This window comes from Papio anubis, unplaced genomic scaffold (assembly GCF_008728515.1).
Source record: "Papio anubis isolate 15944 unplaced genomic scaffold, Panubis1.0 scaffold389, whole genome shotgun sequence".
Lineage (NCBI taxonomy): Eukaryota > Metazoa > Chordata > Mammalia > Primates > Cercopithecidae > Papio > Papio anubis.
Genome location: NW_022164049.1, coordinates 20,579 through 82,620, shown reverse-complemented (window position 1 = coordinate 82,620; position 62,042 = coordinate 20,579). Strand labels below are relative to the sequence as shown.

Sequence of the window (62,042 nt, the reverse complement as noted above, 5' to 3'; positions counted from 1 at the left end):
CGCCCGTCTCGGCCTCGCAAAGTTCTGGGATTACAGGCTTGAGCCACCGCGCCCGGCCCTGGTTTTTTCTTAATAAAAGGAAATACTTTAAATCAATTGTAGCACCTACTCCACAGTGGAATGGCTTCTGAAGCCATGAAGCCATTCATGGAAATATTCAAGCAGAGTTTACCTGAGATATTATAGATGAGATTTCTCCATAAATAGTTTGGATTCTTCCAAACGGAAATCCATTTGAAATGAGAGAAGTAGAAAAGATACATAACTTTGTGAAGATAGTAGACATTCCAAGAGATCTAGTCACCCTATACACATTCTTTTTTCAGGTTTCTTCCAATTCTAAGATTCCATTATTGTATGAATCTAATTTAGTAACTTTTAACAATATTGTGCATAATACATTTTGATAAACTGGCTAGAAGAAAAAAGTGAGAAATGACCTATTTTTAAAAGCATCATGGACACTTAAATGCATATTTTCTTGACTAGTCTATTGATAGGTTGTCTGGAAGATGTCTAATGACTCACATGTCTAGCGGTTCTTTGGGGCAGTTGGCTCAGATACCTTGTGTATTAGGCTATTCTTCTATTGCTGTAATGAAATAACTGGGAGTGAATAGTTCGTAAAGAAAAAGGTTTAATTGGCTCATGGTTTTGCAGGGTGTACAGAAAGCATGGCACCAGCATCTGCCTTTGATAAGGTCTCAGATAGCTTACAATCATGGCACAAGGTGAAGGGGAAACAGACACATCACAGGGTAGAAGAGGGAGCAAAAGACAGTGGGAGGGGGCAGGTGGGAGGTGCTACACACTTAACCGGATCTGGCAAGAAATCACTCAGTGTCACAAGGACAGCACCAGCACATGAGGGATCCTCCCCCATGACTCAAACACCTCCCACCAGGCCCTATTTGGGCAGAGACAGATATCCAAACTATATCACTTTGATTCTGTGTGCAACTTGTGTCCACATGGCTTGCTCAGGCTTCCATACATGGCAGTTGGGTTTTAAGACATTGTGAATGGAAGCTGCAGGCTTTCTCGAGGGCATCTTTAGAAATTGCAAATCATGTAGTCTATTGATCCAAGCATGTCACAAAGCTAGATCATATTTAAAAGGGTTCAACATTTCAAAGGGTCCAGAAATAGACTCTACCTCCTGCTAGAAAAATGATCAGTGTTACATTGCATAAAAGGAAGAGAGAAATTTGTGGCCACATTTTGAAATCTGCCACACTTGAGAAGGGACATTTCTCTAGCATCTTACTTAAATTTTTGTGGACTTTGTACCAATAAAAATAATGATCATTTATGCTATACTCAAGCATGTTTTTTTAAAAAAAACTTCCAATTTTTCCTTTCCTTTAGGCCCAGGAAACTACCATTCTACTTTCTGCTTCTATGAGTTTGACTATTTTAGATTTCTCATGTAAGTGTTATCTTGCAGTATTTATCTTTCTGTATCTGGCTAATTTCACTCAGTATATTGTCCTACCATTGAATCCATGTTGTTGCAAATTGCAGGATTTTTTTAAGGCTGAAAACTATTGCACTGTATGTGTATGCCATATTTTCATTAGCTGTTCATCTGTCAATGGACATTTAATCTCCAATGTCTTGGTTATTTTGAATAATGCTGTAATGAACAAGGGAGTGCAGATATCTTTTGGAGATTCTGATTTAAATTCCATAGGTATATACTTAGAAGTGGGATTGCTGGATCATGTAATAGTTTTATTTATTTTTTTTTTAGGAACTTCCATACCATTTCTGTAGTGATCACACCAACTGATATTCCCACCAACAATGCACAGGGGTTCTGATTTCCCTACATTTTTGGCAACACAAGCTATCACTGTCTTCTTGATAATAACCATTCTAACAGGTATTCAGTAATATCTTATTGTGATTTTGATTTGCATTTCTCCATTAGTGATGTTGAGCAACTTTTCATATACCTGTTGCTGTTGGCCATTTGTATGTCTTTTTTGGAGAAATGTCAAGTCATTTGCTTTGCCCATTTAAAGAATCAGATTATTTGTTTTTTTGCTATGGAACTGTATTATTTTGTTGTAGATTTTTGGATATTAACCCTTTATCAGATATATGGTTTACAATTAGTTTCTCCCATTCTGTAAGTTGTCTCGTAATATTCTGGATTGCTTCCTTTGCTGTGCAGAGGCTTTTTGATTTGATGTAATCACACTTGTTTATGTTTGCTTTTTTTTTTTTTTTTTGCCTGTGTTTTTGGTGTCATATGCAAGAAATCATTGCCAAAGCTAATGTCAAGAAGCATTTTTCCTGTGTTTTCTTCTAGGAGTTTTATGATTTCAGGTCTTAGATTTATGTTTTTAGTTTACTTTATGTTTTTGGTGATTTTTGTGCATGGCATAAGGATTTAGTTTCATTTGTTCTTTTGCATGTTCATATCCAGCTTTCCCAATGCCATTTATTAAAGAGATTGTCCTTTTCCCATTGTGTATTGTTGGCACCTTCATAAAAAATCAATTAACTGTATATACATGGGTTTATTTCTGGGTTCTTTATTCTGATGAATTGGTCTACCATGCTGTTTTGATTACTGTAGCTTTGTAATATATATTTTTTAAATTTATTTATTATTATTATACTGTAAGTTGTAGGGTACATGTGCATAACGTGCAGGTTTGTTACATATGTATACTTGTGCCTTGTTGGTGTGCTGCACCCATCAACTCGTCATTTACATCAGGTATAACTCCCAATGCAATCCCTCCCCTCTCCCCCCTCCCCATGATAGGCCCCGGTGTGTGATGTTCCCCTTCCTGAGTCCAAGTGATCTCATTGTTCAGTTCCCACCTATGAGTGAGAACATGCAGTGTTTGGTTTTCTGTTCTTGTGATAGTTTGCTAAGAATGATGGATTCCAGCTGCATCCATGTCCCTACAAAGGACACAAACTCATCCATTTTTATGGCTGCATAGTATTCCATGGTGTATATGTGCCACATTTTCTTAATCCAGTCTGTCACTGATGGACATTTGGGTTGATTCCAAGTCTTTGCTATTGTGAATAGTGCTGCAATAAACATACGTGTGCATGTGTCTTTATAGCAGCATAATTTATAATCCTTTGGGTATATCCCCAGTAATGGGATGGCTGGGTCATATGGTACATCTAGTTCTAGATCCTTGAGGAATCGCCATACTGTTTTCCATAATGGTTGAACTAGTTTACAATCCCACCAACAGTGTAAAAGTGTTCCTATTTCTCCACATCCTCTCCAGCACCTGTTGTTTCCTGACTTTTTAATGATCGCCATTCTAACTGGTGTGAGATGGTATCTCATTGTGGTTTTGATTTGCATTTCTCTGATGGCCAGTGATGATGAGCATTTTTTCATATGTCTGTTGGCTGTATGAATGTCCTCTTTTGAGAAATGTCTGTTCATATCCTTTGCCCACTTTTTGATGGGGTTGTTTGTTTTTTTCTTGTAAATTTGTTTGAGTTCTTTGTAGGTTCTGGATATTAGCCCTTTGTCAGATGAGTAGATTGCAAAAATTTTCTCCCATTCTGTAGGTTGCCTGTTCACTCTGATGGTAGTTTCTTTTGCTGTGCAGAAGCTCTTTAGTTTAATTAGATCCCATTTGTCAATTTTAGCTTTTGCTGCCGTTGCTTTTGGTGTTTTAGACATGAAGTCTTTGCCCATGCCTATGTCCTGAATGGTACTACCTAGGTTTTCCTCTAGGATTTTTATGGTATTAGGTCTAACATTTAAGTCTCTAATCCATCTTGAATTAATTTTCGTATAAGGAGTAAGGAAAGGATCCAGTTTCAGCTTTCTACTGATGGCTAGCCAATTTTCCCAGCACCATTTATTAAATAGGGAATCCTTTCCCCATTTCTTGTTTTTCTCAGGTTTGTCAAAGATCAGATGGCTGTAGATGTGTGGTATTATTTCTGAGGACTCTGTTCTGTTCCATTGGTCTATATCTCTGTTTTGGTACCAGTACCATGCTGTTTTGGTTACTGTAGCCTTGTAGTATAGTTTGAAGTCAGGTAGCGTGATGCCTCCAGCTTTGTTCTTTTGACTTAGGATTGTCTTGGAGATGCGGGCTCTTTTTTGGCTCCATATGAACTTTAAAGCAGTTTTTTCCAATTCTGTGAAGAAACTCATTGGTAGCTTGATGGGGATGGCATTGAATCTATAAATGACCTTGGGCAGTATGGCCATTTTCACGATATTGATTCTTCCTATCCATGAGCATGGTATGTTCTTCCATTTGTTTGTGTCCTCTTTTATTTCACTGAGCAGTGGTTTGTAGTTCTCCTTGAAGAGGTCCTTTACATCCCTTGTAAGTTGGATTCCTAGGTATTTTATTCTCTTTGAAGCAATTGTGAATGGAAGTTCATTCATGATTTGGCTCTGTGTTTGTCTGTTATTGGTGTATAAGAATGCTTGTGATTTTTGCACATTAATTTTGTATCCTGAGACTTTGCTGAAGTTGCTTATCAGCTTAAGGAGATTTTGGGCTGAGATGATGGGGTTTTCTAAATATACAATCATGTCATCTGCAAACAGGGACAATTTGACTTCTTCTTTTCCTAACTGAATACCCTTGATTTCTTTCTCTTGCCTGATTGCCCTAGCCAGAACTTCCAACACTATGTTGAATAGGAGTGGTGAGAGAGGGCATCCCTGTCTTGTGCCAGTTTTCAAAGGGAATTTTTCCAGTTTTTGCCCATTCAGTATGATATTGGCTGTGGGTTTGTCATAAATAGCTCTTATTATTTTGAGGTACGTTCCATCAATACCGAATTTATTGAGCGTTTTTAGCATGAAGGGCTGTTGAATTTTGTCAAAAGCCTTTTCTGCATCTATTGAAATAATCATGTGGTTCTTGTCTTTGGTTCTGTTTATATGCTGGATTATGTTTATTGATTTGCGAATGTTGAACCAGCCTCGTATCCCAGGGATGAAGCCCACTTGATCATGGTGGACAAGCTTTTTGATGTGTTGCTGAATCCGGTTTGCCAGTATTTTATTGAGGATTTTTGCATCGATGTTCATCAGGGATATTGGTCTAAAATTCTCTTTTTTTGGTGTATCTCTGCCAGGCTTTGGTATCAGGATGATGTTGGCCTCATAAAATGAGTTAGGGAGGATTCCCTCTTTTTCTATTGATTGGAATAGTTTCAGAAGGAATGGTACCAGCTCCTCCTTGTACCTCTGGTAGAATTCAGCTGTGAATCCATCTGGTCCTGGACTTTTTTTGGTTGGTAGGCTATTAATTGTTGCCTCAATTTCAGAGCCTGCTATTGGTCTATTCAGGGATTCAACTTCTTCCTGGTTTAGTCTTGGAAGAGTGTAAGTGTCCAGGAAATTATCCATTTCTTCTAGATTTTCCAGTTTATTTGCGTAGAGGTGTTTATAGTATTCTCTGATGGTAGTTTGTATTTCTGTGGGGTTGGTGGTGATATCCCCTTTATCATTTTTAATTGCATCGATTTGATTCTTCTCTCTTTTCTTCTTTATTAGTCTTGCTAGCGGTCTGTCAATTTTGTTGATCTTTTCAAAAAACCAACTCCTGGATTCATTGATTTTTTGGAGGGTTTTTTGTGTCTCTATCTCCTTCAGTAATATATTTTGAAGTCAGAAAATAGGATGCCTCCAGTTTTATTCTTCTTGCTCAAAATTTATTTGGCCATTTCTTTCTTGGTTCCATGTTTATTTTAGGATTGTTTCTTCTATTTCTGTAAAAAATGTCTTTGGGATGTTGATGGGAGTTTCTTTGAATCTGTAGATTGCTTTAGTAGTATATACATTTTAACAATACTAATTAATGTATTTTTTCTAGTTTTCAGAGTTATTTAATATCTAATTACTTTCCCTTTGATTTTCATAGCACCATCTCATATTAAGTGACTTAGGGAAAGTTGTTTCATACATTTGAGCTACATATTCCTCATTCATAAAATGGAGAACATTCTTGCCCTATCTATACCTTTGAGCTGTTGAAAATCAAATGGGATAACAAAAGAATGATTAGAAGTGCCCAATATTATGATATTTCAGTGACTTCTTTACATCAAGCATCAAGAAAGGAAGTTCTATGTGATCATATTTCCTGAACACCAAATTTTCACAAAAGATTTATGAAGTACTTCAGTGTATGAGTCTTAGATATAGATTAGATTTTGAAATGCTTGATTTTCTGGAATATTGCATTGGTTTATTAGTTAAAATAATTGATATCTGAAGTTAAGATTGTTGCAGAAAGTCTAGTTGGTTGGATTACCATGCCATGGCAGAAGGGCTCCACTCTATTTCATGTCAACTGAAGTTGAACAGCATGAAAACAAATAGTACTTAAAGTTTAGCACCTGGGGGGTTGGAGAGGGAGGAAAAATTTTTTAACATACCTCTACAGTTTGTATACCCACCCATTTACTATTCTTCATAGTAACATTCTTTAAAGAATTTTTAAGTTCCTTAGGGAAAGAGTTTCAGGAACAGAAAGGAATGATGCAGGAGAATTATCATTTATTCTACACTTCTTCTGTCCCCAACATTGTTTCTAGGATGGCTCGCTAAATCTCAGTGAAGGTGTTATGAATGGGACACATAAGGTCACTGACACTTGCTGAAAGGCCCAGTTAGTGTCAGATTACAGATTCAGATTTAGGTCTTCTAAACCAAAGCCCTATCTACCCAGTATACAATACTGTGTTGCTGAAAAACAAAGGTCTTCGAGATGTAACCCTCTTACAGAAAAGAAATCCTATTTGTTACCCTCTTGTAGAAAAGAAATCCTAAGAGACTGAGTATGAAATTATTAGTGTGAGGAGAAGGAATTATAGTGAATCCTTTGGGATCTGTGCAAAGAACAAAGGAGGTGCTTAGTGACCCAGTCTGAGCTATAGAGTCTGACTTAGAAGCAGAGACAATAATCGAAGGCCGCCTCCATTCCTTAGAACGACCTCTCGTCAATAATACAGCGGTTACACAGTATCTGAAACTTTCTCTTTCTTTTTTCTGCATTGTAGAGATGTAAAAGAGAAAAACATTTTTGAACAGAGATCTTCCTTAGTTCTATGAGCAATGTACATATTTCACTTTTTAAAAGCTGCCGACAAAGAGCAAGATTCATTTTAGCACTGGCATACCGTAAATTTATTTGCTTGTTAATGCAGCTTCCCCAGTTCATGTTTTTGCTAACTAGAAACATCAAAATGTCAATCTATCCTAAGGGGTGTATCAACCCCCTGATCTGAAGTTGGTAACAAGATAAGAATATGGCCTGCTCAAGAGCATGTGCTGTCTCAAGAATCGAGACACATTGAAATCTCAATATTAGAGACTCCTACAGCAAAATATAAGAGTTGCAGAAGTAAGAGTTGTAGAATCATTGATTAATAGACAATTAGTAGAAGATAAGACTTTAGGATTTATCCTGACGTGTTTTGCCTTTATTTTGGTAAAGCCTCCTTTTATATCCTACTGATATTGAGGGACAGATGGAATTGAAGTCCGGCATTATGTTAACATGATAATGAGCATCCCAGTCCACTGGAAGACAGAAAGAGGAGAGCCTGGTAGAGTGGCATAATTCAATTTGGCATTGAGAGGCTCTAGATACAAAGCAAAGTCATAAATATTGACATGATCTCACTATTATCACTGTAGCTGGGGGTTTTGTTTAAGTATGTGTTTTTCTATCTCTTTCTTATTTTGGCCAAATGCCATTGCTTTTCCTTTTGAGAATGTTCCCTCTCCAAGTCCCTGACAATGTTGTCTAGCGAGGCCTATCCAATGCCCAGTCCCCAGCCTGACAATTGGCTTATTCCATCTCCCTAGTTCCAGTTTGTAAATAAGCTTATCGCCCCAGTTAAGTGAAAGTGAACAATGGACTTTGCTAAAACATATAGGAAAAAGAGTGCCTTTTTTTTTTTCCTTACAGTTGCTGATCTAGTAAGATGATAACCTGATATGGTAGTAACCTGGCCATTTTGTAATAAGAGCCTTGCTGAGAAAGAAGCTATCAGAAAGAGAAACAGAACCAACATGCTGAGAGACAAAGGCATGATGTGGTGAAGATAGGTGTATTCCTCCTTCCTCAGACCCCTGTAGTGAGGCAAGGCAGTGTGGTAGTAAGTTCAGGCCAATCCTCTGTAAGTGGTAATCCCACAATGAGTCGATGAGTTGCACATCTGAAAAAGCAGGTGGCTAAAAGTTAAGGTAACCCAGTCATTATAATTTAAGTATTACTCAAGAGAAATGAAAGCATATGTCCATACAAAGACTTCTATGCAAATATTCATAGCTCCTTTATTCGTAACAACCAAAAGCTAGAAATAAATGTTTATCAGGAAATAAATGGATTAAAATGTTTTTTAAAATAAAGTGAAATACTACTCAGCAATTTAGAGGAATAAATCATTGATACACACATCATGAGTGAATCTTAAAATAATTATGCTGAACAAAACACAAAAAAGAACAGTTATGATTCAAAATATAAAAACCTCTGGAAAATGCAAACTAAGTAATAGAAAAAAACTCAATGATTGTCTGGGGACAGAGGTAAAGGAAATGTTTGAGTTAGGGAGAAATTACAAAGGGATATTAAATTTTTGTAGGTGATAGAGATGTTTATTTTCTTGATTGTGGTGGTTGTGATTGTAGTGATACATATGACAGAAATTGCATGCATATCAAATTGTATAATTTAAATATGTTTAGTTTGTTGTATGTCAATTATGCTGCCATAAAACTGTTAAACATAAGGAAGGTAAAGCCTGTGTTGGCCTCTTCCACCAAGAGCCGACCCACATCCATTATGAGACTTGCCACAATATTGTCACAGAGCAAATCATCTCAAAATTCAGTCGTTTAAACATTGACCATTTATTGTAACATTTATTGGTCTGTGGACTGAATGCATCTTGGCTGGGTTAGGCTGGACTCGAGGATCCAGGCTGCAGGTTAGGTTCAGATCTGTTCCAGGTATCTCTTACTCTTAGAGCAGCAGCCTTAAAGGAAATGAGTACTGCCCTACATATGCCAACCTGGGGCCAGGTAGATGGGCAATAGCTATCTAGACCATTTTATTTTCATGGTGTGTCACAAAAGTGCAGGAACCGAAACCAGACTGAACCACCATGTGTTTGGCCTTTGCTCATGTGATGCCTGCCAATGTTTCATTGGCCAAAGCTAGTCATAATTAAGCCCAGCTTTAATGGGGTAAAGAATAGACTCAATCACAGTGGGAGGAAAAGGGAAGTGAAATATTTGTTGAACAACAATTTAAACTATCACCAATATGTATCATAAACCAAAAAGCAAATCTTTGAATGTTAGATATGTGTGGGTTCTTTATTGCAACTGAGACATGAGAGGCATGGAAATATCTCAGATATTTGGAATATTTGGCGACTCTTTATTACAACACATGAATTCTTTCCTGTCCTAAAGATAATATCAGATGTACATGAGAATCTAGTGGTACTCAGAAGTTTTAGTTTTGTCAGGCCAAAAAAAAAATTATTTACTTAATCCCATTTAAGTTTCTGTTACTTAAACTACAGTTGTCCTTATTAATATGATTGTTGGAAACTATAATAATCAAAGAGCAGAGTCTAGCAAAGCAAATGATATCTATCATTAGTTGAGCAATGACTATTTACCAGTCACTTCACATTAGTTATTTCAGTTAAGTCTCATCACCAAGAGGCTAGGTTGGTATTATACACTATTCTCTTATTGAGAAAACTGAAATTCCATATCTCAAGAAAAAGAGTTGAGAAGCAAAGCCAAATCTGTTGAAGCCAAGACCTGTTCCCTTTCCAGTTTACCATGTTTTTGCTCAGGAGACAATCAATGAAACATGGCACCAGAGGCATTTATGATCTTTCTCTTGTGCAGACAAAGCTAGAGCTAATTTCTTTCTGAGAGATCACCATCTATTCTGTGTTTTTTTAAGCACTCTCCTCCCATCTTCCTAGATCGATATTACTGGTGCTTAACTGCACTTAGACTTGAAAATCATTTTTGAGTCTAAACAATATGGTGCATATAGGAAAAGCCATGGATGTGCTGTCCAGAAGTGTGGCTTGGAATCTCTGATCTTCCATTTAGTGGCTTAGAGATCATGGAAAATCCGCATATTTAGTGCCTCAGTTTCTTCCTTTACAAAGTGAAAAAAAGAAAGTATCTCCTGTTAACCTGATTTGACAGTTAAATATGAAAAACTGAAAAGAAGTTTACAAAGTGATTTAAAATGTGATGTAGGATTAATGTAACCATCATAATTAAAGTTACTAATAATGATTCAGAGGGACTAATCTCTATCAGTAGAATTGTAGTTGTTGTAACAGGCAGGCGCAGGGAAATTTGTGGCTAGAGGAGGATATTCTTGCCAAACGGCTCTTAATTTAGACCATATAGACAGAAACTGTCTATGTGTTTATATAAGACAGTAACTACTGCTACATCAAGAAGACCCTGTGCTGTATCTATCCCTAAGGACTCTAATTACCCAGAGCTTTCTCCAACAATTGGCAGCCCACTCAATGACCATCAAAAGATCTTCCAATACTGACTGTAAGGTTTTGTTCTTTCCTCAAAGAAGTCTTTATTAACTCCTCTGCCTCTGCTGAGTCCTGAAGGCCAGGTAGGTGATTAATGGCCTCTGAATTATGATCCAACCGGAAAGGCTGTTGGTGGAAATTTATACTCAGTGTGCTAAGCTAGAATTCTTTCAAGCCAGGTACTCGACATTCATTGCACAATTTAATTGTAAAGAGTAGTAGTTAATGAGAGCACAGGGGAGGAGGGTAAAATAGGAGCAGAGAGTCTGGGCTGAAGGCCAGTGCTCTCAGCAGTGAAGTTACATCTGGGATGGATGAATCATGGAGTAGACAAATTGCAACACTGGAACAGGGTTTTCATCACCATTATATTTTATCAAGAAGGAAACTAAGGCACACAGAGAGTATTGAGGAAGCATGATCATGATGGTAACTATGATGATAACAACAACTCCCTTTAGTTTTAGTAGCTTCTGTAAGTCAGACTCTAGATAGGAAACTTGACAAGCATCAAAGCTAATCTCAAAAGCAACATTGTATTAAAGTTAGATATTATTGTCAATATTTTACAGATGAGAAAAACTGAAGTTTAGCAAGATCAAATGACTTGTCCAAAATCATGAAGCATCTTGATTCCGGGTATAAACAGGGTCTCTCTGAACTTCAAAATTTTGCTCCTTCCGGTATGTCACTTATGTTGCTTCTACCATTACTCTTTACTGCTACCAGCAATGTAGAGTTAACTATGTGCCAAGCACTCACTCTGTATACATCTTCTCAGTGTTATCTCTATTTACCAATGAGGAAGCTGAGATTTGGTTTGGGTTATGTGCCCAAAGCCCTGTGGCAAGCAAGAGGCAGAACTGGAATTTAAAATCAGGTCCTTCGGACTCCAGGGATAATTATCTTAGCCACTACAATAACTGGCTACAGCTCATACGAATAACCAGCACTGTCACCATAATACCCAATGTTATGATTCAAACCCCATTTTTAATGATAAACTTCCTGATTTGGAGAGAAAAGCTAGTCAGTTTGAAGGTAAGATGAGATCAGATGGAGAGCAGAAAGTAAAGAGTGTGCATTTTTCTGTTACTACCGCACCAATATACTCAATCCAATGGTATAAAGGAGACCCTGTTTTAATAATTGACTGTGACATTTATCAACCTGTAGAATCAACAGGGATCAAAGTTAAGGAGTCAGTCACTTCCTACACTAGAAGAATCTTGGTGCTTAATGAAACCACATTGTCCTTTCAGCTGATTAGAAAATTGGATGAATCAGACTGCCAAGATGCATGCAAACCTCTGAGCTCTGCTAAGTGTCCCTAAACAAATAAATTACAAAAATAAAGTATCTTTTTTACTTGCATATAAAAACAAGCAAATGAAAGCCTTTTGCATAGTTGCAGCAAAGGGCCCCAACCAGCCATTTCCATTTGCAATTTAATATTTCAATAAAGTTTTATTTATTTTCATTTGCAAATGAATTTGCTGCCTTTGAAAAGAAGTCTTGATGCTCTGATTGGTGCCAGGTAGTAGGGACGAGCTTCCACTCCCAACAATGGCCTTCTGGCTGAACAGATGACCTCCGAGCTTGTCTGCTTGTCTTCCTTTTCCCAGCTGCCTCTGCCTGGTCTTAATGTATTTATGCGTTTTAAAGTTCTGTGCAATTGCCAAATTGCCTTATTTCCTAAATAGAAAAAGAAAATGTGCTAGCATTCATCCATTTAATACATACGTGTTAAATACCTACTGTGTGCCAGAAACTCTTCTAAACACCAGAGATATAGCAATAACAAATGGATTAGGTCCTTTTTGCATTGCTATAAAGAAATGCCTATGGCTGGATACTTTATAAAGAAAAGAAACTTAATTGGCTCATGGTTCTGTAGCTGTACAGGAAGCATGGTGTTGACCTCTGCTTCTGGCAAAGCCTTAGGAAGCTTCCAATCATCGTGGAAGGTGAAGGGGCAGTAGGCACATCACATGGTGAGAGCAGGAGCAAGAGAAAAGAGAGAAGAGGTGCCACACATTTTTGAACAACTAGATCTCACATGGACTAATGGAGCAAGAACTCACTTATCACAAAAGGGATGGTGCTAAAGCATTCATGAGGGATTCACTCCCACGATCTAATCACCTCCCACCAAGCTCCACCTCCAACATTGGGAATCACACTTCAGCATGAGATTTAGAAGGGACAAACGTGCAAACGATATCAACAAAACAGAGAAAAATCTTAGTCCTCATGGAGCAAAGGATGCAGACAAAAATTTGTGTTTATTTGGAGTAGATGTTCGGGTAGGGGGAGGGAAAGTAGCATTAAAATATTCCACCACAGTGGGTAAAGCATGCCTTGAGGTCCTCATTGTGGGAAAGAGTTTGGAGTGCTTGCGGACTAGAGAGGATGTGTGGCTGGGGTGGTCTGGGCAAGGGAAGTATGTTGGGAGATGAGTCTAGAGAAAGAAGCAGGAAACAGAGACTGGGAAGAGGGGGTTATGTGTGCTTTAGCAAGTGTAAGAGAGAGCAGGTTGCAATGAAAAAACAAAACCAAAGATTTGTAGAGTATTTCTTTGGTGGGGCAGAATACATTCTTTGGAAAGATATTTGGATACGAACTGGATTTCTAAATCCTTGTCATTTGTGCATACGTACACTTTCTAGTCTTCAGTATCTGTAAATTATAGTGGGAATGGTGGCAATTGATGCAACCCATGATTCTTGAATGTTGAAATTCTCTCTTGACCCAGCCAGTGCCCATGAGAGCACTAAGAAAAGTATATTTTCACAGGGGACAGGCAGAGAAGGAACAAAGTACTTTTATAGGTATTCTTTATTCAAAATTCCAGAATGATTACATAGTGAGCTAAAGTGGGTCATGTGGTTGACTCCTTTTTTTTTTTTTTTTTTTTTTTTTTGAGACAGAGTCTCGCTCTGTCGCCCAGGCTGGAGTGCAGTGGTGCAATCTCAGCTCACTGCAAGTTCCACCTCCTGGGTTCAGACCATTCTCCTCCCTCAGCCTCCCAAGTAGCTGGGACTACAGGCACCCGCCACCACGCCTGGCTAATTTTTTTTTCTTTTTTTTTGTATTTTTAGTGGAGATGGGGTTTCACCGTGTTAGCTAAGATGGTCTCGATTTCCTGACCTCATAATCCGCCCGTCTTGGCCTCCCAAAGTGCTGGGGTTACAGACGTGAGCCAGCGTGCCCAGCTGGTTGACTACTTTTGCCTATACCAGTGCATCACCTTTGTGATGAGAAAAGCCACGTCCAAAGAGAAACTCAAAGAAAGATACATAGGAGATAAAGGACTTTCTCCCTAAGAATAAGAGTTTAGCTTATCTAATTTGTCAACCTATAGTATTTCCAAGGCTCTGCCTAGCTTCAAGTTTGGTGAAGGTTGGGAAATTTTAACATAGCATTTTTAAGGAAAGATTTTTAAAAGGGAGAAATATAAGGTAGATGAGTAAGAGAGACAGAGAAATTGCTTCTAGGATTTCAAAGAAAAATGCTCACAGCCCTCTAAGGATGAAGTTAGTAACAAATAACCCCTTGGAAGAGTTTCAGATTTATATTATACCTTGGACTAACTTTTCTTTTTGGGACACTTGAGTCTTGTCGGTTTTAAACAAATCAGAAGAGAGAAGTCTCAAAAGTTACAATTCATGTTATTAAGGCAACTGGGAACTAGTGCAAATCATTAGAACAATTAAAAAGATATTATTTCCACCTCAAATTTGTAGCTCAACCCATTACAAAAAAATAATTTGTCTCAGCATCTCCAAAGATGAGATCAAGTAAAATCTCCTTAGATGTAGTATGGTTGGTCAAATGTATCACTAACTGCTTAAATGAGATAAAATGCACTTCCAATGAGCCCCAGATCTATGAAACACTGGAAGGGACATCAAGTGACAATCTCATTGAGTCCCTGCCTCCGTTGTATAGGTGAATACATTTGTGACTACATAAAAGGTGAACTAGAAGCCAGCTGCTTTACATTCCCTGGCCGGCGTTGTTTTCACACCCCTTATTCCAAGAAAGACTAGGACAGAAGGCATCAGGAGTAGAGTTGGGAGTTCTTCCAAATGGTTAGGAGCTTGGCCCAAGCAACCCCTATGTGGAACTGCTTACCTGGTGATAAATATTGTCACTAGTGCTCATGGCACTTACTGTCTGTTGCTTATGAAGAACAGTTATTGATGGCTGTGTTGCAGGTCTGGATTGGGCAGAGGAAAAAAGAATGCCTAGTGTGAGGCTTAAAGACTGGGCTGTGTTTTGGCTGTGGTCAATAACAGCTATTTCATTATTCTATAACCACCATCAGATTTTCCTCTGTCTCACTTCTATCTTTGCCCACTGCCCTCCTCTGTCTTTTTCTCTATCTCCCTCTCTCTCTTTCTCTCTCTCCCTCTCTCTTTCTCTCCCTGTCTCTCTGTCTCTGTTTCTCTCTCTCTCTCTCCATTTTTCTCTGATCATCTCTCAAAGGTTCAATGTAATCAGCCTAGCTAGACTTGTGTCAAAGGGAAGATAAAGAAAGGAGAAGGGAAGAGACATGATCTAAGTATCTTTAATGTATGAGGTACTGGGATAAATACTTTCATGCTGTTTTTTCCATTTAAGATGCACAATCATGCTGAGAGGGGTAATCTACCCCCATTTACAAATTAGGAAACTTGCTTAGAGTTCACAGAGTTGGTAGGTAATAAAGTTGGAAATCAGATCCATCTGACTCCAAAGTGTCCTCTTTCCATGCATCCTCTTTTACATCACTCTTCTCCATCTGTCCAGTAGATCTTCCTGCTTCTTGTCCTGGGTATACATAACAGCAAATTCATTTAATAAACATTGAGCTTCTATTATAAGTTAGAATTGAAGAAGCAAAAATATGTAATACAGCTTGTTCACCCTCAAGCAGCTCCCAGCCAGTATATGCACGTGTGCTTGGGGCTTAGGTCTGATAACGAATGCACATTAGTAACTACATCTTAACACAGGACGTTTATGTATTTATGCATTCATTCTTTGAGCAAATGCTTTTTAAATACCCATTCTGTGCCAAGCATTATTTTGTTCCAGTGTTTATCAATCCTGGCTGCGTATTAAAATAACCTAGTGTACTTTTTAAGAAATACTGATCTTTGGCCCATCCAAGTAATTCTATTTAATTGGCATAGGGTAGGCCTCTGGCATCAGTATGTTTTAAAAGCCTCCTAGGCAATGATAACATGCAGCCAGAGTTGAAAGACATTCTTCTAGGTTCTAGAAATGAAGCAGTGAGCAAACAGGAGAAAAAGTACTCAAGATATTCACAGGGTATATGTGCCCCTTATTCAGACAGATGATGTGATAGATAAAGGAAGAGAGAGGAAGATAAAGCTGGAAGGCTGGATTGTGCATAAGTCTTCTTAAGCCTTAAGTTCAAGGCAATTTGGATGATTTGAAGCAGGGGAATTACATAAAGACTGAGATAGCTTAGCACTCTACATTTCTGTGATCTGGAGTAAGTAGAAGAATCTTTCATGCTAAGAATTTTTAGTTTTAACAGATTGACTGATACAGGGCTTTACTCAGTGTTGCACTAGAAGCTATGAGTATAGAAATAGGTAAGAAAAGTTCCTGCCTTCAAGGATCTTCCAGTCTAGTGTGTCTGCTAAGGGTAGGGAAAGAGGACCTGCAGAGGAACATTGCTAGTGCAACAAGAAGTACTGAGTTGCAGCAGACATCGAGTGCTTTCAGGATATTTTCCCTCCCTGATGAGGAGCACATCATGGACACTTCTAGGTACCACCTTTGCAGAGTATCTATAGGTGACTCCTCAATGAACAGAAGAGAAGTGAAGGGAGGACCATATAGCAGAGAGAACAGCATTTGCAAGATGCGAAAGAGAAGAAACTTGATTTAATCCAGATTCTTCAAGCAGTTCAATCTGGCTTAAGTGCAAAAGTGAGAATGGTGTAATGGAGAGGGTTAGAAAGGAGAGCAGGAAATAACAAGCACTGTAGGTCATGACACAGAGTACCTTTTTCTAAAGCAACGTTTTGCAGGAATAGAGAAGAAATTGACATGGTCAGAGTTGCACTCAAGAGTTTCCTCTGGTTTCCTCTGGTTGCCTGTGGATAAGGATAGTCAAGGCTGGAAGCCAGGAGGCCAAATGGCAGTAGTGACAGAGGTGATGGGAAAATGAAAATCCTCATCAAATGGAGCATGAGAGTAGTGGGGTTGACTTACAGGGGTGAGTGCTGTCTAGAGTCTGTTCTCTCAGGTTTATGGCTCCAGAAACTCTACTTTAACTCTGCACCAAAGGGTAACGGGATTCTGAAGGAAAAATGGTGTAGAGAATGTGTGCACCACGTGAAGGACAAGGGAGTAGAAGATACGGGCTTTCCCCCTGCCTTCACCATTTTCTAATTGTGCCCGTGAAAGCATGTCACATTACCTTGCTGACTCTTTGTGTCCTCATCTGTAAAACAGAACTATGATGGCTACATTCATTTCCTTAGGGTTCTGGGAAGGATTAAATGAACTGCACTGCATGGAAGCAATTTTTAGACTCTAAAAACTTTGCAATTGGGCATCATTTTCTAAATCCCCTGAACCAGTATCAGACTGTAAGGGGTAAGTATGTGGGCCACGTAGGGGGTCAGGGCTGTCAGACTCCACTTCCAGGAGAGAGTTAAACACTCCTCGTATGGACTTTTATTGTACTATCAAATCCAATCTCAAAATATCTTCATAGGCGACATGTTTGTCTCTTCCCAGTTTTGCAGCCACATCAGTTTCTGATTAGACTTACAATTAAAGTGGGGAAGTGACTTTGGAAGAGACATGCGTGCTGTCAGCAGATGGGAGAGAGGATCGAGAAAGATGGAGGGAGGCTGCTGTAACACCTGTTCTGGTTGGGATTCTGAATGAATATGAAAGGTAAGCAGAAACCCAATTAGTAACCCCTGAACTCGCTCCATGTTATCTCTGCAAACACACACTCTCTTCCATCCTGCGCTTCCAAAGGATAGCAGGCTTCCTGACAAGCTATTGTAAAGAAGGATGCAGACCCAGAGGAAAGAGACAATGCAGCAACTCTCAGTTTTTTGATGTCTCGCCCAGCATCTCTAACTCAAAATTTTTTATGAAGATTAGGCATTTTCTACCTCTGAAAGCATAAAAGATGATAATTATTTCTGCTATTTTCATAGTCTCTTTTTGCTAAATAACTACTATGTGTCACATAGGCATGCCTTTTAAAGCTTTATGATGTGCTGGTATTTATTATTCTCATTTTCCAGATAAGGAAACTGAAGTTCAGAAGGGTGCAATAGCTACCCAGCTATGGAAAAAAGGATCAAGGACTTCTTGTGTCTTAAGGCATTCAGTTCTCAAACTAATATGAGAGGGAGATAGTATTGTTATTCTTTCCATTGTTGATTACTATTTTGCCTAACACCCCTATTTCCCTCTCTGCAGTGGCTCTCCCTGTGAGAGGAGTATGCTTCTTGATCACTGAAGGCTGACTAGGCGATGCAGAAGGTGAGTGGCAGTGACAGATGTCACTGTTGAGTAGAAGCTTCAAGATTTTGAGTGGGCTTTGTCATATCTGATTTTTCTTTGCTATTAGACTAACAAAGTCTGAGATTGAGTCTGCCCAATCAGCCTAGTTTTGTCAAAGCAAAGACAATACAGAGGAGAGTCATAGCCATACATAGACATATAGACGTGAATTCTGAAATTTGAAGTCTGTATGTTACACAGTGTAGCCAAGCCTGAACTGACTAATGTGCCCATTTGAGAAAACTGAAGTTAAGGAAAAGTAAATAGGTGTCCAGCTATATAGTGGTGAAACTAAAACTTGAAGTCAACGCTGTCCCACTCCAAATTGTGTGATCGTCACCATTGTATCACTCTTTCTCTCCAGTTCTCGTTCTGAGGTTTTTCTGTATTTTATAGTGACAGCTTTAAAATGACAATAAGAACAACAACAACAACAACAACAACAACAAAAAAAAAAAACACAAAAAAATCCAAACAACTAGTTTAAATAGGTATAAGAGCAGGTAGGTCCTCATTAGGAAGAAAATTGAGTTAGGGCAGTGATTTGTAATTTTGATGAACATACAGTCTATCTAGGGATTATGTTATAATGCAAATACTTTTATAGCAGGTCTGGGGTAGCACCTAAGATTCTGCATTTCATAAAAGATTACAGGGGAAGCTCATACTGCTGGTCTTTGGACCACTCTTTGAGTGGCAGGGACCTACATGATGCCAGTCACTTTGCTATGGTGATGATAGAAAGATAAAATAATGCAGCCTTGCAGAGTGGTTAGGAATGCTAGGACAGGACTGGGATTAAGGACAGGCAAGCAAGGTAATAAGGGGGCAAAGTTTAAGAACAAAAGTAGAGCAAGGGCTGAACCTGTACCCTGAGAGTGTCCCCTAATTCAGTCCTCTGTGGTGTGTTTCTAGGCTGCTTCTAACAATTGAATTTGAAAACTGAATTAATATAGAGCCAAAGAAAATACTACGACTCTGTCTTCACACTGCTCCTAATGGCATTGGCCACCATCAGGCCAAGGGGGATGTTCAGAACACCAGTAAAATTGTAGACTCTGCTAATAAAAAAGATAAAATAGCTCAAAATTATGTCATGTTTTAGTTGGCTTCATATATTTTTTTAGTTAGCTTCATATTTTAAACATATTATTGTTTTTGGTTTATGTGTTTATTTCCAAAATTTCTGATTATCTTTTTTTCTTTTTGCTCTGTCCTTTTATGATATCTCTAAGTCTCTCCAAGCTAACAATTATACTAGAGTGTCTGTCAAATTGCTCCCACCATCAATATCCCTCAGAAAATGTCCTCCTGTAATTTTCAGTGCTATTTTTCCAAACTGGACTGAATATTGCTATAATAAGACGTCTGATGACATTTTTATTTGTATAGTCTAAATTGTATCTAAGTCCCAAAGCTAAAGACAAAATATCCTGTCGCTTATATTCTAAATAGAAACCTAAAAATAGCCAACTTTGGGTTGGCTTCCTTCATGTCTGACCCCTAGATCTTGCAAGGAACCAGCAAGCAACCTTCCTGTTAGGAACACTAGCGTCCTTCTTCCTCATTCCTCAATATGCATAAGAAGACTAGGGTAGGTAAAGGGGATGACAGACATTAGAGTAACCTGTGTTTTTGCTGCCATTGTGAAAAACGTAATTTTCTAGGTAAGTTGTTTTCTCTTCTTCTTCCATGAGACAAGGAAAAGGAAATTCTCAATATCTTCCAAGCCAAGTAATAGGAAAGCCAAGAAAATAACATAAATATTTGAAATGCTTACAAGAAGAGACAGACACCTTCCTTCCACCTGATAGATAAAATCCACAGAACTTGCAGTAACACCTGGTCATAGGAGATTATGAGAGAGATTCATATCTGTAACCTATTGGGCAGGTAATTATTACTTTAGTGAAAATCTCTTTCATACATACACACTCTGCCTCATTAGTGAACAGTGTCACCTGATCCTGAAAAGCGTGACTTCTCTCATCCATGATGCTTTTTTTTGTTTTATTCTCTCCCATGCTCTCTCCTTTCTTCCCTCTTCTCCCCTCCCTCCATCTCCTTCTCTTTCTTTCTTTTTTTTTTTTTTTTTGTTAAAGTTTTCGGCCTGTAAGCATTCTTTCTTTTCTTTAAAAAATTAAACTTTAAGTTCTAGGATACATGTTCAGAACGTGCAGGTTTGTTACATAGGTATACACGTGCCATGGTGGTTTGCTGCACCCATCAACCTGTCATCTACATTAGGTATTTCTCCTAATGCCATCCCTCCCCCAGCTCCCCACCTCCCGACAGGTCCCAGTGTGTGATGTTCCCCTCCCTGTGTCCATGTGTTCTCATTGTTCAATGCCCACTTATGAGTGAGAACATGCGGTGTTTGGTTTTCTGTTCTTGTGTTAGTTTGCTGAGAATGATGGTGTCCAGCTTCATCCATGTGCCTGCAAAGGACATGAATTCTTCCTTTTTTATGGCTGCATAGTATTCCATGGTGTATATGTGTCACTTTTTTTTTTTAATCCAGTCTATCCTTGATGGGCATGTGGGTTGGTTCCAGGTCTTTAACACTTACCATCATCTCAGGAGAAAGGAGGAGATTGGTGCATGTTCTCTGTCCCCCATTCTGAAAATGGCACATTTCCCCCTTAGTATTTGGTGGTGCTTCTGTCATCTGATGTTTACTAATATTACACAGTGTTTATGTGTCATTTACAAAAGAGGCAGTGTAATCATAAGAAAGAGCATAGGATTAGAAATTTTGTAGACTTTGTTTAAATTCTGGCTCTGTCACTTGTTGTCTATATGATTTTGGGCAAAGTTAACTATTTTCTTATCTTTGACTTGTGAATAATGACAGCAAGAATAACAGTGGCAACAATAATGAAAAAGTCAATGACAATGATATCAGCATATCATTTGTTTTTCTCATCAATAGATATATTACATAATTAAAACACCTGGTTCAGCCACTAATTAATTTAATAAATTTACATTAAGTACTCACTATGTGCCTGCTGCTGTTTTGAGCATTGAAAATTCTATAGTGGGAAAGAGAACTATTATCTTTTTTCATCATAGAGCTTATGGTCATCTAGTGCAGGGGTTGAGCACACACTGGGTGCCCAAATCCTGCCTTTAATCTATTTTAACATTGTCTTTGAGAGAAGATTGGTTTTATATTTGTAAAGTGTTGTGAAAAAAGGAAAAAAAAAAAACTCATCATGGCCCACATAGCCTAAAATATTTACTATCTGGCCTTTGGTGGAAAAGTTTGCCTATTGCTGGTCTAATGGTACACACAGGAAACATTTAGTAAATGCTTTTCTCATGCCAAATCTTAACCTGAAATTGTTTGCATTGGTGTTTTGATTAATTTCTGCATCCCTTCAAATCCCCCACAGGCATCTCATTGCCCCTGCATTAAAAGTCAAAATTTTCAGATGTTTATAGATCCTGTATGAGTGACCCCTATGCCTTTCCAACCTCTTCTAATTATATTTTTATCCTCCTGCATCACTGGACTTTTTTTTTTTTTTCAACAAATATGGCGCATGTGCCTCAGCCCAATGTATTGTAACTCTTGAGCTCCCCTCTCCCCAACTTTTCAGCCAGTTTACTTCCATCTTACCCTTCACAATTCAGCTCTAAAATCACTTCCTTTGCCAAAATGTCCTTGACCTCTCCTTACCAGGTGTGTTCTACCCCCTAAACCTTTTAACTGCTCTCACAACTCCTGATAATTATGGTAATCGTATATTCTTTTCTGTGATCCTTTTCTTACTATCACCTCCACACATTTGTTCCATGAGGACAAGGGGTGTATCTCTTTTGTTTATTTATTTATCTCTAGCACCTAGCATCCTTGCTTGATGCTCAGTAAATATTAGGTGACTAAATGAAACAAAGAATGAAGGATTCACTGTCATGTTTGTTGAAGAAAAAAAGGATCAGATAGCTTATAGGATTCTTTCAACATAGGGTACCTAATTCTCCCAGGGAAATATACCCCTAACTGGAATTTCTGTGACTGCCTCTTCATACTTCCTTCATTCTCTCTATATAATTAATGGGGGCCCAGTGAGCTGTTTGTGCTGATACATCATCTGCACCACGCAGCAAATGCATTTGTTATGGAGTTATCTGGGCCAAAGCTAATGAATCATTTGCAAATGTCCTGATTTACAAAGAGAAAATTGGTTCACCTGAATAACAAGGTTTATATGTAAGGAAAGTCTTTCCAATTTTTTCACTATGTTCTGGGATGCCTCAAAATCCCAAGGAAACACATATAAGCAGTCCCCTGCAGAAGACAAAGTCCAGAGGTCACCTTGGAGGAGAACAAAAGCTCTAAGGTCAACATTCCCTCACGGCAATGGCAATCCTCTTGTGAGCCTTCAGATGCCTGAGAACTCTCTGAAATTCTCAACCAAGTATTTCCTTGTATATGTACATATTCCTAAAGACCACATCAGATTTATCAGCTTCTCACTGGGGCCTGTGGCACCCTGGTAACCAGTGCTTTAAGAAAATCCTGGGATCCCTTATTCTTAAATGTATTTGTTATTATTTTTTAAAAAAAACAAAAAACGAAGATAAGATAAGGAGCGAGCAGAGATGACTGTAAGTCCTGAAGGGATCCTTCATATTTCTCGTCTCAACCTTCTCTGACCCACTGTGCAGATGAGAAGATTCAGATCATTTGAAGAGCTGACTTGCCCAGGGCTTTACAGCAAGTGAGACACAAACCGAGGACTCAGATTCCGCCAGCTCACTGTCCTTTCTACTACACCCTACTCTCCACTGATATACAATTGTTTATTTCTGCTTTCATTCCTTTTCTCATTCACTCACCCAACTTTTTTCTTCTTCATGTATTCTCTCACTGTCCCACATTATCATTTTCTCAAGGTTAATTTTTAAAACTATTTATTATTTGTGACTAAATCATTTCTAAGAAGAATTTTTGACTTCAATAAACAATTGTTCAATAAGGCTGTTAAATTAGAAAATAACATGCAATAGAACACATTTATCTTTTCCTTTCTGAATGTATCTCTCAAGTGATAGTAAGAAATAAAAAATGGTATAAATCTACAAGAACCCAAAAAAATGAAAGAAGAAAGGGCACTACATAAGAAACTTCAACAAATTTTAGGAATTGAAGATGGAAGATTCAACAAACAGAGGCAGAACCACAAAATAAATGTCTGCAGAGGGAGATACTGATGAAAAACAAACCAACTTATCCTAAGAAGTCAATATAGAACAACAGATATACAAGGATGGTAAAAATTTGGGGGCTGATTGAATGTCTATGTATGAAGGAGTTGAACATCACTCCATCTCCTGAGTTCTCGTAAACCACAGAGCAGTCGTGCCTAGAGACCAGAGGCAGGAGGATGGAAAAATCTGAATGGCCCTAGAAAAAGGACTTTCAAATATGGTTATGGTGGTCAGTCAGTGAAAGTGGTGATTTCCCACCCCTTCACTTTGATAATAAAGCCCAGTGATAAACCCCTCCAATCTGCTCAAAGCGTCAAATTAGTTTTTTTGTACCTAGAAGGTGAAAAAGCAGTAAAGGATCAACTGATAGTTTACAGGCATCCAAAATGACTGGGAAAATTCTAAACCAATAAATATGAAAGGAAAAGCTGGAAGAACACAGATATGACAGGGAGTGAAATAAAACTTCTGAACCAAAGCTATTAATAATGTAAGCCTAGACGTTGTATCTGAAAAAAACAAAGAGGCTGGTATAAAAGATAATAAAAAACAGAAAATAATTCTTATCAATTACGTGTGTGTATATATGTATATGTGTACATATACATGCATTGACTGAAATTTTAACTCCAATAAAAAGTTGCAAGACAAAGTTAAGAAAATATTCAGACAGAGAAAATGACAAAAAAATAAAAAGCATGTGGGACAGTTTTCCAAGTATTGCCTGTAAGCTCTAAATGCACCATTTATAGCCTTCTCTAAGACAAGGGAGATGGGCCTTATGAATGTTTCTTCTTTGCCAGTTGGCATGAAACTGGAGGAAAACTAGAGAATGAAGTGTCTTTTCCTCCAGGCTCTAGTTTGCTCTTCTCCCTAGGTTCCTGTAGCACACACAGCTTCTATAGCACCCAGCCCCTGTAGAGTGTAGTAGCCCAGTGGTCAGCAGTACATGGGACCTGCTTCACTTCCCCAGAACTCTCTTGTGTCATTTTATGTTGTGTTCTTGGGTATGGAACCTCTCTGTGGAAGGCTACGTCATGGCAGTGCAGAGCACAGACTGTGGTAAGTCCTGCTGGTGAAGCACCTCAGTGAACTTCTCTGAGGTGAATGGTAATTCAGTTATCCATGGTCACATCCTTTCCAGTGGAATCGAGATCTACCTTAGAAGTAGGGGAGGGATTTTCCCTTGGTGTTCTATTATAACCTTAGGGACTGTGGCCCTTACCTATGCCTGCTATTCTTATATTCTCTCGTGTTATCTTTACCTTTTACTAGCTAATTCCTCATTACTACAATATCACATTTTAATTAATAATCTTCATATTAAATGTTCCCTGTTAAAATTACTGTGTGGGTACTGCCTCTTGGCTGGACCTAATGGTTGTGGTAGGAGATAAAAGATAAGCATATTAAAGAACCAATTTAGAAAGAATAATTATAGGTAATAGGTATTACAGGTATTTCTAAAATACAAATAAATAAAATTCCTTGAACTGAAAGAGAAAAGAGTTTCCAGATTGAAATTTTCCAGTAAGTGGCCAGATTACAGAAAGAAAGGGAAAAGAAAAGATCCTGAAAAGGCCACAGCATCATACATTTTCATGACTTGAAATGAAAGGGTAAATAGAAATGTCTAAAAACTTCCAGTTTGGATGGGGAAGACCATCTTTAAAAAGAAAAAATAATCAGGATATATCAATCCTCTCAAAGACAATGCAGAATTGTTAGAAGACAAAGAGTAATGTTTTTAAAAATTTGACAGACAACATTTCCAACCAGCTGAATTATAAACATACAGTAAACATGAAAGAATAACTTCAGGTAAGTAAAGGTTTGTAAGTACTACTTCCCATATCTTTGTTTAGTAAGCTATTGGGAGATATGCTCCTATAAGGTTGAAGGACTAAATATTAAAGTGGGAGTAATAAGATCCATGAAACACATCTTCCATTTTAGAAAAATCTCATAAGGAAATCCTACAGTTATATTGGAAGGAAGTTCTAGATGGATCGTTTTATATCAGGCTCAGGGAACAAACTTTTCAAAATAGAGCAAAAGAACAAGGTAAGATAAGTCTGACACATGGAGTTAAAAAAATAACAACAAAAAAAAACTGTAGATGATGTGAAATGATCATTTAGTACTTAGTATATGTGATGATGTATTAAAAAATGATGTGGCTGGGTCCAGGGGCTCACGCCTATAATACCAGCACTTTGGGAGGCCAAGGTGGGCGGATCACTTGAGGTCAGGAGTTCAAGACCAGCCTGGCAACATGATGAAACCACATTTCTCCTAAAAACACAAAGAATTAGCCAGACATGGTGGCAGGCACCTCTAATCCCAGCTACTTGGGAGGCTGAGGCAGGAAAATCTCTTGAACCCAGGAGGTGGAGGTTGAAGTGAGCCGAGATCACACCATCGCACTCCAGCCTAGGTGACAGAGCAAGACTCCATCTCAAAATAAAAAAAAAAAGAAAAATGATGTTAACCTATAAAATACTGTGAAAGTAAAGATAGGCAATTACTAACTCCACTAAAATATTCAAAAATATTTGAGGAACAAAAAGCAAATTTTATGTTCATTTATGTAAATATGACAATATGAACATATATATTTTATTTTAAATAAAACTGTATTATAATTATGCTTACTTTGTGGAAAGATGTTAAGTGTGGAGAAAAACACGCCTAAGGTTGATAAGTCAAACAATATTACCAGGCACATAAACTTTTAGAAGTATGCTGCTAAATACTAGAAAATAATGCCAGCATTGACTTTGAGAAATGAGATTCCTTTTGAGTAGCAGGAATAAAGAATGTGGTATGGCAATACTCTTTTTCGTCATAAACCATTCTGATCACTCTTTCAAACCATGGGTATGTATATATTTGGATTAACTTACAATAAAAATCCAAACAAATTTCCATCAGGGAGGTAAATGAGATAATGAATGGAAGAAATCAGCAAAGTGCTTAGCAGACAGTCATCATTCGATGAGTGCTGGTTGTGATATAGTAATTGTTGAGTAAATTAGTTTGGGGAAAAAAACCCTACTATTTAGCATTAAATGTGTATTTTATCTTCAAGTAATGTAGTATAGAAGAGGTAAAGCTTGACTTGACAGAGTAAGCATATCCATTCCTGATATAATTATTTTCCGATACGCAACATTAGATAGACGTTATCACTTGGGTGTTTCACAAGGGTCAATGAACAGCACTTTAAATTATGCCTTAGACAAGGCTTTGACTGGAAAAAAAAATCAGTCTTCTAGGAGTGTGTTTTTCTCATACTCTTGCCTTACATTAACAAACAAACCAACAAGGAACTCCCATCCGCACATCCACATAACAGTAGCAACAGCAATAATGCAGATATTGGTATTAAAATCTTAATAGATACATGCATATTTTTAAAACTGTAAAAGACAGCATCAATTTATATGGATGCTCTCTAAATTAGTAAGATTCTGACAGTCTAATTAATAAAAATTCAAAGATAGAATATTTGGAAGAAGAAATCAATAACAACTTTTTAAACTAGCTTCTTCCCAGGACTGAGGTCAGTTGAAAGCCTTTTGACATCATTTGCAATCAAGTAATTGGCCTCTTTCAACAATGGTCAGTGATGGGCTGACCAGGTACTTCAAGCATATCCAGTAAGTCAGAAACTGGGTTGTCCAAAACAAGTGACTACAAGCTTTTAAAAGACATGCTAAAACTGGGTTGTACAAAACAAGTGATCACAAGCTTTTAAAAGACATTGCTAAAACCAATCACATGTTTACATTTCAAACATACCACTTTATCTAAAGTCAAACTGATGTAATGTGATCACATTGCATCAACCTGTTTCAATTTAAGGCTGACAGTTCACATTTTGGAAACAAAATAAATGCATCATTATCAAGTGGCATTTGCAATGGACCTTATCTAGGGAATTCTGATCAACACCTCTAATGCATGTTTCTTAATGAAATTCTCTGAGTCAGAATGGTAAATATAGTATGTGCACAAATAATACACACTATACATATATGTATACAGTATATATGTATTTTACATGTGTGTTATTTTGTTATATATTATATATGTAATTTATACATATACATATGTGTTTGTATGTATCTCATGTACATATATGCCATCTCTCTGGCTTTCTCATACAAGTGTGCATATCTTATAAATATCTCATATATATGAGAAAAACAGAGAGAGAGCAACATTAATCCCACATATTGTTAGCAATGTAGAAGTATTAACTGAACTCCAACCAATATTTCTGGATAAGAAATAGTAGGATATTGTGATAAGCTTCATATTAATGCCAGGAAAGAACACTAAAATGTGTGGTCTGGTAATTATACCTCAGGATGAATAAGATTAGAATCCTGCCCTAAATACCAGAAAGTTTTATTTATCTCTCAGATTCAGGTACAATTACCTTCACCAAACTCAGCTGCATCATTACTTTTCTGATTTCAGTTTTCTTATGAAAATAGTATTACGATGTAATACCAACTGATCTCACAATATTGTCTTGGGATTAAAACAAGATAATGGTACACAATACTATACATATTTGAAGTAGAAGTTTGAAGAAATTCAAATTTCGAACCAATATGAGAGTATACTGGCTCATGTAATTGGGAAATACAAAGATAGAATGACCTCAGGGAGTTCTAGGCACTTAAAAATTATCCAGAACTTGTTTATTCTTTATCACAATTACCTGCTTCACCTTATGGATTGATTTCATTTTCTTATATAATGAAGAGGCTTTCCATACAATGGCTAGAGTGGTGGGTCAAGCAGCACATGCCTCCTGGTTTGTTAAGTGACTATTGTCATCCAGAGGAAAGAAAGAGCTTCTGTTAGTATCTGCTTATAAATTTCCAGGGAAGGACTCTTATTGGACCATGTTGGATCACACACCAATGTTTGAGCCAATGATTGTAGCCAAGAGGAGGAGTTTACAATTAGCCTGCGTCCACAAGAATGCCAGGAATACCATTAAATGGTGGATCCTTAGCTCTTCAAAATAAAGATGTGGTCTTACAAGGTGAAGGGAGAAAAAAAGTACTGGCAGAAAAATATCAGATGCCCAACATCATGCCCTCTTTCTCTTTCTGCTTCTAATGTTCCCCATGCATCCGTCTATCCCAGCCCTCATCACATTGGAATGGAATTGTTTCATTATTGTTCACGTTGCAGACGTGTGTCTGGTTTAGCTTTATAACCCCAGCACATATCACAGGACCCAGCATAGACTAGTTGGTCAAGAAATACAGACTGGAGGAATTCATTAAATAATTATTCTGGGAAAACTTTTGAGGACTCTGCCGTCCCAGTTCTTGTATGTATGTGGAGAATCAACCCCGGCATGCCTATACTCCTACATTGTCTTCTCCTGAGTTCAAATATGCTCCTTGAGAATATTCTTTATCTAATTTATTAAATATTCACTTGACACTGATTAGGAGTGAAGCCCTGATTCAAAGTAGGGAATTCAGGATGACTTCTTGGTTTTCTAAATGGTAAATGGGAAGCTCTACCCTCAAGAAGCTTACAGCCAGTTGCCAAGTCATGGCATCTGACCTAAAATGGGTAATTCTCAAAACTGTGTGACAAATGCTGAAATAATCCACTCATATGATATGTGACATTGAGGCTCAGAGATAAGACCAGTGAAGACCAACTGGAAACAATAGAAAAGCTAAATAACCAGAAGAGAAAACAAAGTTCTGGTCGAGGCAAGCAGAAAGGAAGAACTACATCTGGGAGTCTACTCTGATCCAGACACTATGCCCAGCATCTTAGAACCACTATCTTAGGAGATCTTCCCAGCCCCAGGAGAGGGGCATTTCTGTCTCTATTTGGCAAGGAAGAAAACTGAGACTCAGGGAGGTTAAGTAAATCAGTGAGACAATGTTAAGAATACAAGAGTTATAACCATAGATTGATGTTTTCAATGCTCTTGTGCTTTCCTTCATGGTGTGATTAATCATACATACAACACATGAGTCAGTGTAAAAACTATGTAAAGATGACCAATCAGGAGATGTAATAGACAGATAATTTACAGCTACTTGGATACAGATAATTATGAAAATATTAACAGGTAATGGGAATTGATCATAAGCGATAGGTTATAAAGATGAATGGGAAATGAAGACACATAAATATATAATTGAGTTAGGTTGATAGGTATATTCATATATATTCATACAGGGACACCATCACCCTACCTTGTGAAAAGTCAATTTGGCCGGATATAATGTGCTCTGGTGCGAAGATAATCGGGCAATTATAAGGAAGCCATGATCTGCTCCTACTTCTCCCACTGTCTCTGTAGTCCTGCGTCCTTGTCTTTTCTCATCCTCAGTTTCATCATCTGTAAAACGAGAACAATAAACAGAGCCCAACCTACTATCACAGGATAGCTCTGAGAATTCTAGAAGGTAATTGTTGGGGAAGCACCTTGGAAATTATAACATGCTCTGTTGCCCCTGTGGGTTTGACCTGGGTGGTTTTGCAACTTCTTTTGAAAAGAAAGCCAGACCCATATTTAGGTCAGGAAATGGGTTCTTTTTGAGATGATGCCTGAGCTTGGCTGCTGCCTGCCCGCCACTTGAAGCATATTTTAACAGGTTCCACATCGCCTCTACCTTGCAGCTTAGCTCATATCATCAAAAACCACATTGGTGCCCTCCATGTCAGTAAATGGTTGTTCTTCTGTTGTATCTTTTGCCCCATCTCCAAAGCTGAGCTTGGTAACAGACCCTTTTTTGATCCCAGATGATCTGAAGGCAGGATAAAAAGTCAGGAGAATGTTTTCCCACTCAAGATCAATATGCCTTTAACCTTCCTTCCCTCTATCCTTGGGGAAACATCTCTCCTCACCTCACTGGCAGCTTCTGCCCTCCCACACGCCTGTCTTTCATTCTCCCTCCCTTCACTTCCCCACCTCCACCACCGCCTGGTTAGAATTCAGCAAGTCTTCCACTTGGAGCTCTTGCATTAATATCCATCATAAGAGGTTCTGCTGAATAACTTTTCCATACATAGTGTCCCCTGTTACTATAGACCAAAGAAACTCAGGAGTTACTCTTTTAGAGCCAGGGAGAGAGGTTCGAATCTTGCTGCTATTACAAGCAGCACGATATTAGAGAACTGACTTAACTTCTCTGAATCTTAGTTTTCTTTTCTGCAAATTGTGGGCAACAATACCTACCCTGCTCATCCCCTGCAAGCATGAAATAGTTACCACAGAAGGGCCCTACATATTAAATCCTAAGTTTAAAAATGTTGGTGACATGCAGTTTATTTTGTTTTTTAAATTTAAAAGAGTGTGTAATTTTTAAATGCTAAAAATTACTTTAAGGTTTCAAAATACGATTCTAATGATTTAATCTTAAGGATAACCCCACATGGTATGCATTATAAATTTCCCTATATAACAGACAAAGAACCTGAAGCCAAAAATGTAAGCAGTCGTGCCCTAAATTACATATTTAGTAAGTGATGGCTCCAGGATTTTAACCAAACACTTGAATTCCAGAGACTGTGAGTTTAACCGCTATGCTATGCTGCCTAAGCAAACCAATGATCCATTCCTAGGACAGTAGATGGGTTTGATGCTTTAGACGTACACTATGGAGTACATAAAAGCAACATACAAGGATAGGATAGGTAATACTATGGTAATAAATGAACACTAACATATTTGTTTTCACTGATGCAGAGTCCAGTGCGTGTCTAGACAAACATTCTGGGTCAACAATCACTTTTTTTGATGACTCCAGAAATGAGAACTAGGTATTGGTGAATACTACTAACATCTACCACTCCTACCTATTTATCGGTTAGAGATAATCTACTAAATTAATACATTATGACTGTATAATATACTATTAAAAACATGACATTGTATGAAGAAAAAAACAATATGACATAAAAGTTAATTTCATTTAAAGTTAATTTCATTTAAAGTTAAAATATATGAAATACCTATACATGTTTTGTAAAGACCTACACTAAGAAAAAATCTATACTGAACATGTTAAAATGAATATATACCCATTTTATATCTATCATCTATCTTTTACCTATGTATGTATGTACGTACGTATGTATGTATGTATCTGTCCGTCTATCTCTGTCTATCTATCTATCTATCTATCTATCTATCTATCTATCATCTATCTATCTATCTCAGAATGACTCGTGGGAAAGGGAATGAAAGTGGTGAATAGGTATATAGGAAATATATAAATTTAAAAAAAATCAAATGAGGAAATTTGAAGAGAGAGCTTTCATGGATCAATGGGACTGTAAGCCATGAAGTGAGAATTATGATTAACTCAATCTTCTAAAGTAGAAGTTGGCAAAATGTATCCTGCCTGCCAAATCTGGCCTGCTAACTGTTTTTATATATAAAGTTTTTGTTTAAAGTTTCTTGCAGTTTTTATTCTAAGACATTTTATTCCTTTGGATAAAATGTAATTGTCATTGGAAAATATCAAGCCAGCTTTTCTTAACAAATATGTATGGATTTATAATTAAACTCAACAAAACATGATGAAATATAAAAGATGCAGAGCTAAAATCTAACTACAATTATGATAACAAACAATGCCAAATGTATTTTGGGTAGAGTACAACACGTTTTGTTTTGTTTTAAATAATTTCTACTTTTATTTTAGATTTAGGAGGTACGCATGCAGGTTTGTAACATGGGTTTATTGCATGATGCTGAGGTTTGGAGTATGAGTGAGCCTGTCACCCAGGTAGTAACATACTACCCAATAGGTAGCTTTTTAGCCACTGCCTCCTCCCACTCTTTCTTCTATAATGTCACCAGTGCCTATTGTTCCCATCTGTATGCCAATGTGTACCCAATGTTTAGCTCCCACTTGTACAAGAGAACATAAGGTATTTGATTTTCTGTTCCTGTGTTAATTCATTTAGGATAATGGCCGCCAGCTCTGTCCATGTGCTGCAAAAACCATGATTTTATTCTATTTTATAGTTGCATAGTATTCTGTGGTATCTATGCACCGCATTTTCTTTCTTCAGTCTACTGTTGATGGGAACCTAGGTTGAGTCCATGTCTTTGCTATTGTGAATAGTGGTCTGATGAACATACACATGAACATACGTGTGTATTTTTGGTAGAAGAATTTATTTTTCTTTGGGTATTGGTCCAATAATGGAATTACTGGTTGAATGGTAGTTCTAAGTTCTTTGCAAAATCTCCACACTACTTTCTACAGTGGTTGAAGCAATTTACATTCCTACCAACAGTATGTAAACATTGTCTTTTCTCCAGGGCCTTGCCAGCATCTGTTGTTTTTTGACTTTTTAGTAATAACCATTCAGATTGGTGTGAGAGGGTATCTCATTGTGGTTTTGATTGTAGGTGTGCAGCTTTATTTCTGGGTTCTCTAACCTATTCCATTGGTCTAGGTTTTGATTTGCATTTTCTATGATAATTAGTGATGCTGAATATTTTTTCATGTTTGTTGGCTGCATGTGTGTTGAGAAGTGTCTAGTCAAGTCCTTTGCCCACTTTTTAATGGAGTTGTTTGTATTTTGGTTGTTGAGTTGCTCATGTTCCTTACTGATCCTGGATATTAAACCTTTGTCAGATGCATAGTTTGCTGATATTTTCTCCCATTGTGAAGGCTGTCTGTTTACACTGTTGATAGTTTATTTTGCTGTACAAAAGCTCTTTAGTTTAATTAGGTGCCATTTGTCAGTTTTTGTTATTGTTGCCATCACTTTTGAGGACTTAGCCATAAATTATTTGCCAAGGCCTGTGTCAAAAAGGGTATTGTCCAAGTTTTCTTCTAAGAAGTTTGTAGTTTAAGGTCTCACATTTAAATATTTAATCTGTCTTGAGTTAATTTTTGTATATGATGAAATGCAGGGATCTGGTTTCATTCTTTTACATAAGGCTAACCAGTGATCCCAGTACCATTTATTGAATAGGGAGTCCTTTTTCTATTGTTTATTTTTGTTGACTTTGTTGAAGATCAAATGATTGTAGGCGTGCAGTTTTATTTCTGGGTTCTCCAACCTGTTCCAATGGTCTAGGTACCTGTTTTTGTAACAGCACCATGCTGTAACCTTATAGTATAGTTTGAGGTCAAGTAATGTGAGGCCTCCGACTTTGTTCTTCTTGCTGAGAAAAAGCACTATTTGTGCTTTTCTTTTGGATCCATATGAATTTTAGTTGTCTTTCTAATTCTTTGAAAAATGACATTGGTAATTTGATAGGGATAGCATTGAATCTGTAGATTTCTTTGGGCAGTATGGTCATTTTAATGATATTGATTCTTTCAATCCATGAGCATAGAGTGTCTTTCCATTTGTTTGTGCCATCTATAATTTATTTCAGCAGAGTTTTGTTATTGTTCTTGTAGAGATCTTTTACCTCCTTGGTTAAATTTATTCCTAGACATTTTATTTTCTTTGTGGCTATTGTAAATGGGGTTGCATTCTTGATTTGGCTTTCAGTTTGAATGTTATTGGTGTATAGAAATGCTAATAATTTTCATATATTGATTTTGTATCCCAGATCTTTACTAAAAGCATTTTTTAGTTCTAGAAGACTTTTGATGGAGTTTCTTGGGGTTTCTAGGTATAAAATCCTATCATCAGTGAAGACAGATAATTTGACATTTTCTTTTCTTATTTGGGTTGTTGAATCCAAATAATTATTCTATTCTATTCTATTCTATTCTATTCTATTCTATTCTATCTTAATAGGAGTGTTGAAAGTGGGCATACTCGTTATGTTCTTGTGCTTAAGGAGAATGCTTCCAGTTTTTGCCCATTCAATATGATGTTGACTGTGGGCTTATCATGGATGGCTCTTATTATTTTGAGTATGTTCCTTCTATGCCCAGATTTTTTAAGGGGTTTTATCATGAACGGATATTGAATTTTATCAGAAACTTTTTCTGTGTCTACTGAAATAATCATATGGCTTTTGCTTTTAATTCTGCTTATGTAATAAATCACATTTATTGATTTGCATATCCAAGAAGAAAGCCTACTTGATTGTGGTGAGTTAACATTTTGATGAACTGTTGTATTTGGTTTAAGGATTTTTGCACTTCTGTTCATCAGGGATATTTGTTTGCACTTTTCTTTTGTTGCATCTTTGCCAGGTTTTGGTATCAGGGTAATGCTGGCTTCATAGAATGAGTTAGGGAGGCATCCCTCCTCCTCAATTTTTTGGAATAGTTTCAGATGAATTGGAACCAGCTCTTCTTTGTATGTCTAGTATAAATTGGCTGTGAATCCATCTGGTCAAGGGCTTTTATGGTTGGTGGGTCTTTTATTACTGATTCAATTTTAGAACTCAACATTGGTTCTGTTTAGTATTTCAATTTCCTCCTGACTGAATCTTGGGATACTGTGTGTTTCTAGCAATTTATCCATTTCTTCTAGATTTTCTGGTTTTGTGCATAGAGGTGTTGATAATTGTCTCTGAAGATCTTTTGTATTTCTGTGGAATCAGTTGTAACGTCAACTTTGTCATTTTTGATTGTGCATATTTGGATCTTCTCTCTTTTTTATTAATCTAATTAGCGGTCTATCGATATTGTTTATCCTTTCAAAAACAACTTTTGGTTTTGTTGATCCTTTGTACAAATATTTGAGTCTCAGTTTCCTTCAGTTCTCCTCTGATTTTAGTTATTTCTTTTCTTCTGCTAGCTGTGGGGTTAGTTTATTCTTGTTTTCCAGTTCCTCTATGTGTGACGTTAGATTGTTAATTTGAGATCTTTCTATCTTCTTGATGTAGGTGTTTAGCACTTATTTTGATACATAAAATTTTATTGAAACACAGTTGCTTTTACTCGTTTACATCTTGTCTATGGCTGCTTTTTTGATGTAATGGCAGAGTTGAATAGTTACAAAAAGGATAGTCTGCCAGGAAAAGCCAAAAATATTTGCTATTTATCTCTTTACAGAAAACAATGTTTACACCTTGGAGAACAAAAATAGAGACCATACTGTACTCCATGTATCAGTTAGTGTTCAGTCAAGAAAACAGAAACAGTTTGATGTATTTCATGTAAGAAGGACTAAATAGGAAATTAATGGCTTACCCAACCACTGGAAGCTAAGGGAGCAAGGATCAGAAAGTTGTCATTGTAGACCTCATCCTGAAACACAGAAGTGGGTTGTTCTCAGACATTATCCAGAACACAACCAGAATTCAAAAGAATCTCTGGGAAGCTCCTGCCATCCATCTCAGTCCATGGTACTGAGTATATGTGTTTTTTTAAAAGCTTCCTGGCAAGTCATTGTAAATTTCATGACTTTCTTATGTAACTGGCTAGAAAGATCTCAGCTGATAATGGATTCTTACTCCTTTCTGCTTTCCAGATCTAATGTCTCTCACTATCAAGCTCTAACCTAGAACCACTACCACAGTGGGCAAAAATATCCTTGGGAATGTAATTTGTCTGCCTTTCCACAATGTCAAGGAGACTTAGAAGGATGTGGTAGTGATGTGAGTTGACAACAGTCAATTGGACATTACCCTTTTGTTCCTACTGCCCTGAATACTGTAGGAAGCAATAAAAATTTGTTCACATTAATGATGCTCTGTCCTAGAATACTTTACCTGAGGTTTATGGATGTCTAGGAGGGAAATGTTTGGTCTTTAGAGAAGTCTAAATAGATTCTGAATTTCTCATCTCATGCCCATAAGTAAAAGTGTGAGTCCACATATGTGTGTGTCTATGTTTCCAGGAAAACATATCCATAACTTTTGTCTATTGAAATGTTCCAGATGCCCCAGAAAGATTAAGATTTTCCTTACTGCTATGTCTGTTGGAGTCTGTGCCCCTTAAATACAAAGGGCTTCGTCTGTTTCATACAGCTGAGAGCTATGCATAATATCTGACACAGAGTAAACTTTCAAGAAACATTATAAAATAAGTGATCAAGATAATAAACATATATTCATCATCATTTATCTAAAACTCCAGCTACCCACAGTTAATAACATATTCAAGTCTTACATAAATCCCTTCCCAATGTGTTCTAGTCAAATCTTTCTCAGCACCAGGTACTGAAAGAGATTAGACCATTGTTCAGATAACACAGGTAGTACTTTCATTCCTGATAAAAGACAAGAGCCAGAAGCAGGAAGTACAAACCAGGAAGACAGGCTCTGGCTCCCATCCTTGCCCTCAACGTTATGTCTGCAGGGCTTCATGCCGTCTGACTTCCCTCCGTCTCATGGATGCCTCGGCTTCCTCAATGCCTGGCAGTCCTAAAAACTGAGAAGTAGGTGCTTACTAAATCACTCCATGCTATGTGAGCCCTCTTGACATCACTAGGATTTATAACATATGGCTTCAAGCCCTAACTTTGTCATTCCTATTTCTGTTAGCTCTGAATAATCACTTAACATTATCAGAAGCTAGTCTTAGCTTTCCATTCTATAAAAGGGGAATTATGGTGAGTATTCTAGATGTAAAACCATTCTACATAGTGTTACACGTCAATAAAATGTAGGCTGTTAATAATTGTACTCATAATGCTTGCCCCAAAATCCTCGCAGTTTGTCAGAATGTGGACATTTTAACGATTGGCTTAAATAAGTCAGTAAACAGCTAATTTAGGGACTCATAATGCCAATAGTTACTGAATAGTGAACTATAACTAATATCTCCCCCAAAACTATAATTCAAGCCAACACATTTTTATGAATTTAATAGGTTCTGATTAGCTGGCTTTCTTTCATATTTTTTCCTGTCCCATTTCCTGAGTTTATACAACTTCCTTTGCCAGCTAAACTTAAATCCCTGAAAATCAGAACTGAACGTGCCAGGTACATTTCTGACGGCCATAAACAAACTTGGGATTTAGTTAAGGCCTCTCGTGTCTTAGCTAAGTGTTCATCCCTTTTGAGATTCCAGAAGTCCCTGGACACTCCCTCCCTCCATCCTCTTCACTCTCTAACCTCTTATCTTTTGAGATGTAACCAGGTAGTTAGCAAAGATCACAGAATGTGCAGAGAACCCACAATTATGCAGCTTTCTCATCTATAAAAGGAAGGTGAACATCACCAGTCTGCCCACCTGGAGGCTGTTAAGACAGGAGGGGCAGCTTTTTCAGGGCATTAGAAAATGTTTTGTAGAGAAGCCATCATTGGAATTTGAAGGATATGAGTGAAGTGACCACTGGAGAAGATAGGCATGATTTTGCAAGATTTTAATATTTGCTATTGGTGGTAAACCAAATATCATCACTGGAAAAGATCAACAGAAGAAATAGCAGAAATCAGGTATAAAAAGCTGGGAAAGTATGACATATTTGGAGAGGAGATAGAACTTTGATATGTTTTGATTTTCTGATGATGCAGGGGCACAATGGGACATCAGACTAAGACATTATGATTAAGGGAAAGTCCAACGGATCTTGAATGCCTTTGTAGTCATTTGGAATGTCTACTTTACTGGATAATTTTTTCAAAAATATATAATTCTATCTAGTCTTTAAAAAATGACTTCATCAGCTGTGTGAAATGCAATGTAAAAGTGACACCCAAAGTGTTTGCTTAAGGCACAGGTTCAACTGGTGGTTAAAAGATGTCACACACACACACATACCTACACACTCACACACTCACACACTCACACAACTGGCCATCACTCATGGTAATCATACAAACGATGATTTGTTGAAAGAATGTGTGAGTCAGGATTAGTATATTTTATGTTCAAGCAAGCTACATAAAAATGTTCTTACTATTTTTGTTGGTTTTGATTGTTTAACTCTAGGACTTCCTAGAAAATCTAGCAAACTGATATGCTTGGTGTATCCCCAGGAGGGAAGATAATAAGTAAGATTGCATAAGTTTGTCATGGGACTTCTTTGGTCACGTATCTCATGGGACCAGTGTCTCATGGAAAACACTTGGGAAATGTTACAGTAAAAAGAAAGTAAGAGACAAAAAACCTAAACAAAGAGCAATATTGAAAACTCAGGAACACAAACATGGGACCTGGATTATAACAGTGTCAAATGGGTTGGAGAAGAAGGAAGGTTGAAAACACACTATGAAAGTGAAACAGACAGGACTTAATGATTCATTATATGTCAGGAAAGGAGATAGAGGAATCAAAATTATGCCCAGCTTCTAAACTGCAGGGAAATTGTGGTCTCATTCTATTTATATAATGTTTAAGTAATTGATTTATAAAAATCTATTATAATTGAAGTCTTCTTCATTTTTCCATTGCAATCAAAGAGTACCCAAATGTGAGAAAAGTGGCAATGTCTAATACTGGCACTTACCTGCATGACATCTGTCTACCCTTTAGAACTTTTGACCTAATATTTTATTTAAAAACTATCATAGATGCACGCAAGTGTATAAACTTAAATAAAAAATCAAAATATCAAAGAACGAGAAATTAGTTCAATATACCTTGTATATTAATCTGAGTATATTAATGAGCAGAATGCTATGCAGTAAAAACCATATTTTACAAGAAAACTTCAAAACATATTAGATTACAAAAACCTCCCAATGTGTAAGTTAAGCATAGAAAAAGAAGGGAGGTTATAAAGCAAAATATATTAATAAGAATTTTGTTAAGGAAAGCGTGTTGCTGATACTTATAGAAAAATGGACATATAAAAACACAACATTTTAACAGCAGTTTTATTTGGACAGTGAATTAATTGCAACTTTTAGTTTTGTCTGTATATCTGAGTTTCCCAAATGCCCATGTGGTGCTTACTAAGCAGACAAAATTGTATTTTTAATAGGGCAGGTTTTTGTTTAACATGATACTATTATGGTTGTTATTGCCAGAAAATACATACTAATTTTGTCATTCACTTTTCTATCCTTCCTTCCTTCCTTCTTTCCTTCATTCCATTAGTTTAATCAAGAAATATTGATCAAATATATATTGTGTGCCAAGTTCTTTTCTAGGCAGCTGGGACAGAACATAGCAAATTATTGAGTCCTCCCTCTAGGTGCTGTCAGCCACGAAGGCACTGATGGAGAACCAGCATCAAGCAGTACAGTGGCCCCAGATTTTGCTGAAGAAAGAAAGCACAATAGGACAAAAAGAAGGGTCATTTGTCTCTCATGATATTTGTCAAAAAATAGAGCTAGCTATGGAGAGATGGGAGGTGCCAACAGGTAAGTCCTCCACCTGTATCTGAAGTAACAGCTGTAGGCTTAGGAAGAGGTGGGGTAAATGTCTTTGGTGTAGTAGAGAAGCTACAACTCATTTAATTCTACATATGTGTTGAATTACAAGAAACTGAGATACATACTGAAAGTGAGGACTATGTGAGTCTAAGGGAAGTTGTCACTAACTTGAAACATCAGTGGAATCTTCAGAAATATCAACTATGCAGAGGAGAGGGAGAGAGGATGATTTGAAATGATGGGTCCATAGTTTGAGATGCCTATCTGACAATGTAACTCTCCTTCTGTGTGCAGGTGCATTTGTGTGTAGGTGTACGCCTTTGGGGTAGGATAGAGAGTAGGCAGAGCCTGCAACTCTGAATGAATAGGTTAGAAACTACTGATTTGGCCATGAAGAGGCCACCATAGAGATCTCATATATAATGGAGGCAACATCTGAAACTTGGTTCTAAAAGACCTAAGATTGTTGGGACTTTGAAACTTGGAAATCTATTATTTCCAAATAGGCAGCATTTCTTTCTTTCTTTTTTTTTTTTTTTTTTTGTTTTTTTCCTCAATAGTTGAAGAAGTTTGTTATCTGGAGCAGACTGTTCTCTTTTTTCAAGTGACCAGCTGAAAGAGCTTTATTATGACACACAAAGCAAACTCCACTGCCAACCATTTATATTGGTTATAGATAGCCCATGTTAATATATCCAAAAATAAGCTTTGAGCTTAGATGAGAATGAAGCGGTCATAGCAAGGCAGAATATCAATTCTAGTCACTCAGTCCACACACAACCATATACCCATGTGCACACACACACTCACATAGACACATACACATCCTACATACATATACATATCCTGTCAATCCTTGTCTGAGTCTTGATGGTTAGAGGAGTTTTGCTAGAAACTAAATGTACTGTTTTAACAAAATATTTGGGAACAAAGAGATTCTAGATCCAAACAGAAATGCTTGGAGATCCAGATTGCACAGAATAGGGGGAGGCCATTCTCTCAGCTCTACCCAGAGGATAAAAGACTTTGGAAACTTTGGGTAGTGACACCCTTGGCCCAGGCAATGGTAGCTTTCAAGAGGTATGTCAGGTATGACAGCTTCATAGATAATAGACATTGATAAACAGGAGAGAAAAAGACACAAGGGCCTCTTTGTGGTGACTATGGCTGCCAGCCTGATTTGTGGATATGTAGTAAGCCTTCTGTAAAGGCCTCAAAACCACTAAGAACAGAAGAAGGGGAAGTAGGGTGGGTGGGATAAGTCATTGTATGTAGGAAACAATAAGCCACTGTCACTGAAGTGTAAATGTCAAAGTGATTATTATTATCCTCCCAGGCTATAAAAGACCCTGATTTTTAAGTTACATATGGGGATAAAGAATGAAGCCAAAGTTGAAACTCCTGTTAATCATTTAACCCCACCGAGGCATGCATGCCTACATCTTGAATATAGCTCTTTTGCACTTGACAATTAGACCAAGTCAAGAAAGGCCACGGGCTATTAATTCCTTTTCCCAACCACCTCCAGGCCTTTTTACCATCCTTGGAAATAAGACTAGGTTTTTTACTTTTTAATTTTTTTCCTTCATTTAGCTTTCGATGGGCCTTGGGGGTTGGGAGACAGAAGAGAGAGAAATGGGATTAAAATGTAGGTCAGCTGGTAAGTTATTTACAAATGGCTGAGAGAATAGAACAAGGACATACTTGGTCAAGTCCTTGGCAAAGGCCTTAAAGGAAGATGTAAAGAAGAACAATCACTTTGTGTGAAAGAGTCACCTCTTTCGGGGTCAAAGCCACTTTCCTGAGTTGCTGAAGCGAATCTTTATTTTTTCCTAAAACTCAACAGACGCATCTTCAGAACCTAATTTGATTTTGATTGATTTTTGAAACTTGAAACACTTCTAAACTAATTTTGAGTATATTACTCTTGTCAACGCTTAAAGATTTTGTCAGGAGGAATTTGCTGAACAGACACAGTAATTTTGTTTCTCATTCTGGCATATCACCCCTAAAGAGGAAGCCCAGGGAGGGAGGCAGCTCCGTTACTACAGCTGCTGCTATTAGAATATACATTGCAATTACTTCGTTGCTATTTTGGGGGCCTTCTCAACCAGTTCATGCCACAACCCATGGGAGCTAGACGTCTGAAATAAGAATCACAGAATTGTAGACTCTTCTTCAGTCAGACCTGGGATATAGAGGAGGGACTTTAGACCCAGAGAGAAGTGATTCATTCAAGGTCATATAGCAATTTAGTGGCAAGCCTGGGACTAGAGGACATCTTCACATTTTTAGTCCACTTGTCTCCCCAGTGTATCAAGAAGCACAGAAGCTAGCTAGGTCAGCCCTGCAGTGGTCATGGACCAAACTGGGATTTATTAAATAAATATACCAGTGACAACGTCAATGGGAGAAGGGGCCCTTAATTGCAGTCGATACACCAATCAATAGGCAGTAAAAGTCACTCTGATGGCCCAGCACAACGCTGCCCCTAGGAAGTGTAGGGGCTGTGTTCAGTGTCTCTCCTTTTGTCTAGCCACAGTCAGCAGATCCATTGGGGGCTGTTGGAAATAACAGTGGCATTACAAGATAATAACCTCTGTTCAAGCCGGCATTATGCCGAGAGGGCTGTCAAAGAGTGCTTTCCTTTTATTACTTTTTGCCACCCAGGGTCTGTGGCATGCAGACAGATGGACAGGTTCATCTAACAAACAAGCAACAGGGACAAACTGCTCTGGCTCAAACCAGCAATCTTCGCTCAAGGCAGGGCCTTGCAAGCAAGGACCTGCGGGTGCCTGGGTAACAACACTGGCACATGCAAAGCAGAGAATTATTCAGTAGGGTAGTAGAATTAGTAAAGGGCTGGCCTATTGTGTGACCAAATGGGCTCAAGGACTTTCATCTGCTACAAAACTACCTTGATACAGTGGGAGTTGGCTACATGTAAAGAGGAAGAACATTAGGAGCAGAGGAAAGACCGGAGATTCGACAGTTCTGTTTTAGCTATTTAAATCTGTTTCCCAACACACAGTGGCCTATAGAATACAAATAGATCAAATTAATATGCATTTATGTATATGCATTTATTCATTAAAACATTCTCAATGCAATTCAATGCATGTAATAAGGTGACTCTAGGTGAAATTGAACACCAAGGTTTTTTTTGTTTGTTTGTTTTTTGTTTTTTAAATCTGGGTAAAGAGAAATTGAAAAAGGAATGGCCGTTGATATTTTAAATAAAAATATAGTTTTAAAAATGTTTTGCATATTTTATTTTTTTAAGTTTTGGTTGATACATAATGATTGTATACATATTTATGAGGTACATGTGGTGGTTTTTAAGAATCAATAATAGGTATTTGGGAACTGTATTGATGTACTGATGTCCAGCTACTATGACTACATCAGCAGGGCTATGGAGCCAATGTATTACTTTTGGGTAGAGGCAAGGCTTTCCCTGTAGGAAGGGGCTATTACCACTTTCTTTCTTTCTTTTTTTTTTTTTTTTTGAGACGGAGTCTCGCTCTGTCGCCCAGGCTGGAGTGCAGTGGCCGGATCTCGGCTCACTGCAAGCTCCGCCTCCCGGGTTTACGCCATTCTCCTGCCTCAGCCTCCCGAGTAGCTGGGACTACAGGCGCCCGCCACCGCGCCCGGCTAGTTTTTTGTATTTTTTAGTAGAGACGGGGTTTCACCATGTTAGCCAGGATGGTGTTGATCTTGTGACCTCGTGATCCGCCCGTCTAGGCCTGCCAAAGTGCTGGGATTACAGACTTGAGCCACTGCGCCCGGCCTATTACCACTTTCAAAGAGTCCTGGGAAGAGAGAGCGGCTGGAACACCAGGACTTAGGGTGACTAGGACTGTAGTGATGGGGGATGGTGTTTCGTTCCCTGGATCTGGGAGTCCAAGCTACAAAGAAGATAGGATTACTTCTTGTGAGTAGCAGGACCTGGCCAAGTGGAAACTCACAGGGAGCAAGTCAGACAGCCAAGATTATAGTCTGGGCCTGAGCTGTAGTTATAAATTAACATTTGCAATTACTTATTTGTATATATTTTATCCCTTTAGATAAATCATTTACATCAGAATAGCCTCCTGTCTGCTACTAAAGAAAATTTTTAAAAGGGTCAGACCTAATTATGGGGATCTCAAGGTAAAGGAGACTGGGAGTTGCAGGACCAGTGCTACTGAGAGCAGAGTGATGGCAGCAGAAGGGTCACCAACAAAGGGCAGCTATGTCCAGTGGAAGAATAACCTCTTGAAGACTTGGCAGCTGTGTGGTGACAGGAGTGACAGGGGTTAAAAAAGGATGGGGGTGGGGGGCTGTGCTCTGCACTCTTTAGGCAACAGCCTAGGGGGGTCTTCAGAATCATCCAGGAGATGTGTTGAGAAAAGTACTTTAAATGAGTGCTTGGATCAGTGTCACTAGTGAGAGACAAAGCTACAAAAATTCATAAAGCTGAAGCCTCGAGGAACTTCCCAGTCTCTCTGGGAAGGCAAGACAAATACAAATGAAAAGATTCCTAAAAAACATAAGCCTGCTAAGCCTCACAGGAATGGAAGAAAACTGTAGGTGGTATAGTAGTTCTGAGAAATGAGAACTGGGGTTGGGTTTATTGCAGATGCTTCCTAAAATATATGGAAAATGATCTCAACCTTGCAATGTAGAATTTAGGTGATGCAGAGATTCCTAGAGTATTGTCCCTGAAAGTGCAACTATAAGCATTGCGGGGGAATTTGTTAGTACTGCAAATTCTTGGGCTCCACCTCATTCCTACTGGATCAGAATTCTGAGGGGTGGGGGTGGGGGCAGCAATCTGTGTTTGTTTGTTTGTTTGTTTGTTTTTGAAACGGAGTTTTGTTTTGCTCGTGTCACCCAGGCTGGAGTGCACTGGCTTGATCTCAGCTCACCTCAACCTCCGCCTCTCGGGTTCAAGCGGTTCTCCTGCCTCAGCCTTCGGAGTAGCTGGGATTACAGGCATGTGCGACCAGGTCCAGCTAATTTTGTAATTTTAGTAGAGACAGGGTTTCTCCATGTTAGTCAGGCTGGTCTTGAGCTCCAAACTCAGGTGACACCCCGCCCTGCCCCACCTCGGCCTCCCAAAGTGCTGGGATTACAGGTGTGAGCCACCCACCAGGCCAGCAATCTGTGTTTTAACAAGTGCCCCCAGGTGATTCTTTTGGCCATTCAAGTTTGAGGATAACTGAAATAGGGAATGTGGTTTAAGGCCAAGTAATAGAAGTTTGGCTAAAGGTGCTTCTGCTAGCTGCTCTGCTGCAACTGAGAAAAGAGACAAGCAACTGAGAATTAGTGATTATCAGTTTAATACTAATAACAGCTCTCTCTCCTATCATCACATGACTCATGACATATTACTGAATTACTGCATTTTGTTGTTGTATTACTTTCAGAACTATTACTAGTACATATTACTTCAGTTTTATAGGTGAAGCAATTAACAATCAAAGAAGTTCTATTCCTTGTCCAAAATTACAAGGATAGTAAGCCGAAGAGGAAATAGAAGCTCCAGACTTCTGACAGCTAATGTGGGGCTCTTTTCCCTACACCTTACTCTCCATCTTCCTTTCCTGTTGATGAGAAGTTTTCAGAAATCTCCCAAACTTCCAGAATTTCCCTAGCAGAGGCTGGCATCTTGCATTCCACATGTGAATATTGATCGTGATTTCTGGGATCCTCTGTTGAAAAGGATTCTGAGGATTTATTTGGAGTCAGTAGAAAAGCATGCTGTAATGGATTGTTAATATCTGCAGTGAGCATCAAATGGCGAAGTGAAAGTATATGTGTAATATATGCAATATAGCCTGCTCACAAAGTATAATCTTGTTCTGGGCTTCACTGCATTCTTTGGCTAGGCCCTGATAAGTACAAACTGTAGAAGAGCAGCATTCAGTTAGGAGGATTAAATCGGGGTGGGTTGATGAAGAGAGGAATGATTATTCTCAAATGCCTTCATGTTATCTCATTAGCCATTGTTGTTCATTCTAATTCCAATTAGGTTTCATGAATTTGTAGAGAAACAATCAAAACAAACAAAAAACACACAACACCCCCCTCCAAAAAAAAATAAATAAAAGAAGGACTAAGCCTCACGCCTCACTCTCTGACATCAGCCAGCCCAAATACATTCCCCTGCCTTACAAACCCATGCCTCTAAAATTCTGGGCACATTATAATAGCACACCTTTTTATTCCAGCTTCATAAAAGGATAGATATAAATGTACAAAGTCTGCCAGTCCTCTTGACTTCCCGCAATACTGTCTTTTTAAGAATGAATGGAAACTTTTCCCATTTTACTGGCTTTTTCCCACTAACCTCCCCTTATAAAACTAAACAAAAAATCACAAAACAAACAAACAAAAACAATGAAAGACATTACATCAACCAGCCAAACACTCCTAAAGCATCAGGTTCATGTGACCATCCTGATTGCTATTATTGTGTGTGAGTCCCTTGCAAACTCAGGCTCCATTTTTAATTATTCCCAATTGTCACTTTGCACTGAACAAACAGACCAAACCTTTGTCCAAATCATGTGTGATAGAGCAATATTTTTATTTCCTATAATGCCAGCAACTCACATTTGCTTTCCCTCTAGCTCTTACTAATTTCCAGGGATTTGGCTGCAATTTGGAAAAGGCCTCTCCCCATGGAGGCCATGGTTTCCAGCCCCTGTTGCCTTCCTGGCACTGCTTTCTAATCGTCCCCCTACCCTTTGCTAATATTATATCTGCAATCATTACTCCATTTTGCCGTGATTTTAATTAGAGGACATGCGGTATCTTTTAATATTCTTCTGCACATTGAGGCTCCTGAGCACTTGTTACCAGCCAATGCCTCACTATAATTTAGAAGCTGTGGCTTCATAAGCAAGTCCTCCAATCTTCTGATATTAAATTTTCAAATTAATCTCTGCTGTATGCATCACTGGTGATTATCTTGGCCTAAATTATGCATCTTTCTTAAAGTTGGGAAACAACGGCTCATCCCATCTGACAATGAATCTATGTTGATACCCTTCTCTCTAAGGAGAAAAAGTTTGTTTTTAACCCTCTATGGGCATAATTAGAGATCTCTTTGACTCCAGTTTTGTTTGCTATCGTCCCACTTGTGGCTACAATAAGAGCAAAACTGATCCTGTGAATGCCGTCTCAGCCCCTCTTGTGGGTTCCCATTGCTTCCAAGAAAAATCCAAGCCCCCATTTATCGTTCAAAAGATAAACTCTTTAAATATCAAGCAAGAGTGATATAACTATATTATTAGAAAAAAAATATGGAGTTAACTGATAATGGCTTGTGGTGTTATTCCTCCAAAGGAAATTTTACAGTACAGTGGGATGTACACAGTCTCTGTAGTTGGAGGGACTCAGATTAATATCCATTATTCAATATTTATTACCTTCCCCATTTCTAGAAAATTGTTTCCCTTTTCTATGCCTCAATTTTTATTGTCAGAACTAACAGGGTTGCTATGGCAGCACATAGTAGGTTCTCAAAAGACAAATTTCCTTTTTCTCTAACTTCTTCCCCTAGGTATTTCTTGTAGGGGTAGTCCTCAAGGCTTACAGGATTGAATCTAAATATGAATAATTGGGCAATGTAAAGAAAAGATTTTGGAGTATTTATAGTCATATATTGGAGGTGGGATTTGGAGGAGCAAATAAGGTAAAATTAGATTATTTATCAAAATCCCCCACATGTAGTTTTGTGGGCTCTTTCAAAAGGGGATGGGATCTGTTCTCTTGGTTTAATTCAGGCGTCATTGTTCCTGGTTTAAAAGTGGACTGCACCATCTAACTATAATCTTTGTCTTCACAATTGTGTCACTGTGCTCACATGAAGCCACTGTCCCATCAAATGAGAGGACAAATAAACTTCCAGTAAGAAAAAAAAAGATAATCTGATACGTTTCAATATCAAAAAGACTATCACCAGACACTCTATAAGATGACAGAACAATCAAACAGCACTGAAGATCTGGATTGATCACATCTCAAGACAATTATAATCTACTCCTAAGCTCAGGCTACAGTACAGCTAAAAGGTGGACTAAGAACACAAACCAAAATAATTCTCTGTCCCTGTGTTTGATGACACTGGAAACAGGCATACTTCCCTCTCTCTGAGCTAAACAACTCTAGGATGATGTATTCTAGCTCTTTCTTTGCTAAGCAATGCTGAGAATAAATAAAAATAATTTAGCTCCTTGCTCTAGGAAATACCTGCTCCTGGAAGATAAGAATGGGGAACTAACTAAACAGCTTATTTATCATGAATAACACCTGACTCATCCAGATTTACTTCAAGACCCTCCGATTGTGACCATCAATCCAAAGCTATCATGGCATAATCTCTGCCCAATCCCAAATAGTTTCTATCTTGTAAGACTCTCCTTTAATTCAGTCAACCCTGACCCCAAAACCATATATATTTCTATTTTGAAACACTACTAAGACTATCTCCTTTCCTGCAGTAAATCTAATAACCTGAGCTTTTCTTGATCAATAGACTTTTCTGGTGATCTTTGGGTAATCGACAGTTGACTCTGTAAAGTACTTTATTACAAGACTAATTGTATTTAACTTTCTTAAAAATCTGTTTTTCTGTTTTTTATCTTTTTATTTATTCCCCCAAGAAATATTTATTGAGTGTCAAGAACTATCCTAGACATAGAGAACCAACTATTTTTGCTTTCATGGAATATACATTCTAGTAAGGAAAGTTTGACTGCAGGTAGGCAGGGCTGGGGTTAATCAGGCTTTGTCAGACATGATAAGTATTTATTCCTGGAGGTTAGTTGCGTCAGGATGTTTTTTTCTTTTGATACTACCACGTCTTAGACTCTAATATGTTTGTATTAATAGCATCTCACATTTGATGTCCAAAGATGATGTCCATATTAGTGTCTACTTTTGTCCCCTCTTCTGTAGCCATATACTCCCGCTTTCTACTTTTACCTTCTTTTATTTTACACAATTTCTTCAACTCCCTGTGTTTGTTCTGTTCCCCTTCCTATGCTTTTTCTAGGACAGGGTCCTCACAGCCAATATTCTACCTTATTTAGCCTATTTGGGACTGAAGGAGTTCTTGCCTCCTTAGGTTAAGTCCCTTGAAGAGAGCCTTTAAAAAGATATAGTCGATGAACTCTTTCTACAGCTTAAGTAGTGTAATGCATTATTGACTCTTTCTAGATATAAGGCCCCCACTACTGCCAGCATTAATGAAGAAACTTTCCCTAGTTCACAGTGTTAACAGGCCTCCAGTCTTACTCAACTTCTTCCTGGAGTGGTTTACTCCCTCCTGAAGCGTGATTGTCTCAATTGTATCTCAAGTTGGGAGATACAGAAACCCAAAGAGAGTGGAGGTTTATCTGTAAAATGATTATGGCAGTTTGGAATTTGTTAAGTGCTCAGGTCATTGGACAATGAGATTTGTGTTTGCTACACCACATCTTGATGTTTTCTATTATAATGTTAAATGCAGAAGTTTAAAACTTTATTTTGAAAGACTAAACCATTATGCGTATCCAATTCTTATTCAGAAGTTTAATATATAAAATAGACAAAAGCAAAGTAGCTCAGCTGAGAGCAGGGGAAGGTCTGAGAGCTGGCATATCAGATGCCTCTTTAGCACTGCTAAGTCCCCAGAATCCACTGAAGGACCTTAGATTGAAACAACACTACTTGACTCAGAGTTAGGACAACATGGTTCTCAACAGAAACTCAAGACCCTTTGTCTTAGTCCGTTCAAGCTGCCATAACAAAATACCATAGACTGGGTGGCTTAAAAACAATAGATATTTATTTCTGGTAGTTCTGGAGACTGGAAGTCCAAGATCAAGGTGCCAGTGTATTTGGTATCTGGTGAGAGCCTACTCTTTGGTTAATTGATGGTGCCTTCCTGTGTCTTCACATGGTAGAAGGAATGAGGGAGCTCTCTCGGGTCTTTTTTATAAGGGCACTAATTTCATTCATGAGGGTTCCACATTCAAAATGCAATCACCTCCCAAAGTTCCCTCCTCCAAATATAATCACTTTGGGGATTAGGATTTTGTGATGGTTAATACTGAGTGTCAACTTGATTGAATTGAAGGATACAAAGTATTGATAGTGGGTATGTCTATGAGGGTGTTGCTAAAGGAGATGAACATTTGAGTAAGTGGGCTGGGAAAGGCAGACCCACCATTAATCTGGGTGAGCACAGTCTAATCAACTGCCAGCTCAGCTAGAATATAAACAGGCAGAAAAATGTGAAAAGAGTGACTGGCCTAGCCTCCCAGCCTACATCTTTCTCCCGTGCTGTAAGCTTCCTGCCCTCAAACATCGAACTCCAGATTCTTCAGTTTTGGAACTCAGACTGGCTCTCCTTGCTTCTCAGCCACTGACGACATATTGTGGGACACGGTGATTGTATGAGTTAATACTGAATAAATTCCCTTTATATATATATTTATTCTATTAGTTTGGTCCCTCTAGAGAACCCTGACTAATACAGGATTTCAACATATAAACTTTAGGACAATGCAAACATTTAGACCATAGCACCCTCCTGCAATAAACACTTAGACATTGTCAACAAAATGGTGCAAATTTTTACAGGCATAGCCCAGCGAGTCATAACAAAAGAGAAATCCGCTAGTGCTATGAGTCAAAATAGAACTATAAATGAGAGTAGAAGTGCATGAGCTAATACTGCCACTGGGGTAAGGGTGGCTCTTAAACTAGGGACTAGGGTGTTTAACACATGTTCAGAAACAGAAGACATGACCTTGGGCTCACCAGCAGTCTACCTGAGAATTGGTTGTAAAATCCATTAAAGCGGTACTTTCTCATGGAAGGAAGGGAGTTTATAAAACCAGCTCTCATCATAAAATGAATTCAAGAAAACATGTCCAACTATGTCTAGTCTCTGGTTGGAAAAAAATCCTCCAAGAATCTGTGAAATTAAAATCATAATCCTGTTTCACTTTTGGGAGTCAGGTTTGAATTTAAATTTCCTTTATGGTTTGTGAAGCCACAAGCTTTTCTATTAACATACAAATGATCCCAGGTCTGTGGTCCCCTTTGGGCACCTGGAAAATTCCAACACAGTTACTCTCTGGAGAGATATACCCTCACCTCAGGCTGCACAGGAAGATGAGCTTACTACCCCAAAGCACAAAACATAAAAGAAAATGATCCACCACAAGTAAGAGGGAACAGATGTAAGAAACAGCTGATAAAGATCTTCTACCATTTCAATTAATGGAACCATATGATATCAACTACAAAATCAGTATTTTTTTTTTAGAAAAAAACAAAGACACAAACATGCATTAAAACCATAAGAAATGACTAAAATACATTGAAATATATCCGGTAGATAAAAATCAAAATTAAAATAGTCATCTGATAAAAAATACAAGCAATGAAATAGCACTTTAGATACAACCAAGGAGGGAATGGGTTGAGTAGGGCCTTGGGTCCCTTATTTGAAAACTATGGGCCAAGCCCTATTCTGCTGTTTCTTTTTCTCCCCTGTACTTGAAACTAGACTGGGCCAAGGAGAACTAGATTAGAACAAGCACCACTTCCTGAATACATCCCTATACGGCTGCTCTAAATCATTCATTTAGCAGAACAGCCTTCAAATTCTTTGATGTTAGAAATCTTCTGTAACTTTTCTGCAGAAACAAATGATCACCTGTTAATTGACTCTGAGATGGTAAAATCTGTCAAATATCAGAAAAGATTTGATCTTCTAGTCTAACATTTCAGACTTTGGAACATAACATCTTGTTTATGGCCTGGTATGTAACTTCTTTTAGGGACAGAGGATGCATTAATACATGGATGGACAAATGCAATGGACAGCAAAATTCCCAGTTTAGGATAGGAATCTAACTCACACAAAAACTGCTAAGTCTATCAACCTACACATTTTCCTGAAAGCTAACAGCCTCCTAAACTGACAGAATAGCAAATACTCCAAATACTCTGCATTATTTCATTTAAACTTAACAGAAATCTTAAGATTTAGAAACCATTTTATTTTTAAAAGTTACAGATAAGAAAAGTGAGGCCTGTAGAAGCTATTTTATCCACACATAAGCAGATCTCAGTTTTTTGTTTGTTTTTTTGAGATAGTGTCTTGCTCTGTCGCTCAGGCTGGAGTGCAGTGGTGTGATCCCGGCTCACTGCAACCTTCATCTCCCGGGTTCAAGCAATTCTCCTACCTCAGCCTCCTGAGTAGCTGAGATTACAGGTGCCCACCACCACACCCGGCTAATTTTTGTATTTTTAGTAGAGACGGGATTTCACTATATTGTCCAGGCTGGTCTCAAAGTCCTGACCTTGTGATCTGCCTGCCTCCGCCTCCCAAAGATCAGTTTTTAACATCAAAGCTCATGGACTCTATCTCTATACTCCACGATATTCCTTTCCTTGAATTCTGAATCATAATTAACCAAGTTTAACATTGCAATCCTGAGCACCCAGGCTGGAGTTATAAGACCACATGTCAAATGCATTTGAATGTTTTGTTTCTTTGTTTTGTTTTATTTTTTTCCCTAATCTAGCAGTAAAGAAACTAACAGCGAAATTCAAATCTACCACCCCCTGCTAGGGTCAGCTGTTCTGTGAAAACATGGCTGCTGAAAACTCTCACTTCAAATTTCACCCAAGGTTCAGGGTATGGCAAAAATGTGTCTCTCCTCAGGCTTCTCTGGGGCCTCTTCAGCTACACAGAGCGGTGGCTATGTGTGAGGACATTAAGAGTTCATCACTGAGAAAGAGACAGTGGGACAAGAGGGACACAAAGGTCATAGAAAGCAACTCCCGTGTTAGGGTAGGTGTAAAAGTAAATGGCAGAAGGCTGGACATGGTGGCTCACACCTCTTATCCCAGCACTTTGGGACGTCAAGGCAGGTGAATCACTGGAGGTCAAGAGTTTAAACCCTGCCTGGCCAACATGGTGAAACCCCAACTCTATTACAAATACAAAAATTAACTGGGCATGGTGGTGGGCACCTGTAGACCCAGCTACTTGGGAAGCTGAGGCAGGAGAATCACTTGAACTTAGGAGGCAGAGGTTGCAGTGAGCCGAGATCATGTCACCGCACTCCAGCCTGGGCGACAGATCGAGAGTCCATCTCAAAAAAAAAAAAAAAAAGGCAGAAAGGAAACAGGAAATATCCTGTCACATGGACATGGGTGGAAAGGACGCGGGTGTAGAAAGGGCTCCACTGAAGGGGCAATAATAAAAACTAACTTTAAGAAGTACTTAAAAATCTGTCTCTCTATAGCAAAGCTTTTTCCAGGTCTCTATTCTCATTCTAACATTTTTCTAGGACCAATGGAAGGAAGAACAAAATTATCCATGTATTAATATTTATAACTCTCTAGGCTTCCAGGTGTTTTTGTTGTTTTTGGGTTTTTATTATTATTATCAATCTAACCTCGAAAATCACTACATATTATTTTAGCTACTATTTCTGAGCCTTTGCACATGGCTGGTACAGAGCTGTGTTCTTTAGATATATTATTGCCTGTGAACACAACAATCCCACAAGATCATGATTATTGTCTCTCTTTTATAGACAAGGGAAGTGAAGCCAAAAGAGATTCACTTGTTAAATAGAAGAACCAGGATTTGAAATCAGGTTCTTCATTTTCTATGGCTTTGCTCTTACCGGCCATGATATACCACCTGCCCTTAGCAACAGGTGTCAAGGAACCAGAACAAAGAGGGTACTATGGGAAACTGTTTTGAGAAATGCTGGGTTAATATAATTAAACTACCTGACATGATAATATGCATAGGAAATCTCCCACAAGAGCAGAGAATATGGTGTATTCCCCAAATTTGTTTGATCACAGGGTCTTTTTTATAGCATATCTTGTAAGATAACTGTTCTATAAAGCACACATTGGGAAATATTTTCATAGGCTGATATCTCACTGGAGCAAATCCTACTTAATTATTATAACCAACATATAGGTTCCCAGAGTGCACAGAATAAGATGATCACCCCCCTTATAGAGTACTGCTTTGGCTAAGCTCCTTTCTGTGTGCATATGCTCTGAGTTTCCATGAACGTCTAGAAGAAACCTGTCTTCATATAATTCCATGTTGTGTGGGGAAGGTTAATGGCGCCCAGAGTTTTTTCTCCTAGAAATTTTGTGATTCTCTTTTTCATTTTTTTTCCCTCAAATACCATAGAGACTTTTTTTTTTTTCTTTCCTATGCGTGGCTTTTAACAGAGGCACTTAATTGGTATTTTCGAGGCCTTTCCTTGAACTCAACTTTCAAAACAAAACTGTGTTAAAGTTACCAAAAATAAAAGTGAAAGAAGACTTGACTTTATACTTTTTGTCAAAATGAGAAAGAAACACTGCCAAGTTTCTCACAAGTGGCCAGTCATTTCTAAAGCTGTTTTCCCCACCTGGACCAAGCATACTACTGATATTCACAACCTGCTTCTCTGCATGTTCCCCTCAACTTGGTGGCAATAGTTGCAATGTAGATAATTGATAATTAAATAAAAATGGAATAAATATTGAACATAGAAAAATGGAGAAATGTTCTCTAAGAGACGAAGGAAGGAAGAGACTTGCGATATTAAAAGGGAAGTGAGGGTAGGGTGTTCTGTCTTTGTATAATATCAGAGCTAGGTTTCTGCTCTTTAGTGGTCATTTTAATACCCTGTTTATGAACAATAGGAAAGAAAGAAGAATTCTAATTGCTCTTCTCTTTGAGGCTTCAGAGTTCTTACATATAATACCATCATTCTTGGACCCTGGAATCATAAAATGTGTGAGTAAAAGTGACCCTGGAAGTCATCCAATCCAATGATTTAAAACACCGTGTTCCATGCAGTCAGAGGAGAGATGCAAAGGAACCTCTGGGGTTTAGGACTCTGGGTCCCACCTTTCACTTCAGGGAGAGCAGCTCCATGTTCTTATTGGGGGAAAAAATAAAATTGTGTTAAGCTGGGTCTTCTAGTCAACATGGCATTTGGAGTTCATGCTATTGTCTCTGTGATCTGCATCTAAGATCTGAAATGTCAAAAATGTGGTTTTGAGTAAGTACAGCAACATGTTCACGATAGAGAATAGGAGGAATGTAAGAGAGGCCAAGAGAAGGTGGCATTTAATTAAAGGAAGGAGTAGCTCCAGAGACTTGAAACTATGGGTAACAGCAGTGAAGGGCCTGGAGGCAATACCATGGGCATTTCCTACCACTGGATGGTAATGCTGAGTACACAAGGGGCAGAAGGGTATTGATGGGGCTGAGAAGTGGCCAGGCTATGTGAGCCATCCCCACTTTAAGCTGTTAGTAACACAGTTGTAAATAGAGGGACCATTTCCAGGTAGGAGACAAGGCAGAACCCAAGTGGCCAGAAATCCGGAGAGATCAGTGGGAAAAATCCTTCTCTTCCTGCTACATTCCACCCATTCCTTAATCCTACTAAAACCGAGAGGGAACCACTTCGGTAGAAGCTTCCACCCTTTAAAAAGTTAGCTGACGGTCTTGAAGTTAAGGTCAACTATAAACATTCTATGGACAAGAATTACAGGTATGTGAGAACTAGTATAATGAAAGGGAGAGAACAAAGAGGGGAAAATGCTGATAGAAAATGCAGACAAGAAATTTAGAATAAGCATAATTAACGTTATCAAAAAAATAGGTAAGCGGAGCTTCTATGAAACAAAATTAAGAGGTTGTATAAAAGAAGCAGCAGGAGATCTTAGTAATGAAATTGACACGGTTATATAATGAAAAGAATAACAGGAACCACAGAAGAGATAGACTGAATAACAGAACGGACAGAATCAAGGAGAAACTGGTGATCGAGAAGAGTAAAAATCTCTCAGAATGAATTTCTGTAACATGAGATGCACTCCCAGATCCCCTTCAAGAAAAAAACTCACTGTCCAGCTGCTGGACTGTGCTTAGCTGATAGCCTTCAGCTAGTAGCGTCGTAAGCATCCATCCCAGCTTTTGAGTCAAGATCATGCTATTCTCAGGGCAGCCTCTAGCCAGTGACTGAGCAAGAGAGTGGGAAGCTGGGGATTCTTTCATGGGTGACCTTGACAGATCCCTGACAGGCTGTCAGGGACTGCCAGGTTAAAAATAGTATGCTGACAGCTCCCTCACCCACCCAATCCTGCCACTCCCTTTTAATTTCACAGGTGTTACTCACCATTCAAACTTTTCAACTTTGCCACAGCATCCTATTCCTGGAAATTCAAAGTACCACAGCATCTGAAAGGTATAGGAAGATTAAAAGCACAAACGAGAACCCAAGAAACATGGGGCAAGCAAGGACTCACAGGTATTAGGGGAATAATGTCCCAAATCCACAACTTAATCCCTGGAACGTGTGACTATGTCACAAAATAAAGGTAAAATAAGAATGCTATATGCAACTAAATTATAACTTGAATATGAGAGATAAATAATGATATTTATGGGCAGACAAGAACTTAAAGCACTAGCAAAAATATTTCTAGTACATGATTAAAGAATATACCAGAGGTTGAGTATTCCTTATCCAAAATACTTGGGAAAATAAGTGTTTCAGATTGCGTATTTTTTTAGATTTTGGAATATTTGTACATACTTACCAGTCAAGCATCCCCAATTTGAGAATGTAAAATATCAAAACGTTCTGATGAGCGTTTCTTTGAGTGTTATGTAAGCACTGAAAAAGTTTCTGTTCTGAAACATTTTGTATTTTGGCTCTTTTGGTTAAAGATATTCCACATGTATAAGAATAATGAATACAAAAGGAAGTCATGATAGGCAATAAGTAATTGTGAGTAAAGAAAATACCACATTGGTGTCTAGATTAGACATGAAAGGTAAACATATGTACCTTTTTCTCTATAACAATCTGGAATTCAAATTCCAATGCTTCCAACCAGGTGATGGGGGTCAGAGAAGAAAGCATAACTGATTTCTCTGTCTTTGATAGATAACTGATTAACCTTAGATGTTGCCAGAAAAAAGTAAATTAATAGAATGTTTGATAACAATTGTTGGAAACTCCTTAAATAATAGAAACCAAATAAGTAACTTTCAAACTAGAATAGGAAAAAACAGAAACCAAAACTGTATCAATTTAAGAGAAACAGGAAAGTGATAATTAAAAAAAGAAGGTAAGTAAACAAAAAAATTAATAACAAAGACAGCCAGTAATATGTTACTTACAAGAACTATTTATCTCAAAATAAAGGAGAAAAACATATATTGGAACATATAAACCAAAAGAAAGCTTGTATAGCAATATTTATATCAAATAAACTGAAATTTAGGGCAAAAAGTTTTATTATAATGGAGAAAAGAAAATATTTCATGGTAAGAAGCCTAGCAATATACAAAGAAAATGAATCATTTACGATTTTGTCTCATCTAATGATATAAAGTCCAAATATTTCAGCAAATTCCAAATAATTATGCATTATACTGATTATATTATCTTATCAAATAATTACATTCAAAATGAAACAAGAAGCTCAGTAAAATTTCAATATTGTAGACTAAAACTTGTTATTAAAAATATTTTCATTGCTTAAAAATTTTGAAAACCCATTAGCTGATTCTATTTTACAAGTTGGGGTAAAGGAGAACTTATTGACACAAAAGTCAGGTGTTCAAGCCCAAACAATGCAGCAAAACTAAGGCACTGGAAATCCTTGTCAACAAAATCCAACTAGAGAAAAAAATGTTTTAAATATAAATTGTATAAATGCAAACCATAAATGAAATTAAACAAGCAAATAATGCCCAAACAGAGAAGATTCAGCCTCTGCTACCAGTGCTGTGTTTTTAGTATGGTATAAGGCCCTCTGGTTTTAAAGTGAGTGTCAAAAAGACTGGGAGAAGTTTAAACCCTGGGGTGGAGAGTGGTGACACCAGAATTGCGATAATGCTGGATAAGAGGGAACAACTATGACACTGGAGTATATATTTAAGTTTGAGGATCATTTTAAACTGTAATGCATAAAAATAGGACCTTTTTTTCTTTTCAGCTTCTTGGTAAATTTTTATTCTTAATTTTTTTTTCCTTCATGAACACCTTTTATTTTCCATATGAAACTCAAAGTTACAAAGCAATGGGGTTAACATGATCATTAGTGCCACATGTTCTAAGGAGAAAAATAAATAAAGGATCCCCAAAATAGCTGTCCATCAATGGAGAGTCACTGCTATCTTGGAGTGACAGCAACACCAGAAAGGAGAAAGAGGCACAAACCACACCTGCAGAATTAGAGGAAGTAAGCGGGGAGGATGCAGAGGAACAATGCTACGTTTCCTGCGGAAAAAGTCAGTCCCATCTGCTTTTGAAGGATGATGGAGAAGACATAATAGGTAGAATGTTTTACTTTGGAAGCCTCTGAAGATGGAAGGTTGTAGACTGGCTTGGTGAGAGGGTAAGGAGCATAAGAGAGAACCATGTATGGAAATTAACAGCTGTGTTGCCACGATGATTGCTGACTGATGACAAGAGAACCTGATTGTAGACTCAAGGGGGCAAAATAACTATAAATACCCAATATGTATAGAATCATTAACACTACCATGATCAGCTCTGATACTGATCTTTGAGGACGATTGAGGAGCATGGTAACCTGTAAGTTGCTCCTGATGTCCTACAGAAGCATAATTGAGAGGGAACATCACACACACACAGGCTGGTAAGGCTGTATTTTGAATTTCTGTAAGTGGAATGTATGAAAAACACTCTCCAATACCCACGCCTTCCTGCTGTCTTGGGGAAAAATAATAGAAGAGACATATAGTTTAGGGTTGCATATATATATTTCATTTGTAAAAGAGAAGCCCAATAACCTGGGTACATGAAGCAAAGATAAGTTGAAGACAGTGGGTGGAAAAGGCTGTGTGGCACTCTGGGAAAGGGTGTGTTTTAATGAGATAATATTGAATTGAACTTACGAAGTCTAATGGGCTAGTCTTGTTGCTTCCGGTAGCTATGACAAGTCAATTATTCCTTCTTAATTCAGTGTCCTTGAAATATAAGAGACTGGACTGATTTATCTCTGAGGTCCCTGAAAGCTCATTCTGCTGCCAGCACAACTGCTTAATGAATTGTATATCTTTGGACCCATTTGAACTCATTACACAGCCATTCTGAACCTCAGGTTTTACGGTTACACACACAGGGAAGTACACATTACATACACACACACTTTATTTTGATTCTATCTGAAATCAATATCTTAGGAAGATGTCATATACATTAATCACTTAAAAGAGTGCATTATATGCCAGGTATTGTGTTAAGAACTTTGCCTATATTTGTGCATTTTGCTGTTGTTATTCCGACAACCCTGGGAGACCTTTAAGGACTGATACTACTATTTTCCTTTTTTTAAGGGTGGAAAACTAAAGCTCAATGCCATCTGCTTTGTGGGGCAGATCCAGAATTCAAAACTGGCCCCGGCTGGTTTCAAAATCCATCCTATAAATCACCTGCTTTGTTGGTCTGATAGGTCACAAAATGTGATGAAATGTAATTCCTTTTGTTGAGACATATTTCAGCTCTAACTAAAGACAATTCAGACTTAGATATTTCCCTTACTCAATTGTAGAATCCATTGTGGTCGAGTGTCAGTGAAGATGAATGGAAAAAGACATATGGAAGCCCTCATGGAAACGTTTACCTGACAATCCAGTTTGAAGTATGTTTTACATACACGTGTAATAAATGTATCCCTTCCTTTTAAACCAGAATATCTACTGAAAATGTCATTAGTGCAATCATTGGGCTAAATTATAATTGTACCAAATGGGCTCAAATTTATATGGATACACACATTCAGCAATTTCATGGAAAATTGCTTCCAAAATTACATCTCTAGAAGGGACCTCCATTAATAATGCTCCTTGAGGCCACATAAATTCCTTTAGGATCTTTTGCTTTATGCAATTAGATGCACTGGAAAACATCCGGCTTCTTAAAGGTAGACTTAGTTAATGAAAACAGAGTGGGATTTGAAAAATAATGACTCTAAGATTGCTATGGACACAGTAGATGCTCCCACAACCAAAGAAAGATGGGTCTCCAGTGAGAATTTGACCCACATCTGCACAATTATGATAAGGATAATGATAATAAACATTTAAACAGTGCTGTGCTGTTTACCAAATGTATGTAATTCCATAAACTCTTGTAATCTTCAGAGCAACTGAGAGGTGAATGGGAACAGATCTTTATCCCTTCCTTTGTATCAATGGTGAAATCAAGTCTCAGAGAATTATTGATCTGATCAAAGAAATGGCTACTGCATAGTATAGTTGGGAATTAAACTTTCTTAATTCTAGAGGAAAAGATATGTAATTTTTTGGTATTTCTTGTGGAGCAGGAACTGGCTTAGAATTGTCCATATCATTTCATTCTATCACTGATGGACTTTTGCTATGAGATGAGAAAGAGAGTAGGTGAGAACGAGAGAGAGAAAAAGAGCTATTCAAGGTCACCCATTTGTTTTCTAACAAATGTTTATTGAGTAGTCATGAGGTATTCTTGGTTCACTAAAAACAATGATGGACAAGATGAACAAGTGTTAGTAAATTTATGGGTCAGAAATTAAACCTAGATTCACGTGAACATCAAATCCTTTTCCCCCTCACTCATCCACAGAGATTTCTACTATCCCCCTTCATCTTTTTAACTGAAAGTACAAAGCATCCTGTGAAAGACCACAAATAGATGTTTGCATTTCTGCGGCCAGACTAGAAGACCAAAATCCATCAAAATCCAGAATGATGGCAAATAGTGGTGGAATTTCAAGCAGACTTGTGGGAATCAGGGAATAGAATTTGAGTTGAGTACTTTGTCTGCTGTTTCAAGCTGATGACCTTCTCCTTTTCAAGAAACCAGACTTCTGCCTTCTTTCTCCCTTTGGGATTAGGTACAAAACTGTAATGACTGATTCTTTCTCAGTTCAAGTGATCAATAAATGCAACAAGGATGGAGGAGGAACACTACTTTCTAGAAAGGACTAGGTAAAAGTCAGTTGTGGTTAGACTTTTTGAAATTCTCCTTCAACTTCCCTGATCACAATGTATCTTTTCTGGTCAGAGCTCTAAGAATCTTAAGGTATCATTAGTAACAGAATTCAAGAAACTTCAGGGTAAAAAAAAGTGTCTTGTATATTTCTGCCTCATTGACTCTCCATCTCATTTCCAATCTCATCTGAAAAACATATCTTTTTCTCTCCTGACCGCATCTGCTAATTGTCCTCTCCCACGGCTATTATTTAACTGAAATATATGTGATCATTTTAACAAGGGTATTTAACTTCATGAGGTTGTAGAGATGTTGTTTTTAATAGTTTTAGGTTGAAAATGTAAGTGACTGAGCTTCTTAACTGGGAAGGGGCCTTATGAAAGTCCTGTCAATATTTTAGCTAGGAAAGAATTTCCTAGGCTTTTAAACCCATATCCCCAACAGTCCCCTCACCCCAGATTGGTTTAGCTTTAGATTTGTAGTTTATATTTAAAAAATAAAAAAAGTCTTATTTTAATTTCTAAATATGCATTTATATTATTTGTGATGCCTTTTCAAATTACATGGCATTTTCCTGTCCTTTCATCATCCCAAAGAGTCTGTCATGACACCTTCTCCACCCAGTTTCAAATATTAGCTTTACCACTTTAAATCTATGTGAACCTTGTAATGCTACTCAAATATTTGAAGTCTTAGCTGTCTCATCTTCAACATGGGAATGATATGCTCATCTCAAGTGTTCTCCCAGAATTAAATGATATTCTTTCTATGAAACTCCTGGTATAACAAAAGAGTTTAATCCATGTTAGTTATTTGTGAGTGAAGGAGAATGTGTAACTCTTGACTAACTTAAAATCAGAAAAGTTCTTATAACACTAGAATGCTGGATCCATGAACAATAAGACATTGCTTAATGCTCTACCCCAGCACCTAGAATTGTGCCTGGCCCACAATAGCTATCCAATTATCTGTCAATGGATAAATATCATTTACCATTACACTGTTACTTTACAATTTGGAAACCTATGATCTCATTTGGTTCCCTTGACATTGTTGCACACAAATATGTCAGAAACACCTGACATATTTGTCAGAAACATATGGACCAGCAAACACCTGACTGGATCAGCAAAAAAATATGATTCACCATTAATCCTATTTCTTTGGAATTTTTCCTGGAGACCCATGGTAGAGTCTAGATCACCTTTGATGCTTCCCTTCTTTTCAACATACAGAGCCAGTACCCAATCCTCACAGTTGTGTCTCTTAACGTTTCTGAAACTATTCCTCCTGCCATAAGTCAAGTTGTTGGTATTCTTTACCTAAACTGCTATAGCAAACTTGTCTGTCTTTCAGATGCCACTGCCACTCCTTCACTTGCTCACTCTGCAAAAATCTGTAGAGCTTCTACAAGGAGAAAGGCATTGTTAAGTCCCTACGGAAAGTGGTAAGCCAGATATGGCCCT

General features: G+C 37.9%; 1 long non-coding RNA gene across 5 annotated transcripts; it reads left to right on the top strand.

Annotated features, from left to right (window-relative positions):
• Positions 1-1,368: 1,368 nt before the first annotated feature.
• Positions 1,369-44,460, top strand: LOC116273139. 5 transcript variants are annotated; one of them, XR_004181609.1, is made up of 7 exons: positions 1,369-1,885; positions 11,142-11,252; positions 17,335-17,496; positions 18,037-18,099; positions 39,361-39,529; positions 43,609-43,693; positions 44,421-44,460. It is a non-coding gene; the product is annotated as an uncharacterized LOC116273139 (long non-coding RNA). The 5 variants fall into 5 exon arrangements; XR_004181608.1 differs by lacking the exon at positions 44,421-44,460 and having other exon boundaries at positions 43,609-44,305; XR_004181610.1 differs by lacking the exons at positions 39,361-39,529; positions 43,609-43,693; positions 44,421-44,460 and adding an exon at positions 19,036-20,182 and having other exon boundaries at positions 1,371-1,885.
• Positions 44,461-62,042: the final 17,582 nt, after the last annotated feature.